At 45.7% G+C, this 70,315-nt stretch overlaps 5 protein-coding genes across 8 annotated transcripts; 2 read left to right on the top strand and 3 right to left on the bottom strand.

Annotated features, from left to right (window-relative positions):
- Positions 1 to 12,213: 12,213 nt before the first annotated feature.
- Positions 12,214 to 38,538, bottom strand: LOC124673160 (OVARIAN TUMOR DOMAIN-containing deubiquitinating enzyme 1-like). The gene is made up of 10 exons (XM_047209285.1): positions 38,329 to 38,538; positions 37,033 to 37,275; positions 36,675 to 36,737; positions 36,517 to 36,600; positions 36,289 to 36,432; positions 13,721 to 13,755; positions 13,536 to 13,591; positions 13,371 to 13,462; positions 13,030 to 13,092; positions 12,214 to 12,755 (listed from the first exon to the last, which is right to left on the bottom strand). Exons 1-10 carry the CDS (start codon positions 38,536 to 38,538, stop codon positions 12,423 to 12,425), a joined length of 1,323 nt encoding a protein of 440 aa, XP_047065241.1. The 3' UTR covers positions 12,214 to 12,422.
- Positions 34,383 to 35,858, bottom strand: LOC124674283 (OVARIAN TUMOR DOMAIN-containing deubiquitinating enzyme 1-like). Of its 2 annotated transcripts, XR_006992967.1 has the most exons (4): positions 35,678 to 35,858; positions 35,512 to 35,603; positions 35,172 to 35,234; positions 34,383 to 34,891 (listed from the first exon to the last, which is right to left on the bottom strand). XR_006992967.1 is itself a non-coding variant. In XM_047210322.1 (3 exons), the coding sequence occupies exons 1-3, from the start codon at positions 35,668 to 35,670 to the stop codon at positions 34,562 to 34,564; spliced, it is 552 nt and encodes a 183-aa protein (XP_047066278.1). In that variant the 5' UTR covers positions 35,671 to 35,858; the 3' UTR covers positions 34,383 to 34,561. The 2 variants fall into 2 exon arrangements, 1 of the variants encoding a protein (XP_047066278.1); XM_047210322.1 differs by having other exon boundaries at positions 35,512 to 35,858.
- Positions 38,539 to 44,507: 5,969 nt separating the features above from the next.
- Positions 44,508 to 56,161, top strand: LOC124674077. Of its 3 annotated transcripts, XM_047210113.1 has the most exons (12): positions 44,508 to 44,618; positions 45,052 to 45,272; positions 45,362 to 45,454; positions 46,190 to 46,577; positions 47,108 to 47,203; positions 47,295 to 47,384; positions 48,760 to 48,871; positions 49,010 to 49,132; positions 50,883 to 50,922; positions 50,986 to 50,991; positions 51,247 to 51,613; positions 53,932 to 56,161. In XM_047210113.1, exons 4-11 carry the CDS (start codon positions 46,421 to 46,423, stop codon positions 51,253 to 51,255), a joined length of 633 nt encoding a protein of 210 aa, XP_047066069.1. In that variant the 5' UTR covers positions 44,508 to 44,618; positions 45,052 to 45,272; positions 45,362 to 45,454; positions 46,190 to 46,420; the 3' UTR covers positions 51,256 to 51,613; positions 53,932 to 56,161. The 3 variants fall into 3 exon arrangements, 2 of the variants coding, with proteins under 2 accessions (XP_047066069.1, XP_047066068.1); XM_047210112.1 differs by having other exon boundaries at positions 47,298 to 47,384; positions 50,883 to 50,991; XR_006992938.1 differs by lacking the exons at positions 44,508 to 44,618; positions 45,052 to 45,272; positions 45,362 to 45,454; ... (2 more) ...; positions 47,295 to 47,384; positions 48,760 to 48,871 and having other exon boundaries at positions 49,049 to 49,132; positions 50,883 to 50,991; positions 53,932 to 54,221; positions 54,301 to 56,161.
- A 1,428-nt stretch (positions 56,162 to 57,589) lies between these two features.
- LOC124675960 (desmethyl-deoxy-podophyllotoxin synthase-like) lies at positions 57,590 to 59,316 on the top strand. The gene is made up of 2 exons (XM_047212047.1): positions 57,590 to 58,546; positions 58,674 to 59,316. The coding sequence occupies exons 1-2, from the start codon at positions 57,638 to 57,640 to the stop codon at positions 59,298 to 59,300; spliced, it is 1,536 nt and encodes a 511-aa protein (XP_047068003.1). The 5' UTR covers positions 57,590 to 57,637; the 3' UTR covers positions 59,301 to 59,316.
- Positions 59,317 to 60,842: 1,526 nt separating this feature from the next.
- LOC124670067 (acyl-CoA--sterol O-acyltransferase 1-like) lies at positions 60,843 to 62,039 on the bottom strand. Its single transcript, XM_047206578.1, has one exon. It carries the CDS (start codon positions 62,037 to 62,039, stop codon positions 61,023 to 61,025), a length of 1,017 nt encoding a protein of 338 aa, XP_047062534.1. The 3' UTR covers positions 60,843 to 61,022.
- Positions 62,040 to 70,315: the final 8,276 nt, after the last annotated feature.

Here is a 70,315-nt window from a genome sequence, read left to right as displayed (position 1 = left end):
GTAAACACACTTGTCGACCTCATTGACAACAAAGCCTACAGAAGTTAAAGTTCGTCAAACTTCTCATGCCATTTCTTAGGTGCTTGTTTCAGGCCATATAAAGATTTCAGCAACTTGCACACCTTTCTTTCTTCACCTTTTACTATAAACCCATCAGGCTGATCCATATAGATTTCCTCTTCCAACTCTCCATTAAGGAAAGCTGTCTTTACGTCCATTTGATGAACGATAAGACCATATGAGGCAGCCATGGATAGTAGTACTCGAATGGTGGTAAATCTAGCGATAGGTGAATAGGTGTCGAAGTAATCTTCGCCTTCTCTCTGTGTGTAGCCTTTCGCTACAAGCCGCGCCTTGTACTTTTCAATAGTACCATCAGGTCTTAGCTTCTTCTTAAACACCCATTTGCAGCCCACAGGCTTGCATCCATGGGGTCGTTCTGATAGCTCCCAAGTTCCATTAGAAAGAATCGAGTCCATCTCGTTATGGACAGCTTCTTTCCAGTCATCTGCATCTGGAGATGCATATGCCTCTGCAATGGACGTGGGAGTATCACACACAAGGTACACAATGAAATCATCACCAAAGGATTTTTCAATCATTCGTCTCTTGCTCCGTTTAGGAGCTTCATTGTCATCCTTCTCAGTAACATTCTCGTGTGATTGTTCAAAATACTCATTAGATGTACTGGACTCAGGAATTATCTCAGTAGAAATTCTAGCAATGCTATGCATATCTTTCATAGGAAACATATTCTCAAAAAATGTTGCATCACGAGATTCCATAATAGTATCAACATGCATATCGGATACCTCGGATTGAACTACTAAAAATCTATATCCTACACTCCGAGGAGCATAACCTAGAAAGATACAATCCACTTGTCTTTGGTCCAAGTTTGCGCTTCTTAGTAATTGGAATATTGACTTTCGCCAAACATCTCCATGTGCGCAAATACGAAAGTGATGGTTTTCTCCCAGCCCACTCCTCGTAAGGGGTTTTATCTTTATTCTTGTTAGGAACTCTATTCAGGACATGACATGAAGTCAACAAAGCCTCCCCCACCATGCCTTTGATAAACCAGCGAGTGGCTAACATGGAATTCACCAAGTCAGTCAGCGTGCGGTTTTTCCTCTCGGCAACCCCGTTTGATTGGGGTGAATAGGGAGGCGTCCTCTCATGAATAATGCCATGTTCCTCACAGAATTTATCAAAGATTTTAGAAAAATATTCGCCACCACGATCCGACCTGAGACGCTTGATCTTTCTCTCTAGTTGATTTTCAACTTCGGCCTTATAAATTTTAAAGTAGTCTAAAGCTTCATCTTTAGTTCGCAACAAATAAACATAGCAAAATCTAGTCGCATCATCAATCAATGTCATGAAATATCTCTTTCCACCTTTTGTCAACACACCATTCATCTCGCATAGATCGGAATGTATGAGTTCTAGAGGTGCCAAGTTTCTCTCCTCGGCCGCCTTGTGAGGCTTCCGAGGTTGCTTCGATTGCACACAACTATGGCACTTAGAACCTTTGGCAATAGTGAAATTCGGAATTAAACTTAAACTGGATAGCCGAGACATTAAACCAAAATTAATGTGACATAAACGAGAATGCCAAACACTGGTATCATCACTAACATTGCCACAGATATGGTTCACAGACTTATTACTGAAATCAGAATGCGAAAAGCGGAACAAGCCTCCGCACTCATAGCCTTTACCAATAAATTGTCCAAACTTGGAAACAACTATTTTATTCGACTCTAAAACAACCTTAAATCCATCTCTGCATAGAAGGGAGCCGCTAACGAGATTCTTGTTCATAGTAGGGACATGCTGCACGTTCCTCAGCTGCACGATCTTCCCCGAAGTGAACTTCAGATCTACCGTGCCAACACCACGAATAGAAGCATGTGACCCATTTCCCATCAAGGCGGAAGAATCCCGGGCGACCTGGTAAGAAGTGAACATGGATATGTCAGCACACACATGAACATTAGCACCTGTATCAATCCACCAACATGGAGATTGAAATACCGAAAGAACAGTAAAGAGATTACCGTACCCATCAGCATTGCTAGCGGTCACCGTGTTGACTTGCCTCGCCTTTTTCTTGCGGTCTGCCCTCTCTGGACAATCCTTAGAAAAGTGGCCAGTCTCTCCACATGTAAAGCAGCTCAGATCTCGCTTTGTTTATCATCTTCTTCTTCTTGAAGGTTGTAGTCTTCATAGGCTTATTGAAGGAGGGCTTGTTATTCCCTTTGTTCTTGCTCGTAGGGTTTCTTCTGCACCATGTTGGCGCTAAACTGACCCTCTCCTTTCTCAGCATTATCCTTAGCCCGACCTTTCTCCTCAACATCAAGAGATGCTATCGGATTTTCAACTGATATCTCCTGTCTCTTGTGTTTGAGAGTTGTGGCAAAGTTCCTCCATGAAGGGGGCAACTTAGCGATGATGCATCCAGCCACAAACTTGTCAGGTAAGGCACACTTAAGGAGCTCAAGCTCTTTCGCAATGCACTGTATCTCATGAGCTTGTTCGACTACGTAACGGTTGTTAACCATCCCGATGTCATGGAAGCTCTCCATGATGTACGATTCATCTGCCGCATCGGTTGCACCGAACTTAGCATTCGAGTGCATCCCGAGCTCTTTACCATCCGTTATGTGCATATACACATCACACGGACGATCAGCAAGAATACTTAGAACGCATCCGACGAAGAGAGTATTGTTTTCCTTGAACTTGTTCCGATCTTGGTCAGATATAGTTCCTTCGGGTAAACCATCGGTAACTTCGAACACTTTCGGATGAGTAAGCCGGAGCATGGCCTTAACCTGCCACCTCTTAAAGTGCACACCGGTAAACTTATCCGGCCTCGGTGCATCGAAAAACCAGCCATTGTTAACTCAGGAAATTGCCTACAATTAGGTTTTTGGATTGTTGGATAATTAGGTACAATTTCCATGATTAATTCCAGAATATTAAGCATGACGACGAGTAACTACTAACATGTGAAACTCGAACATACTAGATGCAGTGATCAACATGAACGAGTAGCGAGCAAACAGTACAACATCCATCGCTAAACAGATCGAGATATGTCGCACGTACCGATCTGGTGGAGGTGGCGGTGAAGGTGTAGCAGACGATGTTGCAGCAGTAACGTTGTTGATGACGGGTCGTAGTAGACGGCGTTGAAGACGACGGTAGGCAGCACCGCCCAACTTGGACGGAAGGGGACCCGTGATGAAGAGCTTGAGTGCTCTCCTGTTCGCCGATGCACGTCGGCGCGCGGGATGGAGTAGGCTACAATGGCGGCGCAAGCAGAGAGAGGTGGAAAGTCTCGGCTCGAGGCTCAATCCACTCACCACGAGCGCGCGCGTCGTGACGTGTCATGTCGAGCGAGGAGGAGGAGGAGCGCGCGCGTGTAGCACTCCTATTCTCACTCACTTACTAGTGGTGGAACAACCCACCTTATAAGGTACTCTAACTTCCTCCCAACTTTCCATGTGGGACTAAACTTCCCACCTCTTGCCACTCCCAAGTGAGCTGCCACCAACTTGGGCTCAAACTCACAAATCTGCCACTATGTGGGCTTTGAGATTTATAGAAAAACTGAAATCTAATTTGGGCCACTAAAAGTGGGCCCAATATTTCAACAGATTGTCGGGTGCATGCAAGCTGCTGGGGTCGTGCCGCCTAAGTGCTATCAGATCTGTCTAGGTGCAAGTTCATGTTCAAGGCAAGCAGCTATCGATCAGCATGTGGTAGTGCCATGAAGAAACATGCATACAACTATACAAGCCTGCAACTTCCGTACTTGTGATGGGCTGAACTTGCTTAATTAACAACTTCAGGATGCTTCGGTGTCAATATCAGTTACATCTTTATGGGAAAAGAAAGGAATTATGTACTGTATTTTTTTCTTAACAAACGCATTACAAGGGATGGAGTAGTTGCATGAAGGGAAGATGCATATAAAGATTTTCCGATAGAGAAATAAATATGTTTCTATTCTTTCGCGGCAACGCGCGAGCAGTTAGCTAGTTGTTATCTAATATCAATAAGGTTGCCGTGGTAGCCTTCCCTAAAAAAAACAAGCATACGGCTAGAACTCTGATATTGTTAGGTACAACAAATGAAAAAAATTACACATATTTAGTAGTGATAGGACTTTGATAAGAAAAAACAATCTCTTATGTTGAGCAATTATATATTGCATATTTATTTTTGTCAATCTTGTTGTAGCGATGCTCTACTTTTATGAAGTTTTTTTTACTCATAGCTATACACATTATTTCTAGTAGTTATAGGTCTCAGGGCTTAAACAAGAAAAAAAACTCTTATGACGATGACAAAATTTATTGCATATTTATTTTTGTCGAGCTCCCCAAGGGATGCCATCTTAGACACACAAAAGCATTACTTATTAACTATCATCATGAAGTGCATACACACGTTCAAGGTAAAATGATTGCTGAATTATCGCTCCATATCCTCATGCAACTACACAAACGTGTATTTATAAGAACAAAATTAAGTCTGATTTTGCTCTGGTCTTCACTAATTGGACTGGCTGTCATCCTTGGTAGTGTGGTAGGGATTTTGCTGTCACCCCATCATTTGTTTGCAGACTAGTGAGGGTTTTTTCTTCTCTTTTGAGAACATGTTTAAAATAGTCAAGATTTGGCTTTACTCTGCGTTGTAGACACGGTAGTTACGTAGTTTCCTTTTTCCCGTCTGTTTTGGCGAGTCAGCTGAATCACATTCTGTTTGGTTCCTCTCCTTAGGCGCATTAGCTCTCCATCTCTCTACCATCCAATTGACATGCCTTAAAAAGTTGTGGTTCCCATCATCAATTTGCAATGTCTCAAGGAACATACAATTTTCTGCAAAGAACTTGGCAAGACAAACCTCAAAGCTATTCAGCTCCTTCAACTCAAACTGCAAAGTCACGTTTTTCAAATAATTGTCCAAGCAACGGAACCGACAACCAGTCAAACCAGGGAGCACCGAACATTGCGAGGAACCATCATCATCATTGTCGAGCATGAGAGGAACAAACATCTCCTTGGAGAAGCGCCTCCGAAAAACATCCATGGACACATCAAAATCGGATACCCATACTTGTGTGCTCGTCTCAATCTCGTAGAGAGCTTGGTAGGGATCCGTAGGAATCCGAATCAGCAAGTCCTGGAGCGTCGGGTAACATTGGAGCAAGTTGGCAATGGCGAGAGCTGCATCGTCTATGCTGCCATCTGGTTCGAGGAACCCTCGCAGCTCTAACCTTTCCACACCTGGCAAGGTGAACAAGTGCTGATGTCGCACCTCCTTGTCCACCACCGCGATGCCATCGATGTTGGGAACCTTGAGTTTGATGGCCTTGACATGACGAAAGTTGCGAAGCAACTGCCAGAAAGGGGCAAACCATATCTTGACTGGACTACCACCGGTTTCACCATAGAAACGCCGAGTAGTCAAATCGACTCGTTCCAGGTTACGGGTCTGCGATTTCATGGAGAAGGCATCCAAGGTTCCCTTGTACTTGAAGGTGCGCAGGCGCGGCGCGTCGACGACCTCAAAGTGTTCTCTTGTAGAAAAGCATGGGCGGAGCACTATGGTGAGGGCGGTGAGGCTTGGGCTGTGCAGCGCGAAACGGCGGGTGTCATCAGACCGGTCGTAAAGAAAGTCGTGGTCTTCGATGTGCACGGTTGCGAGGCTCGGCGCGGTGCTGATCCAGCCCTCAAGATCTTTTGCCGACGAGGAGCACTTGCAGAGCCGCAGAGAGGAGAGGCGGGGGAAGGAGACGGCAGCGCTTTCCTCAATCCTGCAGTTGTCGAGGTCGAGCACTCGGAGGGTGTGCTCCGGCAACTGGGCAGGGTCCAGCTTGTATACCCAGTCGTAAAGCTTCTTGTCCCTCTCGCAGTGGGGAGGCGAAGGCACGACCTCCAACTTGACGCGCACCTCCTCTAGGCGCCGCAGCGCGGAGGCGCCGAGGAAGGAGGCCACGAGGCCGTAGCTGTCTCTCCAGGAGCAGCCCATGACGACATGGAAGTACTTCTTGTTGCGTCCATGGACGGTGAGAGATAGGTTCCTGACGTGGCTGCATCGGCCGGTGGTGTCGAGGAAGTTGCGGGCGTTGGAGAAGAGGCGGTCATGGGTGCCGTCGTCCTGGCGGCCGAAGTAGGCCCAGATGTCCTCGCTGCGGTCGCCGTAGGACCTCGTGTCCAGGATGAGGGAGTGCGCGCGGAGCCAGACCGGGCGCCATCGCCGGGAGAGGGCGGCGGTGCGGACGGCCTCCCTGGTCGGGAGCAAGGAGACACTACGGGAAAATCAGGCGCTGCCGTGCAGCCTATCATTGCCGTGCGCCGCTGCACGGCAAAGATTTCTTTGCCGTGCGCAGCAAGCAGAACGCACGGCAACGACACTACGCACGGCAAAGTCTGGGAGCAGCACACGGCAATGAACCAAAGCACGGCAAAGATAGACTTGGCGCATGGCAAAGAAACTTCTCACAGCAAAGTCCAAAGAAAGCGCACGGCAAAGAAACGTAGACGGCAAAGTCCCTATAAGCCGCACGGCAAAGAAATAATGCACGGCAAAGGCCCTGGGCATTGCAGTGGCTCACCCCTTTGATGTGCAGACAGACTAGTTGCACGGCAAAGGGTCCTTTGCCGTGCGTTCCCTTCTTTGCCTTGCGCCAATATACATTTTATTTGTTTTTCTAACTATTTTATTTCATCTAATACTTATATTTATTTTGTTAATTAGTTTTTCTTTTTGATGACTATTTATTAGACAATGTGCAATACAAAATTAGTCTCCATGTTGGATCGCATATCCAAGGAAGCATCCCCATCTCTCTTCACCTGCAGAACGAGGTGAGCAAATTAATGGTTCCTTCATTTTTTGAATTCATGTTATATATTTGCTAACTCTGCAAGGGTGTGCCACTTCGCTTTATTACATGTTCTCTTTTGCAGGAAGTCAGGACAGGAGCGAAGCCTAACGTTTTTGCCGTGCTAAAGAAGATGAAGCAAAGGAAGACGCCGCATCCTGAGACGGGGTCCGTGTGGGTTAACCCGCAATCCGAGACCCAGTGCACGTCGTATGTCTCCAAGTTCAAGCAGAAGTACGGCGAGGACGCCAACCCAGAGGCCGAAGACTTTGACCCTGAGGTTGCGGTGCTTGCGGGAGAAGGCTTGAAGCATGGCCGCCTATGGCTTGGTGACGGGTGCGTCGACCCAGCGAAGGTTCCCTCTCTCCACCAGATCCGTCGTGGTCGTAAGAGCGGCCAGCCTGAGGTAGAGTCCCGGCCACGGGCTTCGGATCTAGCTGTCGAGCGGTTACGGGTATGTTCTTCCTCCGGCCTCTACCTTTCCTTTACATGCTTTCCATTGAAATATTAATGACATCGCGACAACACATCGTAGGCGGAGATGGAAGCAAAGGAGCAGGCGGCCCAGGAGCAAAGGGCGCAGATGGAGCAGCAGATTCTGGAGTATCAGCAGCAGCAGACACAGATGATGCAGCAGATGCAACAGCAGCAGCAGATGATGCAGCAGCAACAGGCACAGATGAGCTGGCTGATGAGCCAGACGGCTCTGTCTTCTCCACCGGGGAGTATTCCTGCTCCTCCACCTTACACCATGCCGTGGATGCCGCCACCGCTCACTTAGAGCTTGAGGACACCTGTCACCGTGAACAACATGAACATCATCCGGAGCATGAACCGCGGTGAGTCCTCCTACACTTGTGCCCAACCCGCTACTTGTGCTTGTTCAAGTGATCATTATGCAAATGACAAATGTCAATTCCATCAACCTTGTAGATTATGTGTCACAAGGCAATGACGATGAGGCGGGCGCAAGCAATGGAGGAGGACAAGGTTGATGGCATGGTCTTTGTGCACTCGTCGTCGTTGTAATGGATTGTTCGCACTTGTTATGGATTGTAATAATGGACATTGCTATATGGATGGACTCTATGTAATGGATTGTATGCATGAACTATGTGTGCTCGACGTATTTGTGGTGTTGTTGATGTGTTTGGTGATCATATGTTGATATATATGCTATATTTGTGAAATGCAATATTTGAACTGCAGGGATAAATGAAAAACAGCAAAAAAAATGAAAAAATCAGGCCCCTTTGCCGTGTGTGTGCACACGGCAAAGGACTTTTGGTCACTTTGCCGTGTGCACACGCACGGCAAAGGGGCCACGTGGCGCTCACCTGTGCGCCTGGGAGGTCCTGGAGGGTCTGCTGGCAAGGCCTTTGCCGTGCGGGCTAGTAGGTGGGCGCACGGTAAAGCCAGCTTCACAGCATAGCCTGGCCGCACAGCAAAGACAACAGGCACGGCAACGAGGTCACCGCACGGCAACGCGGACGCGCACGGCAAAGGCCATGCCGCACGGCATAGTGGGCATGCACGGCAAAGAGCCTGCCGCACGGCAGCCCAGGGCGCTCACGGCAAAGGCCGTTGCCGTGCAAATTGTCGACGCGCACGGCAAAGGCGCCGTTGCCGTCGGATTCGTTGCCGCCATGTTTTGCCGTGCGTGCACGCACGGCAAAGGCTTTGTCGTGCATTTAGGCGTCTTTGCCGTGCAATTGGCCGCACGGCAATGCTTCCTTTTCCCATAGTGAGATGACGGCGGCGAGCAGGTCGTCGGAGAGGCCGGAGAGACGATCGCCGCCGCCCATTGGTCGCGTCGAGCAGGAGCAAAACGGCAGGGTCGACCCGCGCCCGTGTGTATATTAGTATATATGAGATCACGATCGGCCGCTAGCGTATGTCGGTTATCTTTTTCGATCTCCAAGCCGGGTGGATAAACTATCCGAGATTCCGAGCTCCAATCCAATCTTATTTCTCCAGCACAAATACGCACATAGTAACTCCAGCACAATTTATAGCCTGCATGTTCAGTGTAAAATAAAGGATTTGCACGCTGCATGCAGCCGGTAACAATGTGCGACACAGAACCAACATCCATGCATTTTTCATTTGGCAAATCTTGCAAGGCAGAACCCAGCTAGCGTATTTTTCTCTGGTGACTGCATTGCTTAAAGACTGATTCCCCAATTCGTGTAACATTGTGGTCTTCCAGCAAATGAATACAGTATTTTTCTCAACCGAAGCAATCACAGGTATTTTGGTTTTGGCTTTTGGGGAGCAGATGCAGAAAAGACTTCAAGATCAGCCGCACCTGCACAACATGAGACTACCAAGGTTTCCATTTCCTCATAGACAAAGTTCTTAAATCTGCAAAATAATTGCACTGTTAAAACAGACCAGGCTTTGCTAAAACAAGCGCGGAGTGCATACAGAGTTTGTTGGTGTAATTTTTCACATAATCCATTTTTATTGAAAATGTGAGGGTATTTCAAAAATGCTCACAAGGAAATTTTCACGTACTAGTTGATTTTGGAATATATTCAAAATTATTAAATATCATATACCCTGTCCCATGTTAGTATATGAGACGCGAATAAGGGAATTCAAAGTTGCACCCAGATGCTCCTTCCATGAAAAATGGTGCTTTTTTTGTCAAACTAATCTAAAAAAATTACACGTGTTCATTTCCATGTTTGTTATGTTGATGATGACCACATCAGAGTTGTGTCCATCAAATGCAGAAGCTTTAGTAGGGCAATAAAGTTTCTCTTAAGAAACTGGGATCGACTGTGGTTGTAGATGACCTTGAAAGGACTAAGTTTTGGTCTACAATTTTTCGTCTATTCCCCTCTGTTTCGGTGAGTTTGCTGGATCGCATTCCATTTGTTTTGACACATTCCTAAACCTTAGAAAGTTTTTCTTTCCATCAACATTTTGCAAGACCTCAAGGACCACACAGTTTTAATCAAATAAATTTGCAAGACAAACCCATATGTCACATTTTTCAAATAATTCTCCAAGCAACGGAATCTGCAACCAGTCAGGCAAGGAAGCACTGCAACCAGCAAGGAACCATCGTCCAGGTCGACCATGACAGAAATATTGTTGCTCCCTATGGACCATCTGTTGGCAGCACAAACTTCTGCTAAGAGAAGAAAAAGAAATATGTAGGGTTTTCTTGGTCTGGCCTAACTACATCTTTGTTGCCAGTTTAAGCACTCCTTTTCGATAATAGGTTTTGTCCACACCATCTAGAAAGGCCGGAAACAAAGTTCTTCAAAAACCAAAAAAAATTACAGTCCTAAGATTTGGATTTTACTTTGCGTTGCAAGTCGTACTGATGTTTCCGTTTCCCTCCATGTTTACATTTGGACGAGTCAGGTGACTCCCGTCCAATCTGTTTCCTTCGTTCCAACGCATTAGCTCTCCACCGCCCCACCGTCCAATTGATATGGCTTAAAAAGTTGAGATTCCCATCATCGATTTGCAGGACATCCAGAACCTTGCAATTTTCCGCGAAGAACTTGGCGAGGCAAACCTCAAAGCTTTCCAGCTCGTTCAACTCAAATTGCAACGTCACATTTTTCAAATGATTCTCCAAGCAACTGAACCAGCAACCACTCAAACCAGGGAGCTCCTTAACTTGTGATGCACCATCGTCACCGTCAAGCATAAGAGGAACCATCTCCTTTGCATAGCGCCTCCGGAACAGGTCCATGGATGCATCAAAACCGGATAACGGTGCCTCCCTGTTTCGGTAGCACCAGCTGGGATCTCTGGTAATCTGAATCCGCAAATCTTTCACCACGGGGCAGCACTGGAGCAAGTTGGCAATGGCAGCGGCAGCGACGTCTCTGCGGCCTGGGTCAAACGTTCCTTCCAGCTCCAGCCGTTCGAGAGCAGGAAACGTGACCAAGTGCTCCTGTTGGGCGTCGTCCTCGTCCACAGTGATGTTCTCTATGGTCGGAACCTTCAGCCTGATCGCCTTCGCGTGCCGGAGGCAGCAGAGGAACTGCCAGAAAGGGAGGGACCATACCTGGACTACCCGTCTATCTTCACCGTACACGCATCCGAGGGTCAAGTCGACCCATGCCAGCTTGGTGGCCAGCGATCCCATGGACAGCTCCACGAGGGGCCCGTCGTAGATGAAGGCGCGCAGGCACGGCGTGTCGAGCTCGAGGACCCTCCTCCACGAGCGTGAGCGAGGTAAGGGCTGGGAAGCGCAGGGCGAGACGGCTGCGGTTGGAGCCGCAGAAGCTGTAGTCGTGGCTCTCGATGTGCAGGCTGCGGAGGCTCGGCGCGGCACGGAGCAAGCGCTGGAGGCTCTTGATCGGCGACACGCACTTGTATAGCCGCAGGGAGGAGAGGTGTGGGAACGACATGGCGTCGTCACCGCCATGCCGTGGCAGCTTGAGGTTGCAGCAGGCGAGGTCCAGCACACGGAGCATGCCACGTGACGGTAGGATGGCAGGCCGCAGGTTGTAGGTGAACCGCAGCTTTTTGGTGAGCTCGAAGCCGACGCGTAGCTCCTCAATGTGCCGCAGCGCCGGGACGGCGAGCAGGGACTTGAGCAGGGATTTGCCCATGACGTCCCTACAGTACTTGTTGTCCAGTCCCTCGACGAACAGCGAGAGCTTCCTGACGGGGCCTCGGCCAGGCACGCTGAGGGCGGCGCGGGCGTCGGAGCGTAGCCGGTCCTTGACCTCCTGGCCGTGGTTGCACATCCAGGACGAGGAGTGTTGGCTGCCGTAGCACCTGGTGTCCAAGTTGAGGGTGCCAGTGCGTGGCCAGAGCGGGCGCCATCGCCGGGAGAGTGCAGCGGTGCGGGCAGCCTCACAGGTGGGGAGCAAGGAGATGATGGAGACGAGTAGGTCGTCGCACAGGCCGGAGAGACGATCGGGTCCGGCCATCTCGTCGTGCAAGGGCAAGGCAGAACAGATCGTATATCGTATACGAGTTAAGACCTCGGCCACAGGCCCACAGCTTACGACCGACTCGAAGTCATAATGTACTCGAGCTGTCGAGCACCATACAAACAGCCTATGCCGATTCGAACTCAACACAGATGATGGAGGCAAGCAGGGTCGACGGAAAGGCAGGGCCAACGCTGGGGCCGTAGCGTCTTGCAAGGTTCGGCTCCGAGTTTATGATATCAGCTGCTAGAATGCTAGATATTTCGATTCTAACTCAAAAACGGATAGTAATATCCCAGCTCCAATTCAATCTTGTTGCCCCAGTACGAACCACAGACTCCGACACGACCCCCTGTGTAACCACACTTGACAGCTTATGCAAGACTAATAACCAACCAGTGAACAAGACAAAAGAGAATGCTTACATCCAAAAAAAAAAGTTCACAACTCAGCCGAATCCTTGATGTTGCAAATCTTGCAAAGAACTATGAACCTTCTCAGCAAGGTCAGCAAGGGTGCACCATCCGATGACAACAAAAAATCAGTAGCATTTGTCCATGGCATCATCCAGGAGGAAGTTACTGTCGATCGTACATCACATAGTTTGTTCACTTGGGATAAAGGATGTCACAGTGGCCATGCCTACTCAGCAAGGTCAGCAAGGGTGCGCCATCCGATGACAACAGGTTGTCGTTGCTTCCCCGCTCCAGTGGCTTATGAGCTGTGCTTGAGGAATAGTAGCTTTGAACTATATGATAAGGCCTCTTCCCTAGGCCTGACCGGTTGAAGAAATCAAGGCGCTTTACTCGCACAGCTTGACCCGGCATCGACTTCGTGTCCACTATTTCGACACGCAGAGGTATGCCAAGTGCATATGTCAAAGCCCTCATCTGTATAGCTTCGGCTTCAGCATACTGGTGACACACCTTCGTTCGACAGAACTGGCACCAAAACCATATATGTGGTATGTTGAGCCTAATTTGTGACTGGTAAAACTTACTATTGGCTCTCTTTACACAACAAATCACACTAGTTGACTAGTGGCAAACTTTATTTCTAGACTTTACATGTTTATCCAGAGACAAAGGTAATTCGTACACCAAAAAAATTGCTAATGAAAATCAATTACTGTGTCAAAGATAAAGAGGACAATATAATCCATTTACTGTATATCGTGAATGATATCGTAGTAGTAATACAGGGAAGAAACCCAACCTGTAGAGCTTCAACTTTAGCTTCAACTTCAGGAAACACGCCACGCACCTTCTTCCTACAGTACTGGCAATAAAACCATACATGTGGTATGGCGAGCGTAATTTGTGAGTGGTAAAACTTAATATTGGCTCTCTTTATGCAATAAGTCACAGAAGTTCACGAGCGGCAAACTTTATTTCTAGAGTTTAAATGTTTATCCAGAGAGAAAGATAATTCATATACCAAGAAAATTGCTACTGAAATTCAATTACTCTGTCAAAGATAAAGAGGATAAAATAATCCATTTACTATATGTCGTGCATGATATCATAGAGTATAGTACTACAGGGCAGAAACCCAACCTGGACGACATCCATATCTTTGGGGATAAATGGCCTGTAGATATCTTGTGTACGGATCTCAACCTCCGTAAGTACCCTAAGGAAATACATAACTGACGAAAACAATATATTATATAAAGAACAAACAGACAAACAACACATCACAACAAGGATTGGCATCCTTACTGGTGCCTGACGAGGGGTCTTCAAGGCTTCTCTCATACAGCTTTTCAGAAGTCAGGCTAAAGAGACAAAAGAACTTTGTTGTAAACTAAAATGTAACTAAGATGAAATAAGGGTATCATTAACATATTGTCAAGACTTTTTCTAAGAATCTCAACAAAACACTCATGTTAAAAAACTACTCATACCCGTTTGCAACTGAGTTGACCAAACAATAGAACTCCTGTAACAAAAGTGAAGACATTTGGTTATGTATGTAAGCTATATCATGAACAGAAGATTAAAATACGGCAGGAGACCATCCATATTCCCACAGTAGTGGTGAAGGAGGTGAAACAACATGATATAAGCCAGGTTTATCCAACAAAATCTGATGAAGCAGCATGACACCGTTTAACTGTCAGAAAAACTGAAGAACCACAAGGGATACAGACTGTTGTTGGCATGTATAGATGTCCCACATAATTCTTTTGTACGTAGATGGCTGAGCTAACAGTATGGATAATTTGGGCTAAAGAGATGATGCAAAAGAAGTACCTACTATAATACTTACAGAAACGATAATGCAAAACAAGTTTAGGCTTTTGTAGGCTACTAGAATACTTACAAAAACAAGAGATGACAAGAACTCAGGTTTTAACAAGTATGCTTCTCCCCACTCAAGTTGATAGAATCTCTTTGTAGATACTTCCACACATTGCATCAGACGAAAAACCTCAGCTTGCCTATCTTGCATTTGTCCAAGGTTCTCCTGTTTACAAGCCTAGTTGTATTATACTTCCATGGAAATAAAGAAAGCAATGCCATCATCATGAAAAAAACAGAGAAAAGTTACCAAGTAGGAGAACAATAAAGCTCTGTAAAAACAGCTGCCATCACTCCAAGTTCTTCTCAAGAGCCCATACTGCTTACTGAGAATCTATACAAAAAAATTGATTTTCAGATGTGCAATAAACTAATGCTTCAAGCATTAAATTAGCTGCACGTGAACAAACCTTGATCTTTTCCTGGATGATGTAGTTATTTGACGATTTAAGAATCAAATCCGATAATGGTTCCTATCATTCCAAAAATAAGAATCTTAAGGTAAGATGGATAATATGCAAGATTCACCTAAATTGAGCGTGGATTTGAATAAGTCATGCTGTCATCATTTGCTGAAACATAGGTGCATGTTTTTACTATTTACCTGTTCACTGCATTTGTGCTGGAAAGTGTTTTTCTACAAGGAATGCTCTGCCATTTTCTAGGATGAATCACTGGACTATGTGCCCGAAGAGGAAGATGATAGGGGCTGGAACTGGGAGCAGGAGGAAGCTGAGTACAACTATGGACATCTAGGCGAAGGGGAACTAGAAGCTAATCCATACTGTTAGCATACTAGACAGATAAAATTTGCTTGGCGTAAAACTTAATTAAGCCTAAGATATGAGCTTCTCCTATAGCCCAAACTTTCATCATCAGACCTGCATCCTAAATAATTGCAGACCATCCTTATAAAGAATACTTTCCAGCACATATTCAGTGAAAGTCTATTACAAAAAGTAAGAGCAGTAATAACCAGAGCAACTGACTTGGACTCCAATGAATAGTATCAACGCTGTGTTAGGAAAAACAATACAATCAACAATTACAATAGAGACAATGGGCCAAGAACTCAAGTTATCATGTCATGGAATTGTAATGGGAAATAGCAGCATAGGAACACAAAGTATCGCATCATCATTTTCCTCTTCCCTTACATCCCCATTATTAACTGGTCCTCGATCCTAGAAAATGGCAGTACATTTGCTTGTAAAACATACCTTCCAGGACATATACTGTGAATAGGGAAACAGGAAAAATGTGCAGCGAAAACCAGAACACCAGATCCGGACTAGAAAGGGAAATCCAACAATAAGAGGAAACATCCTTCTCTCGGTTGTCTTGCCATGAATATCCTTTTCAGGTTACCAAGCCAGCTGATTATACCAAGAACTAGCGGAATGCAATTTCAGAAAAATTAGAAAACCCCACCCTTTTCCCCTCTACAATGAAATTCAGAAACTACTAAGGTACGAAGAACTGGCTCCGCGAGTATCAAACCAAATCCTCCAAGATTTACATTAATTCGAAGAACATACGACAGCGCCCGGGTCCTACAGCTAAAAATCCACGAAGTAAACTACGACCGCGCCCTATCCTACAGCCAAGAACGCAACCCCACGAACTGGGCACAAGAAAAAGTCGGTTAGAGACCAAGAGGGTGCCCTATCCTACAGCCAAGAACCCGTCCCCCCACGAACTGGGTGTCGGAAAGACTAAGAAACAGACCAAGAATGACATAAAGAAACATCCAGACGCACCAAATTTCACCGAACGAATGACATCTTGGAGGAAACATTGCCGCGCAACCGCCACCCAAGATACAACAGAACGCTAGAACTCACCGTATCCCTGTCGGCGGCACGCGGCGGGGCTCGTGGCGGCTGAAGCGGGGGCGGTGATGTGGAAATCGCGCTAGGTTCGTGGGAGAACGACGTGGGAGGTGACGGCGGTGTGGTATCGCCTCCGCCGCCGCCGTCGCCGCTGCTAGTTCCCTTGGACCCCATTTCTTTCGTACCCTTCGATTTTCTCACTCCGTCCGTGTAAAATTTGTGTATGTTCAGGGACTGTGCTGGCACAATTTATACTACCGATGGCACCGTTTTAAGTTGTATAAGGGTATCTCCAGCGGCGCGATCCGTTTGCGTCGCCCCGTGTACATATTTTGTCCGCTCATCTGTTTGCGTCTGGGTGTCTCCCACCGGGGCGACCCATTTTTTGAATTGCAACATAGTAAAAACATTGAAAGTAGTACATAAAAATGCATAAAAACTATACAAAGTAGATCTATAGGCCTAGACTACTTGCTTCCTGGCGGGCCGGCACCGTCGTTGCGTCGCTCCGTCACCTGCTTCTCCGCCGCCTCCCACGCGGCCGCTATGGCTCGGTGCGCCGCCGCGTCCTCTTGCAGCCACTGCTCCAGCCTCGCGTTGACGGCCTCGTCCTTGAGCGTCTCGAAAGACTCGACGAGGGCCCGCTGCTCCGCCGCCTTCTCCTCCGGCGTCGGCGCATCAGGGTCATTGGAGGACCAAGATATCTCCGAGTCGGAGTCCCCGCCGCAGCGGCGGCCGCCAGCCGCGCCGTTCCAGCTCGACGTCCAACGCCGCATGGCCCGCCGGCCTCCTCCTTCGCTTCTCGCGCCGCGAGTGCCGTGGTCGCGGCATCCCCGACCGGCGCGGAGGAGGTCGGTGTCGTCTTCGAGTCGAACTCGTCGGTCGGAGCTCGAGGCCGGGGAGGTGGAGCGGGAGGTGAAGGCGGAGGTGGAGGCGCGGCAGCTCGGCCGCGTCCGGCGCTGCTCATGGCGGATCTGCTAGGGCTGAACGGAAGCGCCGCTACGGCACCGGCGGCTAGGGTTTAGTGGGGAGGAGATGAGATGCTCGCGCCCCTGTTTATATAGGTCAGAGACAGGGCGACGGCCGCGCCACGCGGGGCGTCACCATTACTATGCGCGGAACGCGAGGCTTTGCCAATAACGCGGCCGCAGAGTGCCGACGCGACGCCTCGGTGCCAGTACTGGTGGAGAAGACGCATCGACGCTGCGCACGCTCGCGGAAGCCGAGGCACGCCATTAACACGTCCCCGCAAAGGCTGCAGCGCGCCGCCCGGAAGTAATGCCGCGGAAGACGAACCAGTTGTGCCGCTGCCAGGCGGGCTCGTGCGAGGACCGAGCGGACATTTTTCGCGACCGCCGAGCGTTCGCGAGACGCAAACCTGGCGCATATTTGGGCCAGGTTTGCGTCTCCGCGGACAGCCCGATCACTTTGCGTCGCGCCGCTGGTGGTGGTGCACGACGCATTTTCGATCACGGCGGACACAAACGGTCGCTCAACGTCGCGCCGCTGGAGATGCCCTAAGAGTATCTCCAGCCGCATCAAAAAAAGTCCCCCAAAAAATTTCTAGGCGCGCTAGACATTTTATCATCCCTGCTATCCAAAGGCTATTTCTATTCGACGCGGTCCTATACGCTGTCCGCCGTTTCGAGACTCTCCCCGCTCCATAGGGGACGTCGGTCCGAGTGAGAAGCGAGGCGGGAAGTGGCGGGCCTAACGCGTTATTGGCACATGCACAAATTTGGGGGCGTGTTTAGGGAACGTGACTGGGAAGCGCCGGCCCCAAACACGGCACGAAGAAACGGCGTCCCGAAATGCTAAATTTGGCGCACTTTAGGGGGCGTTTTCATGGACGCGACTGGAGATGCTCTAAGTTACAAAACTGCCAATTTGCTTACCTTTTATTTTAGAGAAACGTGCCAAAAAGGTATTAAATGATAATATTTATTTTTTTAAATGAGGAAAAGATTTTCCTTTTCATTGATATATAAGAATTGAAATTTGCCGATTTATAAGAAAAAATTTACACAAAACCGATACAACACACAACGCAAAACGCCGGTTCAGAGACCACGCTCAAAAAAGAGTCGATGACAAAGTCGGTCGAGCGACCAAAGCCAACACTCCAACACCTCAACGCAAGACGGATGCGATAGACCGGAGTCACCGCTCCGACATCCACACCGGTCCCAAGGTCGCGCCCCTACAATCGTCAATGACTGTCACCCAAACGATCAAAGTCGAAAAGGATAATATATGTGTTTTCTTCCGCACATCAAGTTCGAGACTGAAAACTCGTTTCTGTGTAGAAAATTTTGTGCTTTTCTAGAAATAGAGGAAGAGACAGTAGTCCTCTGCGTCGTGGTTATACATAGGGTTATTTTTTAATTAATTTATCCAACAAACGATGGACAAAGAGAATATCTATAGAAAATTTGATGCCTCCACACAACACGTACGGACCCCACAATGAGTGAGGGTCTTGGTAAGAGGCTCCTCGGAAAAGAACGAAATCTCCCCATCACATGAAACATATCACATACCCCGAGACACACTTTAGGCAAAACGAGAGATAATCTGGTTTATCATAATCTAGCGAGCACTTCATTTACACGCTGCCATCGAACTATTGAGCAATCTTCACTGTTAAGAACCGCTGATCAATCTCCTCCCTTCGCGGGCACCTCAACACATGTCATTTGTTGAGACTTCATGGCGTCACCGCCGAGACCCATCATCATCGACGCGGTAAGGACCAGGCCGCTCCACCTCAAAGCCTCTCCAGCCAGCATCTTCTCCAAAAATGATGCCCCCTAGGGGGTAGAATGGCGCCTCACGTCACGACTGTCCGATTCGGGAGACACGGATCTAGTTTTTTCCCCAAAGCAACTTGGGCGAGGAGACGAAGGATGTAGCAACGATGCCTTCAACAAGGTAGCGACGCACATGAGTTGCCATCGTTCGCCACAACCGAAGTCGTGCTTGGTTCTCACCGGCAGTAACACCTCCCCAAATCCGCGACAGACAAGATCACCACCAACCGTGAGGTCGGTGCCGCGACCATCACTAGACTTGTTGCGCCACGACGCACAGCCACATCATGGCCATGGTCACCTAGCTCGTCAACGTCGGCACCCCCATGGTGCCAAGCAACCTTTGTAGATAGGACAAAGTGCATGTCCTGTTGCAGCCCATGCTCCTCCCAATTGAAAGTTCAATGTCGGTAACCTAGAGGGGGTGAATAGGTTGTACAAAAATTTCTTTGACTTGTTTACAATTTTAGGCTATGCAGGTAAATAAAGCGGTCTAATGCAAACTAAGTGGATCACCCTATATGGAAAAATAAAAATATAAAGAACTTCAATCTCGATGGTTATCACAAATTAAATAAGTGGAAAGAAATAACCGAAGCACGCGGAGACGATGATGTATCCCGATGTTTACTTTCTTGAGGGGAAGGTAGTCACCGTTGGAGAGGTGCGGTTACCATGAAGGACACCGAACGTCATGAAGGCTCACCTTCTTCTTCGTGAGCTCCTTCCACAAAGTAAGAGCCCTTTCCACTATGTGAAGATCTTAGGGAGGCCTTCGATCCCGTTCAAACTTTCCGGCTCGATCACAAGTTGATCGCTCCCGATGTCGACTGATGGCGTGTAACTCACACGTTCGTTGGGAACCCCAAGAGGAAGGTATGATGCCGCACAGCAGCAAGTTTTCCCTCAGAAAGAAACCAAGGTTTATCGAACCAGGAGGAGCCAAGAAGCACGTTGAAGGTTGATGGCGGCGGGATGTAGTGCGGCGCAACACCAGGGATTCCGGCGCCAACGTGGAACCTGCACAACACAACCAAAGTACTTTGCCCCAACGAAACAAAGGAGGTTGTCAATCTCACCGGCTTGCCGTAACAAAGGATTAACCGTATTGTGTGGAAGATGATTGTTTGCGTAAAAACAAGAGAACAAGTATTGCAAGAGATTGTATTTCAAGAAAGAGAATTGGACCGGGGTCCACAGCTCACTAGAGGTGTCTCTCCCATAAGACAAACAACATGTTGGGTGAACAAATTACAGCTTGGGCAATTGACAAATAAAGAGGGCATGACCATGCACATACATATCATGATGAGTATAGTGAGATTTAATTGGGCATTACGACAAAGTACATAGACCGCCATCCAACCGCATCTATGCCTAAAAAGTCCACCTTCAGTGTTATCATCCGAACCCCTTCCAAGCATTAAGTTGCAAAGCAACGGACAATTGCATTAAGTATGGTGCGTAATGTAATCAACAACTACATCCTTAGACATAGCATCAATGTTTTATCCCTAGTGGCAACAAAGACAACACAACCTTGGAACTTTCTCGTCACCGTCCCATGTGTCAATGCAGTGCATGAACCCACTATCGAGCATAAATACTCCCTCTTGGAGTTACAAGCATCTACTTGGCCGAGCATCTACTAGTAACGGAGAGCATGCAAGATCATAAACAACGCATAGACATAGCTTTGATAATCAACATAACAAGTATTCTCTATTCATCGGATCCCAACAAACGCAACATATAGAATTACAGTATAGATGATCTTGATCATGTTAGGCAGCTCACAAGATCCGACAATGATAGCACAATGGGGAGAAGACAACCATCTAGCTACTGCTATGGACCCATAGTCCAGGGGTAGACTACTCACACATCACACCGGAGGCGACCATGGCGGCGTAGAGTCCTCCGGGAGATGATTCCCCTCTCCGGCAGGTGCCGGAGGCGATCTCCTCGGATCCCCCGAGATGGGATCGGCGTTGGCGGCGTCTCCGGAAGGTTTTCCGTATCGTGGCTCTCGGCACCGGGGGTTTCGTCACGGAGGCTTTAAGTAGGCGGAAGGGTAGGTCAAGAGGCGGCGCGAGGGGCCCGCACCATAGGGCCGCGCGGCCGTGGCGTGGGCCGCGCCGCCCTATGCTCCGGCTGCCTCGTGGCCCCTCTTCGTTTCGTCTTCGGACTTCGGAAGCTTCGTGGAAAAATAGGCCCCCGGGCGTTGATTTCGTCCAATTCCGAGAATATTTCCTTACTAGGATTTCTGAAACCAAAAATAGCGTAAAACAAAGAATCGGCACTTCGGCATCTTGTTAATAGGTTAGTTCCGTAAAATGCACGAATATGACATAAAGTGTGCATAAAACATGTAGATAACATCAATAATGTGGCATGGAACATAAGAAATTATCGATACGTCGGAGACGTATCAGCATCCCCAAGCTTAGTTCTCGCTCGTCCCGAGCAGGTAAAACGATAACACGTATAATTTCCGGAGTGACATGCCATCATAACCTTGATCATACTATTTGTAAAGCATATGTAGTGAATGCAGCGATCAAAACAATGTATATGACATGAGTAAACAAGTGAATCATAAAGCAAAGACTTTTCATGAATAGCACTTCAAGACAAGCATTAATAAGTCTTGCATAAGAGTTAACTCATAAAGCAATAATTCAAAGTAAAAGCATTGAAGCAACACAAAAGAAGATTAAGTTTCAGCGGTTGCTTTCAACTTATAACATGTATATCTCATGGATATTGTCAACATAGAGTAATATAATAAGTGCAATAAGCAAGTATGTAGGAATCAATGCACAGTTCACACAAGTGTTTGCTTCTTGAGGTGGAGAGAAATAGGTGAACTGACTCAACATTGAAAGTAAAAGAATGGTCCTCCATAGAGGAAAAGCATCGATTGCTATATTTTTGCTAGAGCTTTGATTTTGAAAACATGAAACAATTTTGTCAACGGTAGTAATAAAGCATATGTATCATGTAAATTATATCTTACAAGTTGCAAGCCTCATGCATAGTGTACTAATAGTGCCCGCACCTTATCCTAATTAGCTTGGACTACCGGATCATCACAATGCACATGTTTTGACCAAGTGTCACAAAGGGGTACCTCTATGCCGCATGTACAAAGGTCTAAGGAGAAAGCTCGCATTGGATTTCTCGCTATTGATTATTCTTCAACTTAGACATCCATACCGGGACAACATAGACAACAGATAATGGACTCCTCTTTTATGCATAAGCATGTAACAACAATTAATAATTTTCTCATTTGAGATTGAGGATATTTGTCCAAAACCGAAACTTCCACCATGGATCATGGCTTTAGTTAGCGGCCCAATGTTCTTCTCTAACAATATGCATGCTTAACCATAAGGTGGTAGATCGCTCTTACTTCGTACAAGACGAACATGCATAGCAACTCACATGAAATTCAACAATGAATAGTTGATGGCGTCCCCAATGAACATGGTTATCGCACAACAAGCAACTTAATAAGAGATAAAGTGCATAATTACATATTCAATACCACAATAGTTTTTAAGCTATTTGTCCCATGAGCTATATATTGCAAAGGTGAATGATGGAATTTTAAAGGTAGCACTCAAGCAATTTACTTTGGAATGGCGGAAAATACCATGTAGTAGGTAGGTATGGTGGACACAAATGGCATAGTGGTTGGCTCAAGTATTTTGGATGCATGAGAAGTATTCCCTCTCGATACAAGGTTTAGGCTAGCAAGGCTATTTGAAACAAACACAAGGATGAACCGGTGCAGCAAAACTCACATAAAAGACATATTGAAAACATTATAAGACTCTACACCGTCTTCCTTGTTGTTCAAACTCAATACTAGAAATTATCTAGACCTTAGAGAAACCAAATATGCAAACCAAATTTTAGCATGCTCTATGTATTTCTTCATTAATGGGTGCAAAGCATATGATGCAAGAGCTTAATCATGAGCACAACAATTGCCAAGTATCACATTACCCAAGACATTAATAGCAATTACTACATGTATCATTTTCCAATTCCAACCATATAACAATTTAACGAAGGAGAAACTTCGCCATGAATACTATGAGTAGAAACCAAGGACATACTTGTCCATATGCTACAGCGGAGCGTGTCTCTCTCCCATAAAGTGAATGCTAGGATCCATTTTATTCAAACAAAACAAAAAACAAAAACAAACCGACGCTCCAAGCAAAGCACATAAGATGTGATGGAATAAAAATATAGTTTCAGGGAGGAACCTGATAATGTGTCGATGAAGAAGGGGATGCCTTGGGCATCCCCAAGCTTAGACGCTTGAGTCTTCTTAGAATATGCAGGGGTGAACCACCGGGGCATCCCCAAGCTTAGAGCTTTCACTCTCCTTGATCATGTTGCATCATACTCCTCTTTTGATCCTTGAAAACTTCCTCCACACCAAACTCGAAACAACTTATTAGAGGGTTAGTGCACAATAAAAATTAACATATTCAGAGGTGACACAATCATTCTTAACACTTCTGGACATTGCATAATGCTACTGGACATTAGTGGATCAAAGAAATTCATCCAACATAGCAAAAGAGGCAATGCGAAATAAAAGGCAGAATCTGTCAAAACAGAACAGTTCGTATTGACGAATTTTAAAATGGCACCAGACTTGCTCAAATGAAAATGCTCAAATTGAATGAAAGTTGCGTACATATCTGAGGATCATGCACGTAAATTGGCTTAATTTTCTGAGCTACCTACAGGGAGGTGGACCCAGATTCGTGACAGCAAAGAAATCTGGAACTGCGCAGTAATCCAAATCTAGTACTTACTTTTCTATCAACGGCTTTACTTGGCACAACAAAACACAAAACTAAGATAAGGAGAGGTTGCTACAGTAGTAAACAACTTCCAAGACACAAAATAAAAACAAAGTACTGTAGGTAAAAACATGGGTTGTCTCCCATAAGCGCTTTTCTTAACGCCTTTCAGCCTAGGCGCGAAAGTGTGTATCAAGTATTATCAAGAGACGAAGTGTCAACATCATAATTTGTTCTAATAATAGAATCAAAAGGTAACTTCATTCTCTTTCTAGGGAAGTGTTCCATACCTTTCTTGAGAGGAAATTGATATTTTATATTACCTTCCTTCATATCAATGATAGCACCAACAGTTCGAAGAAAAGGTCTTCCCAATATAATGGGACAAGATGCATTGCATTCAATATCCAAGACAACAAAATCAACGGGAACAAGGTTATTGTTAACGGTAGTGCGAACATTATCAACTTTACCCAAAGGTTTCTTTGTAGAATGATCAGCAAGATTAACATCCAAATAACAATTTTTCAGCGGTGGCAAGTCAAGCATATCATAAATTTTCTTAGGCATAACGTAAATACTTGCACCAAGATCACATAAAGCATTACAATCAAAATCTTTAACCTTCATCTTAATGATGGGCTCCCAACCATCCTCTAGCTTTTTAGGAATAGAGGCTTCACGCTCTAGTTTCTCTTCTCTAGCTTTTATGAGAGCATTTGTAATATGATGCGTGAAAGCCAAATTTATAGCACTAGCATTAGGACTTTTAGCAAGTTTTTGCAAGAACTTTATAACTTCAGAGATGTGGCAATCATCAAAATTCAAACCATTATAATCTAAAGCAATGGGATCATCATCCCCAATGTTGGAAAAATTTCAGCAGCTTTATCACAGGCAGTTTCAGCAGTTTTAGCAGTTTCAGGAGCTTCTGCGCTTTGCATTAGAAGTGGAAACATTGCTAACACCAATTCTTTTATTATTATTAGTAGGAGGTGCAGCAACATGTGTAGCATTAGCATTACTAGTGGTGGTAATAGTCCAAACTTTAGCTACATTCTTCTCTTTAGCTAGTTTTTCTTTTTCTTCTCTATCCCACCTAGCACGCAGTTCAGCCATTAATCTTATATTCTCATTAATTCTAACTTGAATGGCATTTGCTGTAGTAACAATTTTATTATGATGATTTTCATTAGGCAAAACTTTCGATTTCAAAAGATCAACATCAAGCAAGAAGACTATCGACTTTAGAAGCAAGTATATCAATTTTTCCAAGCTTTTCTTCAACAGATTTGTTAAAAGCAGCTTTGTGTACTAATAAATTCTTTAAGCATGGCTTCAAGTCCAGGGGTGAACTCCTATTATTGTTGTAAGAATTCCCATAAGAATTACCATAGCCGTTGCCATTATTATAAGGATATGGCCTATAGTTGTTACTAGAATTGTTCCGGTAAGCATTGTTGTTGAAATTACTATTTTTAATGAAGTTTATATCAACATGTTCTTCTTGTGCAACCAATGAAGCTAATGGAACATTATTAGGATCAATATTAGTCCTATCATTCACAAGCATAGACATAATAGCATCAATCTTATCACTCAAGGAAGAGGTTTCTTCGACAGAATTTACCTTCTTACCTTGTGGAGCTCTTTCCGTGTGCCATTCGGAGTAATTGATCATCATATTATCAAGAAGCTTTGTTGCTTCACCAAGAGTGATGGACATAAAGGTACCTCCAGCAACTGAATCCAATAAATTCCGCGAAGAAAAATTTAGTCCCGCATAGAAGGTTTGGATGATCATCCAAGTAGTCAGTCCATGGGTTGGGCAATTTTTAACCAGAGATTTCATTCTTTCCCAAGCTTGAGCAACATGTTCAGTATCTAATTGTTTAAAATTCATTATGCTACTCCTCAAAGATATAATTTTAGCAGGGGGATAATATCTACCAATAAAAGCATCCTTGCATTTAGTCCATGAATCAATACTATTCTTAGGCAGAGATAGCAACCAATCTTTAGCTCTTCCTCTTAATGAGAAAGGGAACAATTTTAATTTTATAATGTCACCATCTACATCTTTATACTTTTGCATCTCACATAGTTCAACAAAATTATTGAGATGGGCAGCAGCATCATCGTAACTAACACTGTAAAATTGCTCTCGCATAACAAGATTCAAGTAAAGCAGTGTTTAATTTCAAAGAATTCTGCCGTAGTAGCAGGTGGAGCAATAGGTGTGCATAAGAAATCATTATTATTTGTGGTTGTGAAGTCACACAACTTAGTATTTTCAGGGTTGGCCATTTTAGCAACAGTAAATAAAGCAAACTAGATAAAGTCAATGCAAGTAACTAATTTTTTTGTGTTTTTGATATAGCAAACAAGATAGCAAATAAAGTAAAACTAGCAACTAATTTTTTTGTATTTTGATTTAGTGCAACAAACAAAGTAGTAAATAAAACTAAGCAAGACAAAAACAAAGTAAAGAGATTGAGAAGTGGAAACTCCCCTTGCTGCGTGTCTTGATCTCCCCGGCAACGGCGCCAGAAATCTAGCTTGATGGCGTGTAACTCACACGTTCGTTGGGAACCCCAAGAGGAAGGTATGATGCGCACAGCAGCAAGTTTTCCCTCGGAAAGAAACCAAGGTTTATCGAACCAGGAGGAGCCAAGAAGCACGTTGAAGGTTGATGGCGGCGGGATGTAGTGCGGCGCAACACCAGGGATTCCGGCGCCAACGTGGAACCCGCACAACACAACCAAAGTACTTTGCCCCAACGAAACAGATGAGGTTGTCAATCTCACCGGCTTGCTGTAACAAAGGATTAACCGTATTGTGTGGAAGATGATTGTTTGCAGAAAACAAGTAGAACAAGTATTGCAGTAGATTGTATTTCAAGTAAAGAGAATTGGACCGGGTCCACAGCTCACTAGAGGTGTCTCTCCCATAAGACAAACAAGCATGTTGGGTGAACAAATTACAGCTTGGGCAATTGACAAATAAAGAGGGCATGACCATGCACATACATATCATGATGAGTATAGTGAGATTTAATTGGGCATTACGACAAAGTACATAGACCGCCATCCAACCGCATCTATGCCTAAAAAGTCCACCTTCAGAGTTATCATCCGAACCCCTTCCAAGTATTAAGTTGCAAAGCAACAGATAATTGCATTAAGTATGGTGCGTAATGTAATCAACAACTACATCCTTAGACATAGCATCAATGTTTTATCCCTAGTGGCAACAAGCACAACACAACCTTAGAACTTTCGTCACTCGTCCCGTGTGTCAATGCAGCATGAACCCACTATCGAGCATAAATACTCCCTCTTGGAGTTACAAGCATCTACTTGGCCGCAGCATCTACTAGTAACGGAGAGCATGCAAGATCATAAACAACACATAGACATAGCTTTGATAATCAACATAACAAGTATTCTCTATTCATCGGATCCCAACAAACGCAACATATAGAATTACGGATAGATGATCTTGATCATGTTAGGCAGCTCACAAGATCCGACAATGATAGCACAATGGGGAGAAGACAACCATCTAGCTACTGCTATGGACCCATAGTCCAGGGGTAGACTACTCACACATCACACCGGAGGCGACCATGGCGGCGTAGAGTCCTCCGGGAGATGATTCCCCTCTCCGGCAGGGTGCCGGAGGCGATCTCCCGGATCCCCCGAGATGGGATCGGCGTTGGCGGCGTCTCTGGAAGGTTTTCCGTATCGTGGCTCTCGGTACTGGGGGTTTCGTCACGGAGGCTTTAAGTAGGCGGAAGGGTAGGTCAAGAGGCGGCGCGAGGGGCCTAGACCATAGGGCCGCGCGGCCAGGGCAGGGGCTGCGCCGCCCTATGCTCTGGCTGCCTCGTGGCCCCTCTTCGTTTTGTCTTCGGACTTCCGGAAGCTTCGTGGAAAAATAGGCCCCCGGGCGTTGATTTCGTCCAATTCCGAGAATATTTCCTTACTAGGATTTCTGAAACCAAAAACAGCGAAAACAAAGAATCGGCACTTCGGCATCTTGTTAATAGGTTAGTTCCAGAAAATGCACGAATATGACATAAAGTGTGCATAAAACATGTAGATAACATCAATAATATGGCATGGAACATAAGAAATTATCGATACGTCGGAGACGTATCATCGACCACTACCGCCTAGGCGGAGTCCTCAACCTAGAAGAGTAACAAGATCGGAGAGAGACACTTTGTACGATGGCTCAAATCGAAATATGTGTGGTTCAAAGAGAGAGGATGAAGAGATCTTCGAGATGCACGGATCAACTCTCAAAAATCGTTGGACGAACCTCCCAGAATGAAGGATTTGAGGTGAGCAGTTGCAACAAAGTTCTTGAGACCTTTTAAAATGGATCTGGATCAAATAGAATGGTAAAGGCAATTGATCACAAAATCTGGGTTGCCTTATATGGAGAGAAACTAGTCGTTGGGCTCATTTTCGCGTAGGAAAAAGGGACGGCCAGTATAGCCGGCTCTAGGCCCGGTTATACCAGCCCAACCTACTAGAAACGGAGCCTGGAAAAATAAACACACAAGTTGGCCGTGGCCCAGTTATACCGGCCCAAGCAGCACCACGGCGCAGCAGAGGGCGAGCGAGGCGGCTCACATCTCATGAGCCATCGTGGCATAGGAACCTAGAGCCGCGCGGCAGCACATGTCGGCTTGATTCATGTGAGCGAGAAGTCGAAGGAAAAAAGAGCGGCTAGCAGCGCGAACAGAGAGGAGCCAAGCACGCGCTGCTAGAGCGAGTGGCTTCGGGATTGGGTCGACATAAAAAAAAAGCAGTGGGCTGGCCCGGTCATACCGGGTATTCGGTCGGAATGACCGGCCAGATCCTCTGGTTTCTGAATGGAGAGTGGGCCGGTTTTACCGGCTAGTTTCCTGGTTTGACCGACGGGGTTTTCTTTTTTTTCTGTTTCTTTTCCTTTCCTTTTGATTCTTTACTTCTTTCTCTCTTTTGGAAAAAATACCGAGCACACTTCGAGCCACACTTCAAAGCAAAAAACTTGGAGAAAGAAAGAGTGAAATATTGTGGAGAATAGAGCGGACTGCCAAGAGGCAAAATATTTTTGTGGAGAACAAAAGTTTTAGAAGAAAATATGGCAAACACCGAGCAAAATTCGAGGCACCTTTGGAGAAGCGGAATAGAGGGGATTAAAGGCGGCATAAAGTGGCGGAGATGAAAAGGATGAAAGATTCCAAACGAATGGGATGAAAGAGAAATGTGATTTGAGCCAAAGAACCAAATAACGACTCCAACCCAAATAAGTGGCGGGAATGGAAATGGAAACAAAACAGCATTTTCCAGCAAAACTTACATGGAAATGGAATTTTCATTTTCGGCTAAAATGAAATTTCTGCTTTAGGTTTGATGGGTATGTCCCAGGCCAAGAAATCCCATTACATGACTTTCTTAGGTAATCCCTTCATATATTCAAGGAGGTTTCCACTTGTCGACCTCCTCCGCTTCCTAGTAAATCTAGCAGCACATTAGAATTGAGAAACAAGTTTGTTGATTCGCTTGAATGCTTGAATTTTTTGCATGATTTAAGGAGTTTCTTGCTTCCCGCGAATGTTTTACATCTCTCTATTTTCACACTGAATTCGGTCTATATATGTTTCCGACAATATTTGCTTTCGTTTTTGTTTCCAAGGGTTTATGTATTTGTTTTTGTTTCTGTAAAAAAAAGAAAACAAATGTGGTATCACTCAGTTTCGTTCGTATCCGCTTTCATCCCTACAGTTAAGATTGAGGATACGAAAATGCAACATTCTAAGGTTTTATTTTCCTTCCAAGTGCACACGATCGAATGACACGAGAGAACGAATGACCTCGCTGGCTAGCAATTGTTGCTGCACGTGCAACGATAGGCTTGGTCTTGGGTGGTGCAATCGCCGGTCTGGTAACCCTCGTTCCGGCACAGGATGCTGCACTCATCTGGGTCGAAGCAGGATCCGGTGCACTTCTTGCAGAGGCTGCGCTGGCACGGCGCCCCCGCCATCACCTCCTGCACAGGCCCCATATCTGCACGCAGACAGACACCACCATTAATTAGATCCGCTCCATCTCAGGTTAGCAAGTTAACACATCAAGATTTTGTCGGATTGATCCGTCTATGCATATCCTTCTTTTCTGAAACTTGCATGTAGCGTACCTGTAACTAGGAGAAGCAGCAGAAGGACGGCCGGGAAAAGCTTGGACGAAAGTGCCATTTGCTGGTTCCTCTGAATCTGGAGAATTGAAAGAATATACAGCTGTGTTTGTTCGTGTCGTGTCTGGGTATGCAGAGATGGTTGTGGGCAGGGTATGGTTCTTATATATAGTACAAGATCAAGATGCGCACAGGAAGGATATATTCAGATTTTGGGTAAGTGATCTTGTGAATCTCAGCTCTTAAATTTCTTTGCTCGAATCAACCCGCGTTAAATGAAACGATTGACTGCCTAGCGTAGGCAAGACCTTTCCATAGGAAGTGGCCAGATGGACCTTGTGTTAGGGAAGGTACTGTTCTTCTTATATTTTCCTTTTTGAGGCAATATATTTTACGGACGCAGACTTTTGGCTAAAGGGTGCGCTAGAACCTGTTTTCAACCAAAAAAACGAAAATAATTATAAAAATATGGCATAAATATGTAGAGAACTTATTTAGATATGTGCATGTCAATTTTGAACCGAATATATGAAAGTATGTAACCTACACAAAAATAAAAATTTTAACTAAGTATAAAAGAGTTCTGTTTTCACATTTTTGTGCCGGTCACGTATGGTCGTATTTTCTCTTGAAAATTTGCACGGGCAAGTATCAATGTGATACATACATGCGTGAATTATTTCAAAATTTTCCAAATCATTTAAATAGTATTTTTCAATAAATTTGAAACCAGATGCCCTGGTACCCAAGTTCTACGGCCGATTTCGTATATTTTACGTGCTATTTCAGAAATGCCAACATTCTAACTCGGCTGACAGATATTGTCGCCTTAAGAAATCTCGTCCCTCACGTTGCTCTGTACGAGTGACTTGAGGGAACATTAGTCCGCCCACCACCAACCCCTCCGCCGCTGATGCCGCCCAAGCCTCTCCGCGGTGGCGGCGGACGCCCTCACCTCCAAAGGCTTTGGCCGGAAGCTCGCCATGAAGGCTGTGGCCGTACATGGCAATTCTTCGAGTGCGCTGCTAGATGCGGTCCTAGAGGTTGCAGCGGCGTGGGAGGTGGCTCACTGCTGCTCCTGACGTGGCGGCTATGCATGGTGGTTGGCGGCGACGCCCGTGTTGATCCGGATGGGCATGGTTGGGCCTAGCTGGTCCTGGATCACGCTAGCTCGGCCCTGATTCTTGCCGGTAGGCTGGCCGCCATGGTAGTCCTCCTCCAGGGCCGGTGTTGGACGGAGTCTTGCTCCGATGATTGCAGCATCCCTGCTCTTCCTTGTCTTGACCATCTCGATCTCAGATCTAGCAAGCTAGGGTGATGCTACGGCGGTGGGCAACGCTCTCCTTCACCAGCGACAGTGCTGCTTTCCATGGTGGTAGCTGCATCCTCACTGCTTGTCTCCGTTTCTCCAGGGAAGGTCTGTGTCCGGGTGAAAACCTTGCTTGCTGCTTCCGTTGCTGGTCACGGTGACACATGCGGATGCCACTTCTTTCTTGGAGGCGTGACTATGGGCCTGACCATCCTCCCATTGATGCCAGGGGAAACTCTAGGTCTGCTTGTCGGACCGGGAGGTAGTGGCGCTGCAATGATGTTCCCCTTCTAGAAGGCATAGGCTGCGAGGGGTGTCCCCGTTGTGGCATTCGGAGATGGTGACCTCACCGGTTTCCCTCGTGAGGTTCGTGTGGTGTTGTGTGCAGTCTACTACTCTAGGTGTGAGTCTCTGGGGCGCAATGTACGTCATCGTCAACCGCATCCGCTTGTCCCCTTTCCAAGCTTGGCCAGACCCCGCCATTCGCCCACTTCTCGTCGATTTTTCTAGGCCCTTGAGTAGTGGTACGTTGGTCTAGGCAGCATCGGTGTTTGGTCGTGCTTTCTTGGTGTTTGGCATTGGCTGTGACGCAGCTTAGAGGCTCGGTATCGCGCCTCTTCACCATTTTTGGCTCGAGGTTGGGCAAAGCAAAAAAAAAAAAAAAACTCCAACACAATACTAGATTTGTACCCCTGCATGTCAGTATAAAAGAAAAGGGATGTGTACCCTGCATGCAGCCGGTGTATTTCATTAACTTTTCATGTTGCAAATCTTTTTTTTTTTTTTTTGCAAACGGGTAAATCTTACAAGCCAAACAGAACAACTAATCTGAAAAAGTTACACATGTTCATTTCCATGTATGTTAGGGCACGTACAATGGGGTGATGTTAGCCTTCCCTTAGAGATGTCACATTAGATTTTTACTTAGTTGGAGGAGAGAGAAAGAAGAGAGAGAAGATTATCTTTCCTTAGCTAAGGGATCATCTCTTAGAAAATAAGGGAAGACTATTTTCTCCATTGTATCACATATGTCTTCTCTTAGCAACAAATTTTCTACCAAAATTTAATTATTCATATTAATTGGTAGAGATGGTTGCAAGAGATAATGCAGTGTATGACTTATATCTAATGCCTTTTCTAGTTGATGTGGTAAGGTAAGGGAATACATGTCTTTTCTACCATTGTACATGCCCTTATGCTGATGATGACCACATCACAGTACTCTAGCTGTAAGTTGTGGTTGTGTCAATCAAATGCAGAAAGCTTCAGGATAGTAAAATTCCTCCGAAGAAACTGGGATCTGATGGGAATTGGTCTGAATGGCCAGGAAATGGACTGTGGTTGTAGATGACCTTGAAGGAACAAAGTTTTTAGCCTATAATTTTTTTAACCTATTACACCTCTGTTTCGTTTTTTTCCTTTGTTTCGACGCGTTAGCTCCCTATCTCTCAACCATCCAATAGATATGCCTTAAAAGTTTTGCTTTCCATAAACAAATTATATCAGAAAGTGATGGGATTAAGATTCGCCAAACATGTTCGCACCAACACTTCTGGTTTTTGTCTTGAAATTTTGCACCGGTGATTGTGTGTCAATCACTTAAATTTATATTTGTATTGCCTTAAATTTTAACTCTTAATGTGTTCAGCATACTTCTGTCTATACTGAAAAATAGATATGATGGTTCAGTGAGAGCTGCATTGTAGCACAATATGTTCATGCATATCTTTGCTACAAAGTCTAATCCCAGCCTGGTAAGATTGAACTGTCTTTCTCGGCTGCATCCAAGCAATGAAAAGTCGGCATAGTGTAGATTTCATAAACTCTAAACTCTAAGTATTCTATTTTGTCATGTGGAAATTGTTCGCAAAGCAAGTAGACTTCGGGTTTCTTTACGTGATTCTCCATCGTAAATTGTGACATTACACTGTTGTTATGGATGACCTTGAAAGAACTAAGTTTTGGAATATAATTTTTTCGACGCATTAGCTCTCCATCTCTCTACCATCCAATAGGTAAGCCTTGGAAAGTTTTGCTTTCCATCAACAATTTGTATGACCTCAAGGACCACACAGTTTTAGTCAAAGAAATTTACAAGACAAAACCTACGTCAATGTTTTCAAATAATTCTCCAAGCAACGGAATCTACAGCCAATCAGGCAAGGGAGCACTGCAACCTGCGAGGAACCAATCGTCATGGTCGACCATGACAGGAAACATTGTTGCTCCCTATGAACGCGATCTGTTCGCAGCACAAACTACAGTTAAGAGGACAAAAACAAATGACGTAGGGTTTCTTGGTCTAGCCTTCATTGGTTGCCAAACTAGTATCGTAACTACGCTTTGCTGTTACTTTCTTTCTCGTGTAGTCAAGTTGGTTTCTCGAATGATAAGCACATTATGTACTCCTTTCCGATAATATGTTATGCCCATCATTTAGAAAGGCCAGAAACAAAGTTCTTCAAAAACAAACAGTCTTAAGATTTGGATTTTACTTTGCGTTGCAAAACGTAATCATGTTTCCGTTTGCTTCCATGTTTACATTTGGACGAGTCAGGTGATCCCATCCAATTTGTTTCCTTTGTTCCAATGCATTAGCTCTCCATCTCTTTACCATCCAATCGATATGCCTTAAAAAGTTCAGATTCCCATAATCTATTTGCATGACCTCAAGAACTTTGCAATTTTCTGTGAAGAACTTGGCTAGGCAAACCTCAAAGCTATCGAGCTCCCATCAACTCAAACTGCAACTTGACATTTTTCAAATGACTCTCCAAGCAACTGAACCAGCAACCACTCAAACCAGGGAGCTCCGCAACTTCCGAGGATTCACTGTTGAGCGTCGGAGCGTAGCCGATCCTCGACCTCCTGGCCGTCGTGGTCGTGGCTCATCCAGGACAAGTGTTCGCTGCCCAGGTTGCCGCAGCACCTGGTGTCGAGGTTGAGGGTGTCAGTGCGTGGCCAGAGCGGCCGCCATCGCCGGGAGAGGGCAGCGGTGCATGGTTTGGCTCCGAGTTTATCATCTCAGCTGCTAGATACTTCGACTCTAACTCAAAACGGATGGACACATCCCAGCTTCCAATCCAATCTTGTTCCCGAATATGAACCACAGAATCCGACACGGTCTCCTCTGTAATCAGTTTGCACCCCGATCCCACTTGACACCTTATGCAAGACTAACCATCAGTGACCCAGACAAAAGAGAATTGATTATCCCAAAAAAGTTCACAACTCAGCCGAATCCCTATGCTGCAAATCTTGCAAACTATGAACCGAATCCAGATAATCCTTCATCATATGTTCTCAAAGCTCATGCCTTCTGGATCTTACTTCCGCATACAGAGCTATGAACAGAATCAGTAGCAACAAAAAAAAACATGGAGCACCTATATACTACATGAGACTATCTGCACATTTGTCCATGACATCATCCAGGAAAAAGTTACTGTCGATCGTACATCACATAGTTTGTTCACTACGGATAAAGAATGTCACAGTGGCCACGCCTACACAGCAAGGTCAGCAAGGGTGCGCCATCCGATGATAACAAGTTGTCTTCACTTCCCCGCTCCAGTGGCTTATGAGCTGTGCTTGAGGAATAGTAGCTTTGAACTATATGATAAGGCATCTTCCCTAGACCTGACTGGTTGAAGAAATCAAGGCGCTTTACTCGCACAGCTTGACCCGACGTCGACTTCGTGTCCACAATTTCGACACGCAAAGGTATGCCGAGTGCATATGTCAAAGCCCTCATCTGTATAGCTTCGGCTTCAGCATCCTGGCTACGCACCTTCATCCGACAGAACTGGCACCAAAACCATATATGCAGCATGTTGAGCCTAATTTGTGACTGGTAAAACTTACTATCGGCTCTCTTTACACAACAGGTCATAGCAGTTGACTAGTGGGAAACTTTATTTCTAGACTTTACATGTTTATCCAGAGATAAGAAAAATCGTGCACCAAGAAAATTGCTATTGAAAATCAATTACTCTGTCAAAGATAAATAGGAAAATATAATCCATTTACTACTGTATATCGTTAATGATATCGTAGAGTACATTACTATAGGGCAGAAACCCAACCTGTTGAGCTTCGGCTCTGGCTTCACCTTCAGGATACAGGCCTCGCACCGTCTTCCTACAGTACTGGCAATAAAACCATATATGTGGTATGGTGAGCGTAATCTGTGAGTGGTAACACTTAATATTGGCTCTCTTTACGCAAAAAGTCTCAGAAGTTCACGAGCTGCAAACTTTATTTCTAGAGTTTACATGTCTATCCAGAGAGAAAGGTAATTCGCATACCAAGAAAATTGCTACTGAAATTCAATCCTCTGTCAAAGATAAAGAGGACAAAATAATCCATTTACTGTATATCGTGAATGGTAGCAGAGAGTATAGTACTACATTGTAGAAACCCAACCTGGACGACATCCATATCTCTGGGGATAAATGGCTTGTAGATATCTTGTGTACGGATCTCAACCTCCGTAAGCACCCTAAGGAAATAAAGAACTGACGAAAACAATATGTTATATAAAGAACAAACAGACAAACAACACATCACAACAAGGATTGACATCCCTTACTATTGCGTGACGAGGGATCTTCAAGGCTTCTCTCATACAGCTTTTCAGAAGTCAGGCTAAAGAGATAAAAGAACTTTGCTGTAAACTAAAATGTAACTAAGATGAAATAAGGGTATCTTTAACATATTGTCAAGACCTTTTCTAAGAATCTCAACAAAACACACATGTTATAAACTACACATACCCGTTCGCAACTGAGTTGACCAAACAATAGAACTCCTGAAACAAAAGTGAAGACATTTGGTTATGCATGTAAGATATATCATGAACAGAAGATCAAAGTACTGCAGGAAACCATCCATATTCCCACAGTAGTGGTGAAAGAGGTGAAACAACATGATCTAAGCCAGGTTTATCCAACACAATCTGATGAAGCAGCATGACGACGTTTAACTGTCAGAACAACTGAAGAGCCACAAGGGATACGACTATTGTTGGCATGTATAGATGTCCCACATAATTCTTTTATCTGTAGATGGCTGAGCTAACAGTATGGATAATTAGGGCTAAAGAGATGATGCAAAACAAATTAACCTACTATAATACTTACAGAAACGGTAATGCAAAACAGGTTTAGGCTTTTGTAGGCAGTAGGCTACTAGAATACTTACAAAAACAAGGGATAACAAGTAGTCACGTTTTAACAAGTATGCTTCTCCCCAGTGAAGTTGATACAATCTCTCTGTAGATACTTCCACACATTTCATCAGACGAATAACCTCAGCTTGCCTATCTTGCATTTGTCCAAGGTTCTCCTGTTTACAAGCCTAATTGTATTACACTTCCATGGAAATAAAGAAAGCAATGCCATCATCATGAAAAAAACAGAAAAAAGTTACCAAGTAGGAGAACAGGAAAGCTCTGTAAAAACAGCTGCCATCACTCCGAGTTCTTCTCAAGAGCCCATACTGCTTACTGAGAATCTATAAAAAAAAAAAATTCAGATGTGCAAATAAACTAATACTTCAAGTATTAAATTAGCTGCACGCGAACAAACCTTGATCTTTTCCTGGATGATGTAGTTATTTGAAGATTTAAGAATCAAATCCGATATTGGTTCCTATCATTCCAAAAATAAGAATCAAAAAGATATCTTTAAGGTATGATAGATAATATGTAAGATTCGTCTAACTTGAGTGTGGATTTGAATAAGACATGCTGTGAGGAAAGGCAGAAAATGAAACTCTCGAATATCAAGTGATAGTCACTGGTAAAAAATGAATGCCTTATGACAGACTACGGTAAAAGGGCATATGAGAGGTCAGATGAATTGAGCATAAGAAAAAGAACTTGCTGCGTTTTAGGGTACATTCATTTCATGGTTGATGAGAAAGATGAGGTACAAATATTCTCACCAGGAATCGTAACGCTGTTGGATATTCCTTTGGTGGTCGCATGAGTTTGCTATCAGATGGTCCTCTGAGGTTCTCTCCCCGATTTTGATCATCCGCTACTTCCCCTTCTTCCAGGTGCAGCGAATCGGCATCATCTTCTAGTTCTCTGAGATGCCTATTGTTGTACTCAGCTTCCTCCTGCTCCCAGTTCCAGCTCCCATCATTTTCCTCTTCGGACAGATAATCAGCATCCAGTCCTTCATCCTAGAAATTGGCAGAGCATTCAGGTAAACAATAAAAACGTGCACCTATGCTTCAGCATATATGTAAGGATCATCGATCACAAGGTGTAAAAGCACTAGACAGATGAAATTTGCTTGGAGTAAAACTTAATTAAGCCTAAGTTAGGAGCTTCTCCTATAGCCCAAACTCTCATCATCAGACATGCACCCTACATAATTGCAGACCATCCTTGTAAACAATACTTTCCAGCACAAATTCAGTGAATAGGCTATTACAAAGAAAAAAGTAAGAGCCAGAACAACTGACTCGGCCTCCAATGAATAATATCAACCCTACTTCAGGACCAAAATACAATCAAAAATTACAACTGGGACAATGGGCCAAGCACTCAAGTTATCAAGAAACGGAATTGGACTGAGAAATAGCAGAATAGGAGCACAAAGTTTCACCGCATCGTTTTCCTCTTCCCTTAAATCCCCATTATCTTAGAAAATGGAAGGACATTCGCTTGTAAAACATACATTCCAGAACAAATGCTGTGAATTGGGAAACAAGAAAATGTGCAGCGAAAACCAGAACACCCGGATCCGGACTAGAGAGGGAAATCCGACACTACGGCTAAACATCCTTCTGTCGGTTGTCTTGCCATGAATATCCTGGTCAGGTCACCAAGCCAGCCGATTATACCAAGAACTAGTAGCAGACAACAAACTCGGACCAATTAGAAGATCCCACCGTTTCCCCCTCCTCTACAAACAAATTCAGAAACTACGCAGGGTAGGAAGAACAGGGTCCGCGAGTACCAAACAAAACCATGCAAGAATAGCACCAACTCGAAGAATCTACGACCGCGCCCAATCCTTCAGCCAAGAAACTAACAGCTAACCACGACCGCGCCATGTCCAACAGCAAGAACGCACCCGCCATGAATTGAGCGCAAGAAAGACTCGGAAACAGACCAAGAACGACAAAAGAAACGCACCCAATTTCAGCGAGAGAATGGTATCTTGGCGAAAACATTGCCTAGAAATCGCCACCAAAGACATAGCAGGACGCTAGAAGCCTAGAACTGACCGTATCCCTGTCGGCGGCACGCGGCGGGGCAAGTGGCGGCTGAAGCGGGGGTGCTGATGTGGAAGGCGCCCCAGGGACGCGGGAGGGCGACGTGAGCGGTGGCGCCACCGGAAGCCGTGGTGGCGACGGCGGTGTGGTATCGCCTCCGCCGCCGCTGTCGCCGCTGCTGGATGCCCGAGCCAGGTCATCAGAATTTGCCTTGGACCCCATTTCTTTCGTCGCTGGAGTTGCCTTTTCTGTCCCTTCGATTTTCGCACTTCTCCCCTCGTTTCCTCTGAAATTCGTCCAGGGACCGAACTGACACATATTTATATTGACAGGGAGAGATGCGTTCGTTTTTAGGGCGCCGGCGCTGTGACAAGGACGAGCCGATGGAGAGTTTTTGTTGGGTTTGGGTCGCTCATGACAGCTGCGAGACGGTCCTCCCGCGCCGTCTCCGTGCCAAAATCCGGAGAGCAGCACAAAGGGAAGCGATTCCGTGCACGCGCGCGAGGTCCGTGGATTCCGTGGCACCAAGTCATCATGCGATTAATTCTCGTACCAACCGATTCTTCTGCCCCTTCGATTTTCGCGCTTCTCCCCTCGTTTCGTCTGAAATTCATCGTATAACTACCATATTTATACTACTCGTGCCATATTTATCGCTCTCGCCCAGCGACCCAACTGACACATACTCGCATTGATTCTTCACAAAATACGGAGCGCGCGTCTCAAAACTAGGCAAGCACGGCTCGTCTCCTCCTCCTTTATTGCGCAAGCATTACTAGTAGTTCACACACCATTTGATCACTGGTACCATATTGATTTATTTTTCCTTGGATTTGTTGGAAAGTCTCTTAGCATATTTTCTCTTCTCCTTAATTTCTACCTATCTATTTGGAAGCCGATGCTGCACACCAAAGCAACAAAATTCAACCTTGGCATGCGGAGGTCCAATGCCTCACTGACCCTCCCCGCAGCTCGGACAAAAAGCGATTTTTCAACCAAAACTGAATTAAAAGGAATGAGAGATTGGGGTTAGGGTTTTATTACCATACCTAGACGGCGATGTACCGGATGAGGGTGCGGCGAGTGCAACATGGTTGGTCACCGGGGAGGGCACCCACATCCCGGCCGAGGGCGCCGCGCCCGCACGAACGCGGCGGGGAAAACTCCACGGAGCGTGCCGATGGCCGGTACCGGCTCACCGACGTGCAGCACCAGCCCGTCGACCACACACACGACACGAGAAGCGATCGAGTTCGACAGAGGGGAGGAGGGCCGGAGCAGGGGGAGAATGTGGTGTCGCCGGCGAAGGAGGAGCGCCGCGCTAGCGAAAGAAGATCGTTGAGTGATATCCTAGGCCTAACTTTTGATATGGATGGCATGCATATCGGCTTGATGCGAAAAAAACTAGTCATCCCCCCCCCCCCCAACTCGCTCTCACCTCGCTACACTATCTGACCTCCTCTTTCCTCTCACCGGGCCGCTCCTTCCTCCTCTCCGCCGGAATAGTCGGCCGAAGATGGAGAGGAGAAGGCTCCGGAGTACATAGCAGTAGTACTAGGATTAGGTTATGGTCCTTAGTGGCGTATGGCGTGAATGCCGGTACAGAGGTGGCGGATCCCATCGGCTGGATCTGGCACTGCATCGTCTTCTTCCTCGACCTCACGGAGCTCCAGCGGTCGGATCACGTCACGGCCCACATTTTCTTCGGACAGTGATTGATTTTAAATTGCTCTTGTGGCTTTACAATATTAATTACAACAGTTTACTATTTCCGCTTGCTTACGTAGCTCTGCATGCTTTGGAATTCTGTTTCCCGCTCGTGTTGCAGCGTACACAAATGCTCACATATACTACGTAGCTCTACACGCCTAGATTCCATGTATGTATGCTTGTATTTTTCTTCTCCACAAATTGCACACCCAATTTCAATTTTGAAGTGCAATTTCAATTCCAAAATACCTGCCACTATGTACTTGCTCTTCTTCGCAACCGGTGGACTCGCCATCCCGAACTTGTAGCCTCGACTGGCGCGGTCTCGTCTTGTCGGTCGGCGGTCGTGGCTCTCTGCCCATTGGCTACTGTGGTGCCTACACGCCTCCGCTACATGCACAATCTCAACTTCATAATCACAAGGTTTCCGACATTTCAGAAATTAGGCACATGCCAGATGTCTCGATCATATATACTTTTTTTTTTTGTTAAGTTTCATGCTTTGAAGAACTGTCGAGGACATCTACCTCGACAAGTTCGTGCTCCTTCTACTACCACAAATTAGTGGTACAATGCAATCTTAATTATCAGCTACTTTTACAATTGTGTTAAGATTTACACATGTTTTTCCTTTATTCAAGTGTAGTGGGTCTTGTTTCGACTTTGAGGGTACTAATTTTTGTTGCCAATGGGTCCACACGTAGCAATAGTCCATGTTAGTAGGTTTTAAGTATTTTGTGTTTTTTCATGTTCCTCAAAGTTGTATTTTGTTCATCAAGAAATTTGAATATTTTGTGTACTGTTTACCCTATGATGTCTATGCATTTGTGTGTTAAAAGAATTTCCCCAAAAATGTTCGCTCGACAAACCAAAACTCCCGAGTCCGCCACTGCCCGTGAGTGGGGAGCAAGGTTGGAAAAAGCACTAGGCGTAAGCAAGGTGGTTGGCATCCGCCTAGTGGCGCCTATAGGCAGTGCTTAAGCGTTTGTAGGTGCGACCTAGACAGACATATACATTCTTTATTCTGATATCCTAATAAATTTTAAGTCCGGGAAACCCTTCGAACGAGCTTTTGAATGCCTCTAAGATTTCACAAGTTAAGGTTCGAAAAAAAAACATTAATGGAGAATCTCCAGGTACCTGGAACTCCTAGGAAACCATCGCAATGACGAGACGACACATAAAATTATAGTTAAAACCTATCATTTCAAGCATAAAAATGAAAACAAGGGGCCACAAAATAGTGCCACATAGGCATCTAAAATGAGCGGGAAAAAGTCAAAATGACTTGTGCCTTTTATCTATGTCGACCATGATTGTTTTACTCTTATCTAGCTGGAAACTGGACTTGGAAAACATGATTGTGAGAAACCATGCACATGATATAGCCATTATGCTATGACTAGTCGTGTGTTTCTTCCTATGGAACCCATGCACGACGTGGTCTGACCATAGCTAGTAACATGCATATGTATACTAGCACTAGTCACCATACCAAGCCAACAATGCCAAAGCATCTATCTATTCATTCTATTCAAGGAGGAAACTTTTGATTTAAAATGCAACCCTAGTTGCAAGCTTTTCAAAAAAGGAATTTTCAAAAAGTTTCACATGTATGGCAAGTTTTAAAATATTCTTTTTCATAAGCACGCCAAACAATTGGCACCAACGAGTCTCCAGCCACGTCGTCACACCCAACAACGACCCAACGTGAATCAAGTCTACTTCAACTCATGCGTACAATGCGCCAACACCCCCTCCCATTAATATTGTCCTAGCAACTTTCAAGGCTAATCCACTCCGTCGTCACGTCTATTTTGACGAAGCAATACCAACCCTTGATGGGTGCCGACGGGGCGAACAAAATCCATGCATCAATGTTTTTTTTATTTTACTTGTAGGAACATCTACTTTAGAAAAAATAGTCTCTCTGATCCATAACATATTATGGATTAGAGGGAGTAGTAATTTATAGCATACAACAACAAGATCAAAGCATTATTCCAAAGCAAGTTTGGGTAGACTAGATATGAAACTTGACCCAAACAAAATGAAACCAAAACAATGAGAGATAAAAAACACAGGTAAACTAAGATTTCGACATATGGATTACTGATTTACATGCGGTCCTATCGATCTAAAAACTTTAGGACATTCTTATTCATGAAGTCTATTTTTACCGCCCTGCCCATGTAAACTTTGGCAGTGCTCTACCCCTTCTTGTATCTTCCATACTCGTTAGAATTCCTTAGTCGGTGTAAGATTAGCTTATCTTCGACTAGTGCCACCCCTAGCCTACCCCATATTACATCATTCCTAATCCGATCCTTTCATGTATGGCTACACATCCACTATAGCATGTGCATCTATGCAACACTCATTTGCTGGATGTGTTGTGTTTTAGTGGGCTAAGATTGTGCTCCTCATAGCATTGCTTGTTTGATTGTCAACCTAACAAAACTTATTTTTTACCTTTTGTGGAACCTTCTTGTCACATAGGATGCTAGATGCTTATCGCCTCTTCATCCATCCCATCTTGATCATGTGGCAAACATCATCATCGATATCACCAATGCTTTGCAACATTGATCCTTGGAATATGTCCCTCTTAGGCACTATTTGTCCATGTAAACTAACATCTCCATATTCCACTATCTTAACACCACTAAAAATCACATCGCAAGTACTTGGTCTTGGTCGTACTAAATATAAACCCTTTGATTCCAAAGTATGCCTCCATATAGTTCGAACTACCTATTTACTCCAACTCTAGTATGATCCACTATTACCAAATCATCATCAAAGAGCATACACCAAGTATATCGTTGGTTGCCTCATTCATCATTAAGAAAAACATGTATGGGCTCATGGCTGATCCTTGATATATATATAGTCATATCGTATAATTAGAAAGGTACCACTCTCACTATCACATGTGCGAACACTTGTCACAACGTTATCGCACATATCTCTTATGACAGTAATATACTTTGTAGATTGTAGGAATGTGTTATCTTCAAAACAAAAGGTCGTAGCCCTACCTAAAAAACAACTATATACCAGGAGACGAAAAACAACAAGCATACAAGAATGAAAAGAAACACAGCTTGAGTTTCGTGTCCGTTGTCTAACCTTGCGATCTGACTGAAGAGGCACCGAAGTTGGTGAAGAGGACCACCATTGAGAACTCCTGAGGCCACGCAAAAACCCAAGAACCATCCACTTCTACCTCCACAGAAAGCTCCTTGCTTTCACGTCCCGGATCGAAAGACGCCAGACCTATCTGAGGTAGACCGCTCTCCCTGAGCACGCATGGATATCGGAAGTCACTGTCAGGGAGAAGGACTACAAGCACTCTCCTCGCCGGCGCCGCCACCCGCGAACATCACCGCCACATGCAACACACACCACAACACACCAAACCAAGCTGCCAGGAGCAGGCGCAGACACCGCCTACCAATCGCCGGCGAGCTCATCCACCCATATCATCTATCTCCGAACGGTGCCCCCATCGAGGGAACGCCACCAGAGCTCCGCCGCCGTCCAAACCGAAGTTTAATTTGGGCTTTTACCCGATATAGGAAGAGCAGGGAGGGAGGGGATACAACCTCGATGTCACCTTCAAGAAGGAGCACGGTGCCGTCGCCAGCGTCGTCGACCTCGTGGCCGCCATCGTCAGCCAAGGGTTTCCCCCGGTTTAGAGCCCACTGCCGAACAACCTCACCAAACCACCAGAGGGAGTCTAGGGCCAGGGAGGTGGGAGGAGCACCACAGGGAGGAACAACACCCGTCCAGATCTGATGCCGAAGGCCCGACGAGGCGACCTCCGCACCAGGCATGCACCCGCCGCCCCTTCACCGTCCACACGGCCGAAGAGCGTAGACCGCAGCACTGGCGGCGCGCGATTTAGGGTTCCCCCTCGGTCGCCTGGAGGGGCGACGCGAGGGAGAGAGAGAGGGGGGTCCGGAATAATATAAATATGCAACACATAAATTGTATCATTAAGAAGTAGAACATCTAAACTTTTTAACGAGATACATGTTTTGTAATATATGTTTTGTATTATATTTGTCAAATTTACAACCTAGAAATAGGACGCCAACCTTATCACCATAACCAACTTAGGAGTGGTATTTTATAGGCTCGGGTTTTGGAGATATCACGGCCAGCAAAAACAACAAACTCGCGTGAAGCCTACTCGTTAGTTACCTCTCACGATTTGTTGACATCGAAACTCAAAAAATCATCTAATTAATTAAGGGAACCGACGCCTCGCGTGAAGCGAATGAATTATAGCCTCGCGTGGTTACAGGCTCACTCACCATCACGCCCAAGGAGCTGGAGCCAATCAAACCTGCGCCGCCGCCTCCCCCAAGCCCTCCGTCGACGTCGCCTGCCGGAGCTGGAAGCTGTGGCCAATCAAACCTGCGCCGCCGCCTCGCCTCGTCTCCCCATGCCCTCCGTCGACCTCATCTGCCGGCGCGGGAGGAGCACTCCGCCGGCGCCTGCTGCCGGGATGACCCCGCCATCGCCATGCTGCACGCCCTCCCTCACCACGCACGCCCTGCCCCGGGACGTCGCCGTAAGTCCAGGTACGACCAACCAAAACCAGAGACCTAATCCTCTTCCCCCCCACCCACACCCACCAGTTCAACAAGATTAAGCACTGCATTTTTTCGAGGGTTGTTCTGATTTGGGTCAGTGAATCTAACGATTTGGGGATTAATATATACGCGATGTGGAATCAAGTCGGTTCATGTTCACCTTGTCTGCTTCCCCATCAAATGTTTCCCCAAATCCTAACAATAATAATCTGGTCGAAATTGGAAATCAGTTTCCTGACAAGGTTTATCTTCCTGTTGATATCCAAGTATAGATTAAGTGATGCCTTCTGTGGGTTAAATCAAAATTTATTATGAAAGATTGCCATGGCTATATTGTCAAACATCGTGTGATTTGGTTTCCCTGACTGAACTAGTGTATCAAGTTGGTAGCTTGATGCCTAATTATCGTTCAATTTTATAGGCTGCAGTTATGCGTTGATGAAGGAGAGCATGAATGCCCACATAAGTGTTTGGGAGTATTAATTCTTCTGACCTTGAAGAAGCATCAAGACAACAATGTCACAAGCAGCTCCGAGACAACATCGCATTCCTCGGCGGGCCACCACACCCATGCCCTTCGTCGGCGCAGCATGGGTTCTGCTCCTTCTCCCCGGCCAACTCTGGTCGCCGTCCGAGCTCTAGGTATGCGTTTTCCCCGTACCTGCTCTCCCAGTTCAACTCCAACTCTTCTTCCCGAATTTGACAGAACAAATCGTTTCTTTTTTTACTAGCCGGAGGAGGAGTCCCGGATAAATCCGTGGAGATAGCTCACTCAGTAGTACGCCAGGCGCTCAAACACATGCCCTCAGCGCCGTTGTCATCAGGTCTCCTCCAGCTCTGGGTTCCCTGCACCACGAACGCATCAGGCCCGTTTTAGAATCAGGGATTATGAATTGTGTGTCAGTGTCTTGTTGTTTCCCTGCTCAGCGGTGTGTCTTTTTAATTAACTTGCATGGACAAATGGCATGATGGGATTTGAGCTTTGAGCTAGCAAATAAACTAGTACTCTACCAAAAGTTGGAGTAGTGGAGAATTAAGATCAATCCATGGGAGTCCCATACCTACATGGAATGGTTGCACGTTCAATTTTCATTTGTTCAGTGTTGTGCGCGAGCACTTCTTTCCTTCAGTTAGCGCTGAAATTATGTCCCTAATCTCTGAATATTGCTTGAGCTCGGTTTAGTGTTTCTCCTGTCCTATTTAGAGTTTAGTAGCACATGGTGTTTTCTTTAGAAAAAAGATGCTGATCAAGATTCTTGTTTACTCCTGTGTTTTGTTGCTGTTTGTTTAAAATTCAGTTTAGTTTTGTATATGCAAGCAGTTCAACTTGTTGTGCTTTAGTACTGATCGCCTAAGCTCCGTGAATTAAGTCTATATACCTTCATGCTAGATTGGTGAACATCAATATGGTTCAGGGTAACAGGGTGTTCTTGATGCCCTGTCATTTGTCTCGCTGATTTGATCTGTCGAAAAGTTCTGAAGGGGCAAAGATGGATTATTAGTCTTTCTGTTAACTCCTCATATGTAATGCCTCTAATGTTTTTTCATTTTCTTTTCAGGTCTCATATATCTAAGATATACATGTCTAATAGTCTACTAGGAAGCATGGCAGCCTGCCAACATGTGGTGGTGACGTAGCACAAGTGACCGGCTGGACCATGCTCCACCGGCTGCCACCCATGCGTAGGTGCACGAGGGAGTTGAAGCCTGAGATAGAGAGGTTTAGAGGGAGGAGATGAGCGGCTGGCGACCACGTACAACTGCACTCTGGCCCGCGTCACCACCTCGCCATGCACCCTCCTGCTCGGGCCTCCCCGCCGCCCAGACCAACAAGATGCGACAGTGCTGCCCGTACCCTTCTCCCTGGTCAGTTCCATCGCTGGCGCCTGCTGCGGGGTGAGGCTGCCATGCTGCACGCCCTGCTCCAGGACATTGCCGTACCTCCAGGTATGCCGAACCAAAACCCCATATTAATTATTTGTAGGGTTCATATATGCACGACGTGGAATCATGGTGGTTCATGTGTTCAACTTCTAGTCAACCAACGTGTTCGCCTTGTCTGCACTCCCATCAATGTTCACCTTGTCTGCATTTCCATCAATGTTCCCTTTTGATGTCAAACTATTGTTTAAGATGATATTAACCATTTGCCTTCAGTGGGTTAAATCAAAATTTATTATGATCCTGTTTGAAAAGAGTGTCATGGTTATGTTGTCAACATTGTGTGATTCTGTTTCACTCATTGGATGAACTAGTAGTATATAAAAAGTTGGTAGCTTGTTGGCTAATTATTGTTCAAATTTTATAGGTTGCAGTTATAGGAGAGGATGCATGCCCAGACAATTGTTTTGGAGCATTCTTCAGACCTTGAAGCAACACCAAGACAACATCGTCACAAGGAGCTTGATTTAGTTTCCCTGAATGGACTAGTGTATCAAGTTGGTAGCTTGATGCCTAATTATTGTTCAATTTTATAGGCTCCAGTTATGTGTTGATGAAGGAGAGCATGCATGCCCAGATAGTTGTTTTGGAGCATTCTCCCCAGCCAACTCTGGTCGCCATCCGAGCTCTAAGTATGTGTTGTGCCCATACCTGCTCTCCAATTTAACTCCAACTCTTCTTCCCAAATTTGACTGAAAAAATCGTTTCCTTTTTTACCAACCGGAGGAGGAGTCCTGGATAAATCGGTGGAGATAGCTCACGCAGAAGTGCGCCGGCCGCTCAAACACATGCCCTCAGCGTCGTCATCGTCAGGTCTCCTCCAGCTCTGGTTTCCCTGCACCATGAACACATCAGGCCTGTTTTATGAATTGTGTGTGAAGTGTCTTGTTGTTTCCCAGCTCAGCGGTGTGTCTTTTTAATTAACTTGCATGGACATATGGCATGATGGGATTTGAGCTTTGAGCTAGCAAATAAACTAGTACTCTGCCAAAAGTTGGAGTAGTGGAGAATTAAGATCAATCGATGGGAGTCCCATACCTACACGGAATGGTTGCCCGTCAATTTTCATTTGTTCAGTGTTATGCGTGAGCACTTCTTTCCTTCAGTTAGCGCACAAATTATGTCCCTTATCTCTGAATATAGCTTGAGCTCGGTTTAGTGTTTCTCCTGTCCTCTTTAGAGTTCAGTAGCACATGGTGTTTTCTTTAGAAAAAAGATGCTGATCAAGATTCTTGCTTACTCTTCTGTTTTGTTCCTGTTTGTTTAAAATTCAGTTCAATTTTGTATATGGAAGCAGTTGAACTTGTTGTGCTTTAGTACTGATCGTCTAAGCCATTCACCGGACCTGTAGTATACAGTTTTCTTAAAAGTCACCTGTATGGTTACAGGTTTGTGTATGTCAAGGAGTTGATTTGGTGCCCTTTCAGTTGACACAGCAATTTGCTGAAACGCTCGGTGCAATTGAATAGCCATTGCAACCAGTAAAACTTTACCTTGGTTTTTGCAAAATGGTCCGTTGGCCTTACAATCCCAAACAGAGGGAGTACTTACTACTAGTACGGCAATTTTCTCTTATTTTGAATGGATTCAAATCTTACGGGATTACCTGCTTTTCTCTTATTTTGAATGGATTCAAATCTTACGGGATTACCTGTGCATCAAATTCTGATGAAATGCGTGCAAATGATCTTAACTAGTACTAAATGGAAATGCCAGAATAGAAGCCCTGTGAGTCATGTTCCTTGATGCTAGATTGGTTAACATTGGTATGGTTCAGGGTGTTTTTGATGCCCTGTCTTTTGTCCCGCTGACACCCAAGAGATCGCAGAAGCACAGACATGCTGCAGGTCTGACCAATTAGATCTGCAGGTAAATATAGTAACTGTTTGATAGGTGCAGAGATGTTCTGATACAGCAAAACGAGATTATATATATAATTCATCTCTTTTGTACATGTGCATAAGAGATGCATGTACAAATGCGTTGCAAAGGTTACCCTACATGGAGATGATATATTTATTGGTATGGCCTATAATATGTGAATAGTATAACACATGCAGTATACTAGCTAGTTTGCTTCTTGATAATGGAAGAATTACTTCCGGCTGGCATTTGCATCTCTGCTAGTTGACTGATGCATTTACTTGCCTTAGATCTGAAACTAGTCATGCGTATGTGATCTGCCTAGGTGCAACGCTGAGACAAAGGCAGCCATGTCGATGCTCATCTGCAATGGGTGTTAGAGCCTCTTTACGTACAACCACAGTGCCACTGGAACTGTCTCAACTCCACAAGAGCAGGTAAAATCATTTCTGGAACTGTCTCACTCATTGGTATAGCTGCTGGATCAATTTTGCTATTTTTTTGTCATCTCAGCTGTTGTGCACCCACATCATGATTTGTAGATGATACTACATGTGTTTAACACTTGTGTACAGTGAGGAGCGACGACAGGGAGGAAATGGGCGCGACCGAGCAGGAGGTCAAGATGGCTTCCCCAATGTCCATCGAGGCGGCCTCGGCGCTGCCCTTCAGGAGATTGTCAACCTCGCCACCCAAAGGTCCATTTTTTTCTCGAATATGTTCATCACAATCTGTATATTGTTCTCGGTTTGTGGCCTTCTTGGTTTTTCTTACATGTATTGTAGAACGATTAATTTTGTTAAAGCATGCCGTTCTCCTGAATTGGTCTTCCTGTCCTATCAAATTGCAGTAACTTGCCAGGCTGCTAAATAGTACCAGTTGGTGTCGTAGCATGGACCATCCATTAAGTTGTATTAGTGTTTTCAGAACTAGCTGTAGGAAATTCATACTGTAGGAACCAAATGATGCATTTATAGCTTTATTCATTAGGATGAACTGATAAAAGCTTGAAACTAAAGTAGACCAAGCTTGAAACTAAAGTTGGATATTTCTTAACAAGTGATCATGGTTTAATTATCTGCTTCAGTTAATATGGATAGAAACTAACATATTATTACGGACGATAACTCAAATTTTATTTTTATAAAAGGCCAAGGATGGTGAACGTTAATACATTTTGTTGGTGACGATTAATGCAAAGCACATTTATGTATATCAGATCACCTATTGAACGTCATGATTATAATTTTCTGATGTTCTAGGCAATGGACATGATAATATTTGCATTGTTGTATAACAGGATTCTTTTAAAAAAGGAACTTCTGTTTATCATGCTTGGTAGTTTCATTATATTGTGGCAATACAGTTCTGGAATTATCATAGCTTTTTTCTTTAAATGAACTGTCTTATGCATCATCGAGTTATGTTGTGTCCATTGATCAATTTTGATCTTTGTGATATATTCACCTATAAACTGTTATCTGCAATTTCAAACATTGTAGAAGGTAGTTGTCTGCAATTTCAGTTGGGTTTTCTTCTCCCATTTGGAATTGGATTGGAATCAGCCCCCTTGTATTTTTATATTATACTCTGAACTTCAGCCTTGAAACATTGTAGAAGGTCGTTGTCTGCAATAGTATACTATTTAGTAGCATCTTATTTGTTTTGATATCATGGTCGTTCACTTGGCAAGGAGAGTTCTCTAGAGATGCGTGTATTCCAGATTCTAGAATAGAAGTCCAAACAGAAACAATTCTGCTGCGTTCCTGCCATGCAATGATCTTACTTGGTGCATGAAATGGCTAGCTGTGGAAGTGTGAACTCCATTTTTGAAGTAAGCATATCCACGGCTATTGCCCTTACTGTGATTTTTCCATTTTTTTTGTGAATTTGCTAGAGTTGCAGTCGAGTGATGAAGGTACAATTTGTCATTGTTTCACAAGAGGATCTTACTGATATTCTCGTGCCGAAATAAACTAAGTAACTGTTTAAGGATTGGTTTTTTCTGTATGTCTTTGTGGGCCTTAAGTTCGAGCAAAGAATGAACCATAGATCTTCATGTGCTGTTAGATTTTACATTTGTACATTTAAAGCTCACAAAGCCTCCTTTCCACTGTTCTCTAATATTTGCATTTCGTCCTTTTTGAATTTGGGATTCTTGCAACTTTTATTAAATGTTGAGACGAAAGGAGAAAATGGCTAATAAGCTTGTTTTCTGTTTTGAGTTTGCAAGCACTACACCAGGTTGACAATATTAAATCTGCGAATTGAATGGTCTTTCTCCTTGCTTATCTAATTAATTAGCAAATGCTTATTTAGATGTGTACGATTTCCCTTCTAGACATGGACATATGGTCTAAATTTCATAAAGGTTGGGGAGCATTTTCAGTTACATATACCATTGAAGATTATCCCAATAATTTATGATTCTTACTTGTATATGTGCAGTTGGAGAGGATCAAAGGCTGAGTGGACACCCCACAGTCACGCCATGGCTGAGTTTCCAGTTAACAGAAACTAAGCATTTGGACCACTCCGGCCTTTTTAGTCTATAGAGGTAGTTCTTCTTTTCCACATATATACGATCTATCACTAAACCTGTTAAGCGTGATACATATACCATTTGTAGTAGTTGAAGAGGTTGCTGTTGCTATAAAAAAATCAATTATGTACCGTTGTCATGTTCTTTCTTGTAAGTTAAATAATTTCCTTGAGAGATATAAGATCCTTATAAGTCTAGAGTTTGTTTCAGTACTATGCAGATCATATTTTCAGAGATCCTCTTATCACCTTTCACTTTTGAATTTTTCAGGCGACATAGGAGCTGTGGTACATGTGTTGAGGCCCTTCCTCGGTCGTTTGACTTGGCCAAGGTGCTGAGGACCGAGGTCCATGCTGATGGCCTCTTAGAGCTTCTTTGCTGCCTGCCACTAGACACCGGGAGAAAGATGGTGGTGGCCGCAGGGAGCATGGGAGCTATGGTGGCAGCTGGACGCTAGGAGCTGTCCGAGGTGGTCGATGCCAAGAGAATGGCGGCACATGAAAAGAAAGGACATGATTTTGTCGAAAAGGGCGTCCCTATTTTCATCACCTGCTGGTACAATGCGTGAGGGAATGACTTGATCTGGCTGTCCGATTTGTCTCCTTGTCTCAACAGCATGCTCTGCTTCAGCTCGCAGGTTATGACCTCCCTCCTTACTTCTCACTTCTCGCTGGTTTGCTTTGGTCAGTACAATGTGGAAGTGCTTAAACTGCTTATCAGAGATGAAATTGTTTATGCTAGCTGAGATGCATATGGTTTTCCTTTTAGACTTGTGCATTCTTATATAGCTCTGTGATGTTCAATTTTGATGCTGCCATTTTAAAATTGATTGTGGGATTTCCAAGCAGATGGGTCTGTACCGGGAGACATTCATTTGGTTGTGAATACCACTGGTTGGTACTGTGTAGTTTTGATCTTTGATTATCTAGGTCACTCTATAGTTAGATTAGCCCTAATAAGTAGACCCGTAAAAAGAGAATGTAGTTTGTGATTAAAGGTTACTTAATAGTCTCTGCAATCAATCGTTTATCTCCTGATGTAGGAGTACTAGTAGGAGTAGTACCTAACAGAGCATCTTGTTGTGGTTTATGTATTACTATTCGTAGACCACACTAGGGAGGCCATCGGTTGCTTCTCTCGATCTGGGCCTGACCTGGGTCGGGTGGGCCATGGCCATGCACCCCCTTCGATCCAATCCCCTTCCACCCATCCCCCCGGCTGTCGCTGGTGGAGGATGACATGCGTGTGAGCATCAAACCTTTTGGGCGATGGCTACTCTAGTCTGCCCCGACGGATCCCGGCGACGGCAGCTGCGGGCTGGCGCGGCAGCATCTGCGCTGGCCGGTGCCCCTTCTCCTGCGACGTTTCTAGGCTTCCCCGAGTGACGGTCTACTCCAGCGACCTCCTTCACCACCTCCGATCTGCCCCTGCATCATCAATGCTCCTTGTTCATGGGTCAGGGCGAAATCCCCGCGCGGCGACAACCTGTGCTGTCAACGGCGACGCTCGAGGTTGCCGTTACCTCTTCGAGGTGTTGGCATGACCCTGACCAGACTTCCTCCTCGAGCATCGGGAAAACCCTAGGTCCGGCCTGCTGGACCGGGCAGCGGCGGCGTCTCAGCACTGTTCCCCTCTTGATGGCCCTGCAAATGTTGAAGTGGAGTACTTGTTGCTGCAGCTGGACGTTGGTGATGCGTGTCTCCAGCATAGACTACTTCAACATTTGCCTGGTACTTCCCCGATGATTGCTACACCAGTTCCAGCTAGGCCCTGCCTCCCACTTGACGACTCTGTTGGCACACGATGGGTGCGAGGTACGTTGGCCTGGGCAGTCTTGGAGCTGCAATTGTCCCTCGAGGTGCCCGGCAACGGTGTCGCTACCTTGTTGTTTCAAGTCTCGATGCCTCACCATTCTTGGTTGTAGGCAACATGGTTTTAAAGGCGTCGCCTAGGCGTCGCCTAGCGACGCTTAAGCGTCCGAGCGCCCGGAGATGGCAAGGCGTCGTGCTCGCCTTAGGATCTTGTCTAAGGCGTCCAGATTCGCCCTTTGAGGCGTCCAAGTCGTCGCTTAGGCGGGGAAAGCGTCGCTCCGGCCCATTTTGGACGCCATGGACAAGTCAAGCGGAAGCAAAGGAGGCGAGCGGGAACCATGGCGAGAACTCAGAAATTGGCGAGAAATTGGGGGCCGAGAGAGAGGGAAACGAGAGGGGAGAGAGAGAGGGAACAGACCAGTCAAGAATCGAATCGATTGAGAGAGATCTCGTCCTCCATCCTCCTCCGCCGGCCTCCCCTTCTCCGGCCAGCACCCTCCCCTTCACGGACACCGGCGTCCTAGGAGTCCGCAGCACCGCCGGCGAGCGCGTCCGGGCGCCGTGGTGGCTGCCTCTCCGCCCGGCCTCCTCCTCCTCCTCCTCCTTGCCCCATCTCGGATGGCCTCCTCTTCTCTCGGTGGGGGACAGAGAGGTCGAGGTTGAGCTGCGTCCTTGCTCGTCCAGCCCCATCTCGTTGGGCCGGTTGGGCCGGGGATAATTCTTTTTTGCCGAGTATACTGGGCCGGAGCCCTGTCCTTCGCTTCGCTTCGAGCGTTCGACCGAAGGCGTCGCCTTGCAACGCGCCTTGAGCGCCTATGCGTCCAGGCGCACCCCCATCGCCTTGGGACGCCTGGCCGCCTTTAAAACCATGGTAGGCAAGGCTAGGCGAGGCCTAATGTCGCTGTGGTCTGTAGTCGAGGGCACCTCCTTACCAAGTTGCAGTCTTTGGTGAGGAAGGTCGTGTGTGTGTCCCTCCTTCTGGAGGTTGTACCCTTGATGTCTTCTTTCTATTCAATGAAATGAAACGCAAAATCTCTTGCGTTTTCTCGAAAAAAAATCCTTATAAGTCTAGAGTTTGTTTCAGTACCATGCAGATCATATTTTCAAAAATCCTCTTATCATCTTTCACTTTTGAATTTTTCAGGCGACATATAGGAGCTGTGGTACATGTGTTAAGGCCCTTCCTCGGTCGTTTGACTCGGCCAAGGCGATGAGGACCGAGTTCCAGGGTGATGCCCTCTTGGAGCTTCTTTGCTGCCTGCCACTTGACACCAGGAGAAAGATGGTGGCGGCAGCAGGGAGCATGGGAGCTATGGTTGCAGCTGGACTCTAGGAGCTGTCCGATGTGGTCCACGCCAAGGAAGAGAATGGCGGCACACAAAAAGAAAGGACATGAATTTTCCGAAAAGGGCGTCCTATGGTCATCGCCTTCTGGTACAATGCGTGAGGGAATGACTCAAGCTGGCTGTCTGATTTGTCTCCTTCCTTGCCTTAACATCGTGCTTTGCTTCAGGTTGCAGGTTATGACCTCCCTTCTTACTTCTCACTTCTGGCTGGTTTGCTTTGGTTGGTACAACAAACCGGACGTGTTTGTGGAAGTGCTTATCAGAGATGAAATATTTGTTTATGCCTAGCCTTTGTTTCCTTTCTAGGGATGCATTCTTATGCTAGCTGAGATGCATATGGTTTTCCTTTTAGACTAGTGCATTCTTATATATCTTTGTGATGTTCAATTTTGATGCTGCCATTTTAAAATTGATTGTGGGATTTCTAAGCAGTTGGGTATGTACCTGGAGACATTCATTTGGTTGTGAATATCACTGTATAGTTAGATCAGGCCTAATAAGTAAACCAATAAGAAGAGAATGTAGTTTGTGATTAAAGGTTTCTTAATAGTCTCTGCAATCAATCGTTTATCTCCTGATGTAGGAGTACTAGTAGCAGTAGTACCTAACAGTGCATCTTGTTTTGTTTTATGTATTACTATTCGTAGACCACACCAGGGAGGCCATCGGTTGCTTCTCTGGATCTTTCTATGAAGAATGGTCATCATCATGTTTTTCTATTTGGTTGAGTTTAGATATGTGGCATGTGTCATTTTCTTCTGATAAATATGCCCACAAATTAGCCCATGATGTCCAGCTTTATTGAAGAATTGCAGTTTTTAATATTTGGGTTACAAATTTTAATTGAGATCCAAATTTAGAATAACCGTAGTTACCATTAATGAGTATCACTTCTGATGGGGTCTTGCTACTCGTGCCCACCGGCGTTGATGTCGGCAACCTGCTCTGCCTGACCCCCTTCTCCAGATGCTCAAGGTATTCCCTATTCCACTGAAAAATCGGTTCTTTCTTGTCGCATGTTGGGCAGATGTTACAGGTTGCAGTGTTGTAGCTCAGTTCTGGGAGGAAGATGATGGTCTGTTTGTAACATTGAAACACCACCATGATTTTTTTTTGTGTCTTCTAGTAGTTGTCATCATATGAATTCCTTGACATGATGTTTGCTAAGAATATGACGAGCAATATCTGTCTCCTGTGGGATCGTGTTATTTGAGCAACTCATATTTCTGTGTTGGTACAGTCCAAAAATGATACATGAAAACAGAGCTAGGCAGGTTTGTTTGTAGCATCTTGGCATCAATCATACCTATTACTTTTTGTCAGTTCTGTAGATTAGATCAGGACAAGTTCATTGTTCTCCAACGTTATCCAGTTCTTGATCAAGCTTCTGAAACCCATCACATATATTAACACCTGAGCTGATAGCTATGATATTTTTTGTGTAATATATAACTTCCTCAAAGCTGGTACCTGCACTGCTTGTTTTAACGCTTCATATGACTTCCTTTATTTTCACCTCGGATGTTCTAAATTACAACTATATTTCTACTCATTTGCATGATAATTGGCTGATATGGATTGCAAGTGATATTCTTCTCGTCTTTTTTTCTTTTGCTACTATCCTGCTATTTTCAGTTTACCATCTTTGCTTATGCTTATCCAGTTGCCTCATGTGAAGGTGAATCTTTTATTTGGTAGTGTTGTCGTGCAGGTGACAAGGTGAGCTTGTTCAACTGGTGGCAGTCAGAGGCGACGGAGCAGCGCGTATGTTGTTGTTCTCCCCATGAAGATATGATGTGGATCTGGACACTTGAACCGGCCAGCGGGACATGCTTTTATTTGTGATGTTGCAGTGGATTAAGTTCTAGTTAGCTATGCTGGCCTGGAGCATCTTCAACAGTCTGGAGTATTTTACCATTGTGGTGTATAATGTTTTTGCTGAAAGGTTTGTAACAAATAGGTTTTGTTGTGTGATGTTTGCCTTGTCGAGACATGCTTGATGTCCTTAATACAAACAGTTTGGCATTAGCTAGCTTATTGATGTCGTGGACCTGGTGCGTTGGCTCCGTTTTTATTTCTTGAGCTGTGTGCACTTTTGTACTTTGACCAACTGTGTGCACTCAAATTTCGATGAAGTTTAAAATGAATTCTTCCTGGATGCCTAATGTTTCCGTAATGATCCAGACATTGTCCTTGATGCCTGGCGAGGTTGTGACACTAGACAAATGTGAGTCACTTAATTCCGGATGACGTGAATATAATAGTTGAAAGGGAGCAAAAGGTACACACAAATCCGGATTGATGGATTGAGCTAGAGATTTGCAAGAAAAATGAGAAATAGGTCTAAATATAGGTACACACAATTTCTTATTGTCCCTCTGTTTCAAGATTATGTGATTCACATTAATTCTCGAAAAATATAATAGTTGAAAAAGAGCAGTACGGAGATACATTAGGCAAACTAACTAATCCAACTGAGTAATATAGTTGAATAAAGAGCAAGGTGATGGTACGATAAGAAACAAATAAATCCAGCCAGTCCGTGAAATTGATAATACGGATTGATTGATTGAGATAAGAGTGTCAATGAAATTGGTTGATTGATTGATTGAGCTAGAGATTTGCAAAGAAAACGAATAGTAAGTGGAATTGATTAATTGAGCTATAGATCTACAAGCAAACGAACAGTCAGTACATTTATTACGTACAAGTACCCATGAGACTCCAGCATGAATCAATTAATCACACCTCTTACGGGCAACAAGCCATGTCAGCGATCCGTGTGCTTCGTCCATCCCCGCCGTCCGATACATCCATCCCGTGATAACATCTGCTCCTTCCCACACATAGTTCAAACCTTAGTAGTACTATTCTCTTTCTCCTTCCTCTGAATGTAGTTCTATAAGTAGAAGCCCCTTGTCACCCACCGCGTGCGGGGAGCGTGTGTGACTTAGACTTTGACTTTTCTTGTCGACGAGAGGAGAGGAGAGGGCACTCTCCTCTGCGGACGAAGCATGCTTCTGGGGTATTCTCACCTCTCCTCTCTGGTCGTCGCTGGGAAGTTTGTGGATGAACAAGAGAACACGATCGTGCAACCATCACCAATCCCCTGAGATCAAAGCATATGCATGCATGTGGAAACTCAAGAGTATTCTCCACTGTTGATTCCAGCTCTGAATATTCTACTGTTGAAAAAACAAATGTTGACGTGTGCAAAAGCTAGCATTCGAGGAATGCGCGCAGTGCACTTTTCCTTCTTAACGCATTGGAGAAGACGACGAGAGACGGAAGCACGAGCTACAAAGGAAACGTGACGAATCGTCTGGAAATGGCGACATGCATGAGTTTTATCGCGACTCATCTATCACAAGCTAGGATTCCATGACTCGGTCTACTGCAACATGGGTATATAATGCAGTGCCTAGCTGAACACACAACACACAGCCACATAGATTTCCCAGTGCATCCCTAAGCTGAGCACACAACACACACGAGCCACCAATCATGGAGCAAGCAACGTACTACCTCAGTCTCTTCTTGGCTCTTCTCCTCCCCCTCTTCCTCCACAAGCTCATTAGGAAGCGCGACGGCGGGAGGCTGCCGCCTGGCCCCTGGCGCCTGCCGGTCATCGGCAGCCTGCACCATCTTGCTGGTAAGCCGCTCATCCACCGAGCCCTGGCGGACATAGCGCGCCGGCTGGATAACGCGCCCCTCGTGTACCTCAAGCTCGGCGAGGTGCCCGTCGTCGTGGTCTCGTCCCACGACGCCGCGCGCGAGGTCATGAAGACGCAGGACGTCACGTTTGCGACGCGCCCATGTAACCCGACCACCAAGATCATCATGTCCGACGGGGTGGGGGTGGCCTTCGCTCCCTACGGTGACCACTGGCGGCAGCTCCGCAAGATCTGCATCATGGAGCTTCTCAGCGCCCGCCGGGTGCAGTCCTTCCGGCATGTCCGGGAGGAGGAGGTCGGGCGCCTACTCACCGCCATCGCTGCGGCGCCACCTGGCGAGACCTTCAACGTCAGTCAGGGCCTCGCCGTGCTCATCACCGACTCCACCATACGTGCCATGGTCGGGGACAGGTTCAATAGGCGGGACGAGTTTCTGGAGAACCTCCGGGGCGGGGTCAAGCTCCTCTCCGGGTTCAACCTTGTCGACTTGTTCCCCTCCTCGAGGCTCGCCAGGTTCCTCACCAACTCGTCTCGGCTGGCGTGGGAGAACCACACCAAAAGCTTCGAGCTTATTGACTACGCCATGAAGCAACACGAGGAGCTCAAGGCCACCGCCGCGTCCAACGGTAATGTGAAGGACGAGGAGAAAGAGGACCTACTAGACGTGCTCCTCAGGATACACAAGGAAGGTAGCCACGACGTGCCTTTTACCATGGGATCCATCAAATCTCTTATCGTCGTAAGTATACCATACCAATAACTTTTACAGCACACACACACGTGGATATATGTTTTTTTGATATATGTCCCTTTGTTTTTCTTTCATCTTCCTAATTTTTTGTTTGTTTGAGTCTGCCTTTGTGTAGGACCTGTTTAGTGCTGGGAGCGAGACATCCGCGACAACGCTCCAATGGGCCATGTCGGAGCTCATGAGGAACCCCAACGTGATGAGGAAAGCACAAGCCGAAGTACGAGAAAATATCAAAGGTAAGCCAAACGTCACCGAGGATGACTTGGCAGACCTCAAGTACTTGAGACTCGTCATCAAGGAGACACTTAGGTTGCATCCGTCTGTGCCCTTGCTTCTCCCGCGCGAGTCCACCGAGACATCCAAAGTCCTAGGGTATGATGTTCCCAAAGGAACCACTGTATTCGTGAACACATGGGCAATCTGTAGAGACCCCAAGTATTGGGACGCCGCCGAGGAGTTCAAGCCAGAGCGGTTTGAGTCCGGCTCCGTCGATTTCAAGGGAACCAACTTCGAGTACACACCTTTCGGGGCAGGCCGAAGGATATGTCCTGGAATGTTATTTGCCCAGTCTATCATGGAGCTCGCCCTCGCGGCTCTTCTCTACCACTTCGACTGGGAGCTTCCCCATGGGGTTAAGCCAGAAGAGCTTGACATGACAGAGCAAATGGGCCTCGCCGTCGGTCGGAAGAATGACCTATATCTGTTTGCCAAGACCAAGGTTCCACTTGATGGCGCAATTTAGCGACTTCAAACATCACTCAATGGTTCCGACCAAGGTCGGAAGATGGGCCAGATCAAAGGGGTCACAGTTGTGCATATATATGGCAGTTATAAAACTCAATGATACATTTGTCATTGGAAATAACTAGTTCTAGTTTCTTAAAGGCTAATTTTATTTGTTTATTTAAAGACTACTTTAGTTTGGCAACAATTTGTGGATTTGTATCAACTTATATAACTCAATAAAATACTACTATTTTATTTTCATGTGCCATGACATCTATATCTATCTATATCTATATCTATACCTACTAATAAAGGAAGTAAGGTTTCTTCCTAATTTTTTCATCCGTTTTATTAGTACCCTTATTAGTCAGTCAAAATTACTTATACTGCCACCCCTTATACAACTGCTTTATGTTCTGCAAGGCCGAGACGTCCTCGTTCGCGCCCTTATGGCAACACAGTTGTGGCGGGGGTGGAGTTCCTGTTGCAAAGCCAGGCGCCACCACGGTGTTGGGCACTCCATCTCCTACCTTAGACGCTGCAAGGACATCATCATTATAAGTGTGACGCTACAATTGTACATATGTTTTGCTACAGTTGTGTTCAGTTTTTGCTAATGTAATACTCCCTCCGTTCCTTTATATAGTGCCTATAGATTTTCGGCATTTGTTTCAGAATATAAGGTTGTAGCTTAGTTTTTTTTCAATTACCCCTCCCCGTTCTGCTCCCAAATCGTCCAGCTTCCAAAAATTGTTATGGTAAGTTGGAAAGATATGGATTTACCAAATTTTACGTTGATCTCAAATCGTTCAGCAAGAGGTCTTGTGTAAAAAATACTCTTGCGCTAATTTCCGTGCCAAAAAACAATAGGCACTATAGAATGGAACAGAGGGAGTATAAATTATTTGCTATGATGTCTCTGGCGGATATCTCCGGCAAAAATGGTTTTGCTACAATTGTTTTATGTTTTTGCTATAATAGTACAAAATTCTTGTTACGAGGTTTCCGGCGAGAGTCTCCGGTGAAATCAGTTTTGCTACAACTATTCTATGTTTTTTGCTACAGTTGTACAAAATAGTTGCTATGAGGTCTCTAGTGAGAGCCTCCAGCCAGGTCTCTCGGGATGTGTCCGATGATGTCCCTGATGCGCTCGGTTTTACTACAATAACACAATTTTTTGCTATGAGATATCCGGCGAGGTCTCCGGCACGGCGTCTATTTCTTTTATTTTACGGACGAACCTTTTTTTTTTGCTATATAGAAACAAAAGTGGGAGTTTTTTTTTACTGCGAGTAGAAGCGAAAGCATCATTTGAGGCAAAAGTGGACAGAGTAGTAAATCCGACGGCCCAAAACAATTCGATTGGACGGGTGTGAACCAACAGCGGCGCCAGGAAATTGCTGTGGGTATTCCCACCAGCCAAAAAAATTCTCAAAGCAAACAAAAACAGGAGCAAACACTGTGAACCCGGAGCTAGGGAATCTAATTCCCAAGTGAGGCTCAGCAACATTCTTTAATTTATGGCGTGATAATCACCCTACACAATGGCAACGGGAACAATGAGGATCGTACAAAGGGTACAAATTGGCACATGGCATAGCGTAACTTCTAACGGACATGCCAACATGCTCCTTAATTTTGATTTTGTCCACTAACCTTTTCAGAGTTAATTAGATTTGATGTGTCAAGTGCCAACAGGGTAGTACACCTTTCACTAGGTTGTACTTTTCCTTAGCTACTAATTAAGTTGACCGTACCATGGTATCTTCCCGCCGGCGTCCTGGAAGAAGGCGGCCACCGCAGCCCACTCCTGCAGCAGCTTCTCCTCAACTCCGTCCTTGCAAAGCGCCGGGAAGAAGAGCCAGAACGACGTGGCCGTGACGAAGAGCCCTACCAGCACCGTCGCCACGGGCCGCGGCGGCGCCGGCCACCCACGCGCCGCCCACCGCCGCGCGCACCACCCCTCGAGAACGCAGCAAACGCCGTGGAGCAGGAAGAAGGCAGCCATCATGCCGTCGGACCGCCACTGCAGGCTGAGGTAGTACACCATGGCCTCGTGCATGAGCGCGGACACGGCGAAGGTGGCCAGGACGGCGGCGGGGACCCCGGCGAGCGCGCGGACGGGGTCGTAGACGGACGGCCGGAGGATGGCAGAAACCATGAGGTTCCACCGGCGGCCCCAGAAGTCCCGCAGCGAGGACGCCAGGTACGGCCGGTCGAACTGCGGCTCCGCCTCCATGCCGAGCGCGGCGGCGGCGGCCGCGATGCAGGGGAGGAGGAGGTCCAGGAAGCAGTAGGTGTGGACGCCGTACAGGGCTAGGCGCGCGTAGAGGTGCAGGCGGTGGTTGAGCTGGTACAGCCGGACCACGGCGGCTACGACGGCCACCTTCACCGCGCAAGAAACGAGGGACACCGGCTTGGCCTTGTTGGATGATGCTGGGGCGAGCTTGACGGGGAGCAAGGCGGTGAAGAGGAACGGCAGCACGGGAAGGGCGGGGTCGAGCGGGCCGCGGCCGACGGCGAGGAGGGCGAGCTTGAAGGTGCCTAGCCAGGCCAGGAAGAAGGCGGCGAGGCCCCGGACGATGGCGGAGGAGGGGAAGGCCAGGGGCGCGGCGACGAGGAGCGGGAACAGCGGGAGGAGGGCGATGAGGCGCGGGAGTCCAGGGCGGAGGAGCGACGACGACGTCCGCGCGTACAGCGCGGCGGCCGCGACGGCGAGGTACACCATGGGGATGCTGTCCTGCAGGAGCTCCATGGCCGTGGTGACATGCCCCCGGCACGGCATGGTGACTCGCTCTTGAGCTGGAAGAAGATAGGTCACCTCGAATGCGAAGTGCAAGGGAAGAGATTTTGCGTTCTGGACTGAAATGATTGAAAATTCCGGCTACTCGAAGATGCAAGAACTCCAGCTGTATTTTAAAGAGTGTAGGAAAATGGTTGGGAGGGTGTTGTATCTAGCACACGTGTCGTCTTGATGGACACTAACGTGAGCTGTCCTCCACAGCATAGTAATGCCCAAAACACCAAAATATGTCAGTGGTATCTAGCACCATCCTCTGTTTAATCTCGATTTGGTTCACTGGATGCGGCGACGTTGTTCATCCGGGTATGAGAAGAGGATGAAGATGCATATGACAAGTGGACCATATATGTCAGTTTTACTAGCGAATTTTTTTGTTTAATTTTATTTTTTTCTTTATTGGATTGACCTGTCACGTCAGCGAAATCCCACCTCAAATAAATCCAGGGTTCAAAATAGACCGGGATTGCTAAGTTCAGAGTGCCAATTTTAGGGATTAGGATTCGGGGTTCGATTTAGCTTTTGCCTACAAGTTTAAGGTTTATTTTGAACTTTTTCCATGCCCAAAACACCAAAAAAAAACTGCTACGTACCTTCTTAAAAGAATACAATATTACACTTCATTAATTAAATATACATGCCAGCCCGAATCCAATCCGGGATATGTAACACTAAAAGAAAATAAATACAGTATTGCCTTCGATTCATATTAATTAACTGAACTTTGTTTAGATACAAATATATCTAGTCAACAAACACGTCTAGATACATCAGAAGGAGTATAAAAAAGTGTGCTCTTAAGAGCGAGTTAACCCGTGCTCTATGATACTATTCAACTTAGGACAAACATGCTTCAAACAGCACAAACTGAAACCTCTAATAATGTTTTAATATCTTTCACCATAATGCTAATGGTTCAACACTCTCGAGTTGGCGAAGATATATGCAGGATTATAGACAAATAGTACGATATAAGAATGCCAATTTTATCTATGGGTGTGGGTATCCGCGGATACGGGTACCCATTTATAAGGACATATGGACCTATGCAACTAAATAGCATGCCAACTAAGCCAAGTTATTGAGTTTGCCAACTTATGTTAAGTTGTCATCATCAATTATCAACATATGGTGAGACTCAGCTAATCTTGTTGACTTATGAGTTACGTGTGATTACGATTTCCAAATTTTGATAATTATCATATACTCAACTACGTGTTGTTGAGTTGAGATAATTGATTTTTTTGTCAAATGTGCTATCAATGAATGTAAAATTGTGAAAAAGTTATGTGGAGTACTACTTAATCTAGCCGTTGTGTACTCAATGGATACGGGTATTCGTCAGGTATGAGTGTGGGTAGAGTTTCAAATATACCTACCGGTATGGGTATATGGGTAGAATTTTCTTCAAGTTAGCCATATAGATATGGATATGATATTGCTCCACCCTGCTCATATCCTACTTATTGTCATTGTTAGTCTGATATCAGGACGTGTATAAGTTTACATGCTCTTTCGGCATCGACAGAGCCCGCCGAATTGATAGGACTTCGGCTAGCTTAGGCAGAGTAAACTTGTCTAGACCTCGCTGCACGAAAGAATGAAACCGGCAATGTGATCACGAAGAAATACCTCCCCCAACCAATCGGACATTCAGCCCGAAAGAGGGCAGCATCAACATTTATGCAGAGCATACTTACAGGTAGTTGAGTCCAACAAAGTGTCGGCTAGATGAAATAACACTTCGTCGCAGGTTTTGTTTTAAAACAGAACTAAATGATCATTTGAACACAGGCTTGGAATTTCGATGCCACTCGTTGCGGGTGCGGCTCTCCCGCGTTGTTCCTGGCATCATTGTGCGTCTCCCTGGCCAACAATTCAAAATCTCATTGCTTCGCACACACCATATCTTTCGAAATCCCTCGCTGGCACTCGACCGCCCCCCGCGGTCAGTTTTGTTGCGCGCGGTAGCGCTCGCGCGACAGGGCGTTACGATTCCGTTTTTGGCTTGTTTGACTTTTCCTCATCCCTTTTCTAGCACCGTTCCATCCCCGATTCTAGAACATGCGCAGCGCGAGGGGGAGGGCGGACAGCGCAGCTCCTGCTCCTGACCGGCACGTCGGGGATTCCCCGGCGGGGAAACCAAGCGGAACGGAAAGTGGTGGGGACGTGGGGTCGTCGAAATCTGGCAGGGGAGGCAGGAGGAGGCGGCGCCGGAACTTGGCTGGGACGTGAGGAGACGGCGACTGCCGACGCTGGCCGCGATGAGAGGAGGCGACGGCGCTCCCACGCTGGCCGCGATGGCGAGGAGACGATGCAGGCACTCTGGTTGTGACGAGGCGAGGGCGGAGGCGTCCGACGGTGCCGCCGCCTCCCACGCTGGCCGCGATGGTGAGGAGTCCAGGGCGGAGGCGTCCGCCGCTTGCTGTGACGGGGAGGGGCGGGAGGTGTCCGAAGGTGGCCTGCACGGGGAGGCGCCGGCCGGGACGGGGGAAGAAGGCGCCGGCGCCGACGCCCTGCACTGGATGGGACGGGGGGAGGACAGAGAAGGATGACGGTGGGTGGAGGAGAGGGATTTCCGGGAGGATTGGGTCGTGGGTGGTCCACGTTAGGCCATTTCCCTTTCCTGATTTTTTTTCCATTTCCCTTTCCAGAGTATTTTTCCCACTTCCCTTTCCTGATTTTTTTTATTATATAGCATGATGTAATTTTAATAAGAATATCAATTCCCTTTCTACAATTCCCTTTTTCTATAAATCTACATTTTTCTTGTTTGTGTTATTTGTTTTGAAATTCCTATTATTTAGAGTATAATATTTTTAAATTCCCTTTTTCGGGCAAGTGGGTTTTATGGGGGAAATAACGGGTGGGAAAACCACTTGCAACTCAAATACACTACCACTTGCGACTTAAATAAACAACTACTTTTCACTCAAATAAACTACTACTTTTCGGATCAATAATTTTTCACATTACCGTTGATAAATAACGGGTAAAGAGGTTGATAAATATAAGAGCTAAATTTTTTCCAAAAACTATTCTAAATATAATTAGCTTTTAGGGTCGATAAATTTTCATATTTATCATTGATAAATAACTGACATAGTGTTTGATAAATTGTGAGCTAAAAATATCCCCAACATATTCTATATAAAATGAGGTTTTCGGGTAGATAATTTTTCACATTTACCACTGATAAATAACGGGTGGGGGTTGATAAATTAAGAGCTAAAATGTTTCTAAAATATTCTAAATGAAATTAACTTTTTTAGGTTGATAAATCTTCACATTTACCATCGCTAAATAACGAACAAAGGGGTTGATAAATTGTGAGCTAATAATGTTCTCAAAAATATTCTAAATAAACTTAGCACTCTGGGTCGATAAATTTTCACGTTTACCGTAGGTAAATTGTGGGCAGGGGGGTTGATAAATTGTGAGCTAAAAATGTTCGCAAAATATTCTAAATGAAATTAGCTTTTCGGATCGATAACTTTTCACATTTACCGTTGATAAATAATGGGTAGAGGGGTTGATAAATTTGAGAGCTAAAAAATGTCCCAAAAATATTCTTAATAAAATTAGCTTTTCGGGTCGATAACTTTTCATATTTTACCGTTGATAAATAACGAGCAGATGGGTTGGTAAATTGTGAGCTAAAATGTTTCTAAAATATTCTTAATGAAATTAGCTTTTCGGGTTCATAACTCTTCACATTTACCATTGCTAATTAAAAACATAGGGATTGATAAATTGTGAGCTAATAATATTCTAAAAAATATTGTTAATAAAATTAGCTTTTTGGGTCGATAATTTCTCACATTTACCGTTGATAAATAATCGGCGGAGGGTTGATACATTTTAAGCTAAAATGTTTTCTAAAATATTTCTAAATGAAATTAACTTTTCGGGTTGATAACTCTTAACATTTAGCATTGATAAATAACGGACATACATGTTGATAAATTGTGGGCTAAAAAATAGTCTCCAAATAATTTTTAAATAAAATTAACTTCTGGGTTGATAAATTTTGACATTTACCGATAACAAATTAGGTATAGAGTGTTCATAAATTTTAGGCCAAGAAAATTTCTCAATATATAAGGACGGGCGCTAATTTTAAGATCTCGTCGAGGTTGTTTTATCGGTGGAAATAAATTTGAAATAGTAGTTATCGTTGAAACAAGAAAAATGTTTGAAGAGGAAATATATTGGCTAGTGTCAGCTTTTGTGTGTATTGATAAGTTGCCACGGTTCACTGGTTTTGTTTTGCTGGATCTTTAGTGCGTTAAAATCTTTTTTACTTCTTACCGTGTAACCTGAGAGTACAAAAGGAGTGCGTCTCCTTTGCTGACAACAAACATGTCTAGCTCAGCTGGTTAGCTGGCCGCGCCACAACAGTAGGCGGGTCGCTTGTTCGATCCCTGCCCGAAGCACATTTTTGCCAGCGCGGGACGGGACGAAACCGGAAACCTGCGAACAGTACATAAACGGAAAGCCCGACGGTCGGAAATCGACCGCGCAAGCGCTCGTTCGCTCGCTAGGGTAAAAGATAGTATAAATAGATGTTCTACTCGTTATGACGTTATCCCCGCCCACACAAAAATGCAAGCACCACGATCTCTCTTGGTTGATAATGCCCAGATCACGATCTCTCTTAGTGGAGGGGGCCTAAAGACATCTCCAGCGGCCGATCCGTCCGTTTACAGTGCACGTGTTCGCAATGGATCTGGTTTGTAAGTGTAACATTATATTAGTTAACATTTCAATAGACTCAGACAGCTAGTTACAAAAAGGTTCGCATAAAAACGAAAATAAATGGGCGCAAGTACGCCTGCCCCTATGTCTACTACTCCCTGTCGCGAGGCCGCTGTTGCCGCCTGGATCGGCCCTGTCGATGGCCGCTCATGCAGCCAAGATGGCACGTTCATGGCGCCGCTGCTTGGCAACGGAGCGGCGGCACTCGGCCCTGCGCTCCGCCTCCTAGACACGGGAGGCCTCACGGAGGGCCAAGGCGTCGTAGAGCTCGGTTGCTCACTACTTCCTCCTTGGGTCCTCGCCTGCCGCGCCGCCTCCGCGTCATGCTCCTGATGCTCGCAATCTCTTGCCTTGGACTTGCAGTACGCCCTCCGCACCTGCGACAGGTCCTCATCCTCCTCATCCACCACCACCACCACCTCCTCCTCCCCTCCTCATCCTCCTTCTCCTCCTCCTCCTCGGCTCCTCCTCCTCCTCCTTGCCTAGGTGGCCCCAAGCCATAGAAATGGCAGCCGCCTCCGCCACGTGGTCCTCCTACGCTGCATCGTCGGCGCGGTCGGCCTTCTCACGCACCACCGCTGCCCCAGCCTCCTCCGCGGCCTCCCTGCGAGCCTCCACTGTCGCCGCCTCCCGACACGCCACGGTGGTGGTGGAATCGATCGCCGCCGCCTCTGACGCCCCCTCCGTCGCCTTCATGTGCGCCGCGGTGGTGCAACGAAGCTCGCGCACAGCGTCGATGGTGGCCTGGTGCGCCACCGTGTCCAATGCTGCCATGGTCGCCTCGTGGTGACTCGTTCGCATGGCTGCGGCCTCCTTGGCCACCGCCTCTTCCACCATCCAAGTGCATGCTCCGTCTGTCGAGCTGCCACCTCGACCACCTACGCAAGTGCATGCTGCACAACCTCGCCTTCGCACTCGAAGGAGGCGGCCTCTTCCTGGGCCAACTGGCGGGTTCTGTGGCCATGACGTCCTCGTTGGACCTCTGCAGGAAGCGGGCTAGGCACATCTACATGATGGTTGTCCAGTTGGCGAGGCATAGGCGGTTCGATATTCGGGGTCAACTGGAGCTGGGTGGGGCTCCTCGCCGCGCCTATGGGTGTTCTTTATAGCTCGCGGCTTGGGCGGGAAATGGCTGGCCGGGCGCGTGATGTTTTTCGGCTGTGGCGGTATCCGCTGGCGGGAAACAGGAGGCGGCGAGGGCGGGAACCAACTAGGCGCGCGGGAAGCCAGTGAGGGGTTTGGGGACGTCCCGTTGGTATTAGATACAGAGCGTCAATCATTGACAGCGGGTGGGTGGGGGAGGGCAACATTTGTTGGGCCGCTGGAAGCACCCCCGACCTAAACAGACTGCGACTCATTACATGTCCGCGGGGTAACATAAATAAATTAAAATAGATCGAATGGGTTGCCATTTTAAATCGCCTCGGCTACATCTACGATCTCTCTTGGTTGATAATGCCCAAGATCACGATCTCTTGGTTGTTGGGCCTTTTGCCGTACAAATGTCCTTCCACCGAGGAGCTAATCAGTGGCTTTGTCGATGATACTTAAAAATGTGGTGGCAGCCGGAGCCCGGAGCAGAACATCTGCTGAAAATCCTCTCGTTTGTCCTTTCTTTCCAAAGCATCCCCATGTCTGTCTTTGCTAGCCCAGCCGATTGTTCACACCACCCGACACCCGTCCGTCTAGACAAACTTATTCAGATGCACTTTCGCCACTTTGCAGCTAGAATATTTTTGGCATATATAGTATCTGTGCTGCGGGTGTGTACACTGATCCTGACAAAACGCAGGCAATGAAACAGTGGCCTGTCCCAGCTAATGTATCAGTACTTAGAGGGTTTCTTGATCTGGCAGGGTATTATGAAAAGTTTGTGCATGGTTATGGAATCTGGCCGAACAATTAACTTCTCGGTTGCAAATATCTTAACCTTTATGTGGTGCTTATGAAAGGAATGATAATTTATTCAACACGAAGCAAGGGAACCCAACTCATATTCACCTAATGGCTAATGCAATGCAGCACAATCTCGAAATGGTGGATGTTTTGCAGGTTAAACAGATGAAGATGCATGAACATGCCATGAGTCAGGCTCCAAGTTGTAAAGGAAGGCAGTCTGATGCACACACTCTTAGGTAAACTTATTGGTTACAGGGATAAAAAAAAAATCTCACATCTACCTAGAAAATGAAGAAAGCTCCAGGAATATCCGTTGGAACAGCTAGTTTATTGCCAGGTTCATGGGAACAACTCCACTGCGACGATCATGATCTAAGCATCCTTCCCAACTACTTCCTTAGTGCTACAGGCTGAAACAGAGGCGATGTTGTTCGTGGCTCAGGTCGCATCAGCCCTAAATTTGCAGAACCATACTTTCCTAACAGATAGCAGTGTGCTTGCTCTTGCAGCTGCTTTGGAGTCCACGGAATTGAACCAGGTCCCATGGGAAATTAGAAGACAAATTGCTGAATTTAGGACGATATCATAGCTTTCTTCGGTGGTTGTCTACCATGTGAAGAGGAATCTAAATGGCGTAGCTCACAATTGCGCACATCAGGATCTCAGATATCACTTGTCCTATTATTGATGCAGTTCAACAGTAGCACTTACCAGATCTTGTAAGACATGTTGTACACTGCCTATGAGTTGAACGAAAGTTGGCGCCTCCTGCGCCTTACCTTGTTAAAAAAAATAATAACTTCTCTGTTGCAAAACATTGTCAAGTTTGTCTAGACTGGTCACGCATAGTTTGGTTTTAACAATCTTATGTGCACGGTGCACCACACATGTTCTAATTCTTCCAAATTTCGCAACTATTGAAACTTATACATGTTCTAGCTCTTCCAGATGCTGCGGTGGGGGCAAGTGGAGTTCGTCGGCGCCCTTGACCTAGGGCAGAACTCGGCTGTGTCGATGTTGTTGTAGGTACTCGGCGATGGAGGTAAATTGGCTGACCATGAGTGCATGCATGAGTAATGGGAAAGAAGATAGATATGACATGTGGGACCCACGGCTAAGGTGTAAACTGATCGGATAGTGTCATTTCATATACGTTCTTATATTTTAAAAACAAATAGTGCACTCTGGTTAATCTTTAAATTAACCAAAAAGAAAATATGGGTTTTTCATGTGATAATATAACAACAATGTAAAGAGACATATGAGTACATAATAGCCCTGAACAATATGGTTTCAATGCCTCTTGGTGGGCCTCGCCTCGTCTCTGTGGCCTTTGGGTCATGGAGGCGCGGTGGATCTCGGCCCTCGTCGGTGGGAGGGCTCCGCTCCCTATTTTGAGGGCTTCGTTCTTCGTTTTTAGGGTCAAGGTTTGTAGGGACGGTGCTCAGGTGGTGGTGGCGGCATATCGTGCAATAAGGTCTCCCCGGCTTCAACCCCATCTCGGTGGCAACGTCGAGAGGCTTGTGGGAGTGGTGTGGTCTTCCAGGATTTCGTCTGGCTATGGGGATCTTCGG

This window comes from Lolium rigidum, chromosome 7 (assembly GCF_022539505.1).
Source record: "Lolium rigidum isolate FL_2022 chromosome 7, APGP_CSIRO_Lrig_0.1, whole genome shotgun sequence".
Lineage (NCBI taxonomy): Eukaryota > Viridiplantae > Streptophyta > Magnoliopsida > Poales > Poaceae > Lolium > Lolium rigidum.
This window is presented reverse-complemented; position numbering and strand designations above follow the sequence as displayed.

Bases quoted from the DNA above. Each gene is read 5' to 3' on its own strand.
- LOC124675960 (XM_047212047.1), top strand. From the start codon at position 57,638: ATGGAGCAAGCAACGTACTACCTCAGTCTCTTCTTGGCTCTTCTCCTC. The intron at 58,547-58,673 runs GTAAGTATACCA...GCCTTTGTGTAG, and splicing joins CCATCAAATCTCTTATCGTC to GACCTGTTTAGTGCTGGGAG.
- LOC124673160 (XM_047209285.1), bottom strand. From the start codon at position 38,538: ATGGGGTCCAAGGCAAATTCTGATGACCTGGCTCGGGCATCCAGCAGC. The intron at 36,433-36,516 runs GTAACTTTTTTC...GCTTGTAAACAG, and splicing joins CTTTCCTGTTCTCCTACTTG to GAGAACCTTGGACAAATGCA. The intron at 12,756-13,029 runs GTTGGGTTTCTT...TTTTGGTGCCAG, and splicing joins CTAAAGTTGAAGCTCTACAG to TTCTGTCGAACGAAGGTGTG.
- LOC124674077 (XM_047210112.1), top strand. From the start codon at position 46,421: ATGCACCCTCCTGCTCGGGCCTCCCCGCCGCCCAGACCAACAAGATGC. The intron at 47,204-47,297 runs GTATGTGTTGTG...TACCAACCGGAG, and splicing joins GGTCGCCATCCGAGCTCTAA to GAGGAGTCCTGGATAAATCG. The intron at 48,872-49,009 runs GTAAAATCATTT...ACTTGTGTACAG, and splicing joins TCTCAACTCCACAAGAGCAG to TGAGGAGCGACGACAGGGAG.
- LOC124674283 (XM_047210322.1), bottom strand. From the start codon at position 35,670: ATGTCAATCCTTGTTGTGATGTGTTGTTTGTCTGTTTGTTCTTTATAT. The intron at 35,235-35,511 runs GTTGGGTTTCTA...TTTTATTGCCAG, and splicing joins GAGATATGGATGTCGTCCAG to TACTGTAGGAAGACGGTGCG. The intron at 34,892-35,171 runs GTTGGGTTTCTG...TTTTGGTGCCAG, and splicing joins CCAGAGCCGAAGCTCAACAG to TTCTGTCGGATGAAGGTGCG.
- LOC124670067 (XM_047206578.1), bottom strand. From the start codon at position 62,039: ATGGAGCTCCTGCAGGACAGCATCCCCATGGTGTACCTCGCCGTCGCG.